The sequence below is a fragment of the Pelobates fuscus genome, chromosome 10 (assembly GCF_036172605.1).
Source record: "Pelobates fuscus isolate aPelFus1 chromosome 10, aPelFus1.pri, whole genome shotgun sequence".
In the NCBI taxonomy this organism is placed as follows: Eukaryota; Metazoa; Chordata; class Amphibia; order Anura; family Pelobatidae; genus Pelobates; species Pelobates fuscus.
The window spans coordinates 1,062,743-1,134,831 of NC_086326.1; the positions used below are offsets into that span (position 1 = coordinate 1,062,743).

Sequence of the window (72,089 nt, forward strand, 5' to 3'; positions counted from 1 at the left end):
CCGTGTTTCTAGTTATTCAGCTGTATCCCATTTTTGTCTATATCCTTAAACCAGCAGCAGTAGATTCTTGGCAAGCTACAACAGATCCAGAGAATCCCTGCAAGATCCGGTTAAAGCACACGACTCAGTCGGAGTGACGAGGAAACCTTGTGGATTACAATTATTGTTGTTTCAGAGATTGGTAAGTGAGTGTTTAGACGGCCATAATAACGCCTGTCCGCTCACCAACGTGTTATTAAAAGTCAGGAAAGTCTCGAAGGGACCCCTGTGAAGACGAGCAGAACTCCATTCCCTGCAGCCCTTACACCCTGGAAGCTGAGGTGCCATCGCACGGACGAAGACTAAGGATGCAGCCGACGAAAGATGTGCTAATGATAATGTTTATTTGTATGTCTTTTTATATTCAGGAAGGTAGAGGTACCGACACTCCTAGCTGTGAGTTTTGCATTAAGACTACTAGAACAGGTAATCATATTTCCCAGACCCTAATTTGGCATTCGCAATATGAATGTAAAGGTGATGTGTCTAGGTGTAGATACCTAAATATAGAGTATAGTGTATGCCATTTAGGAGTAGGAGAACCTAAGTGCTTCAATCCGGAGTATCAACCTCGTACAATTTGGTTGACCCTCAGGAATGGAGATCCTCAGGGGACCCTAGTAAATAAAACAGTGTTAGAATCCGTACATTCTTCGGGTGTTCTGCTATTTGATGCATGTAAAGCGATATCAAGTGGTAGAAAGCCGTGGAATGTATGTGGGGATCTTAGATGGGAGAGAACGTATGGGTCTAACGATACATATATTTGTCCCAGTAGTAAAAATAAGTATGTAAGTCCAAGATGCCCAAATAGGGAATATAATTATTGCCCATATTGGTCTTGTGTGGGGTGAGCAACTTGGGGACAGACAGCAGACCAGGATATGATTGTTACTAAGTTGCCTACCAATCCATACTGTAAGTCTATGGAATGCAACCCAGTCCATATTCTTATAAATAATCCTGACCAATTCTTAGATAGATATGGTAACTTATTTGGGTTTCAAATATATGGGACGGGTTTGGACCCTGGGACAATATTGTTTATAGGGATAGAGACCGATACTGTAACATCCCAAACTCATCAGGTATTCCATTCTTTTTATGAAGAGATGAGTGTAGATAATAAGATCCCCCATAACGCTAAAAACCTGTTCATAGATTTAGCTGAGAGTATTGCAGGAAGTCTTAATGTAACCAACTGCTATGTGTGTGGAGGTACTAACATGGGAGACCAATGGCCTTGGGAAGCAAAGGAGGTAATGTCCGGTTCTGAGGCAGTTGAACAATTAATATCTTCACAAGCCGATTATCAGATGAGTGTTAGAGGTAAATTTGAGTGGAGATTGAAAACCTCCATCATAGGTTATGTTTGCAAGCAAGGAAAGGAATAATGTTTAATACTTCTGTAGGAGAATTAACTTGTCTAGGGCAAAAAGCTGATGATGATGATACAAAGAATACAACTTGGTGGTCGGCTTCAAATGTCTCAGAACCATCTAACCCGTTTGCAAGATATGCCAACGGGTTTGATTTATAAATGGTTTGATTTATCTATCACATCTAGTTGGAAAGCCCCAGCAAATTTGTACTGGATCTGTGGTAAGAAGGCCTATTCGGAGTTGCCACAGGACTGGGAAGGGGCATGTGTGTTAGGTATGCTCAAGCCATCCTTCTTCTTGTTGCCTATTGAAACAGGTGAGACTTTGGGAGTTAAAGTGTATGATGTGAATCATAGGAAGAAAAGGGGACCCATAGAGATAGGTGCCTGGGAAGATGATGAATGGCCTCCCCAGCGTATTATAGATTATTATGGGCCAGCCACTTGGGCAGAGGATGGTACTTTCGGGTATAGGACCCCAATATATATGCTCAACCGCATTATAAGGTTACAGGCGGTGGTTGAGATAATTACTAATGAGACCTCACAAGCGCTCAATCTTCTAGCGAAGCATAATACCAGGATGAGGACAGCAGTGTACCAAAATAGATTAGCTTTGGATTACCTATTGGCAGTAGAGGGAGGTGTATGTGGGAAGTTTAACCTGAGCAATTGCTGTCTTCAAATAGATGACGAAGGGCAAGCAATAGCTGAGCTTACTAGCCATATGGTTAAACTAGCGCATGTGCCTACTCAGGTATGGAAAGGGTATAATCCAAGTAGTTGGTTTGGTAACTGGTATGAGCAGTTTGGAGGGCTTAAGGCATTGGTAGGCGGAGTCATACTGATTTTAATGTTGTGTCTACTCCTGCCATGTCTTATTCCTTTAGTAGTTAGGTCTGTGCAGAGCGTTATAGAAAATATAGCAGAGAGAAATGCTGCTGCACAGATAATGGCCATGTATAAATATGAGGCTCTAGATCTGGGAGAACCAATGCAGGAAGAGGAGTGTTGAGGGATTCACATCATCGAAAAGTCTGGTCTGGTTCATAGCAACCTGAGGTATATGCAAACCAAGGTTAAGTGATGCCTCAAGTAATTGTGAAATATCAGAGGCATCAAAGGGGGGAATGTGGTGGAATCTCGGTAAAAATAAATTTAGTAGGCCGAGATTACCACGTGGCATGTGTACGTGCATATACTGGCGTATCGGTCGGTTGGTTGCACGTGGCAAAGATACGATCAGTAGTGTACGGAGCATGTGCGAGAATACCGAATATAGTATTCCCCTCCTCCATTGTGCTGGACAAGCCATGCGGTCAAGCAGGAAGTAAGTTCTTGTTCGTTTTGATTGGTTAAGAGAATGTGCGGGTGGAGCTTATTATGGGAGGAGTTATGTGCCTATATAAGGAGCCTGCACTATTGTCCGGGGCTCAGAACTTGTTGTATTTTGGTGACATTAGTCCCTCTGAGTCCTGATCGGTGAACCGAATAAAGAATCTCCTCCTTCCTGAAGAAACCTGTGTCCATCTCTCTGTGCTTGGCTTCCGTCAGTTTCTCCAGTATCATTATGAAGCACCGGATGATCCGATTTGTGATCCTGCAAACAATTTAAAATTTAGTGCTTTTACCACATTTTGGATGCATGTATTAATTCTCTTGATGAGAGATTTGAGCAAATTAAGCACCACAGTAAGCACTTCCAGTTTCTTTATACTATACAAAAACTCAAGGATGTACCAAGGGAAGCCGTTATGGAGTACTGTACAGACTTGCAGAATATTTTGACTGATGATAAATCAGGAGATGCTGATCTGGATGGAGCACAACTTTGTGAGGAACTAATATCGGCTCCTATCTTGAGGCCTACAATGACACCCAGTCAGATTCTTGCCTATGCACTTAAAAATGGCTTTGCTCCCCATGTGTCTATTGCACTTCGCATATTGTTGACATTGCCGATATCTGTTGCCTCTGGGGAGCGAAGCTTTTCAAAGCTGAAGTTAATAAAAAATTATCTTCGGTTCTCTATGTCTCAAGAGAGATTGGTGGGACTTGCAATGATTTCCATTGAAAATCAGATTGCAAAAGAGATTGATTTTAAAACTCTGCTTCATGATTTTGTAAATGCGAAAGCAAGAAGGGTTACGTTTTTGTAGGCTCCCATTCTCACTTTGTTTGTGTGCAATATCTGTTAAAGCACTTTACACTTTAGGTGAATTTGCACTTGCAGAAACCTAAAGCGCACAGTTTTATTCATTGTATAAAAGTTATTTATAGTAATTATGTTAATTTTAAAGCACCTTGATACTAGTTGCACTACGTCATGCAGTTTGAGTAATAGTTACTGCAGTTTACATGCACTTGAATTCATTATTTATTTTTGTTCTGTTTTATAATTTTGTTTTGATGAATAAATGGTAAAAAAATATACTTTACAAAACCACAAATTTGTTCTTATTTTTCTCAAAAAAAACAAACAAACAAAAAAAAAAACCCACATGTTAAATATATAACTATAACGTAATGGAGTGGTTTGGGTTTAAAGAGCTTGTCCCTGCAGTCTGACAGATGTAAATATTGCATTTCATAAGAAAAGGCAGAGTTTACATTTGCTTCTAAGGACATCTCTAGTGGCTGCCAAATGGCTTTCTCTCTTAAAAAAAGTGTGCATGTGTTTATCTAAATATCTTTACAATCTAGTGTTTTGTCACACCTCTAAAACATTTTAGAAACTGTAAGAAAAATGTATGGGGGGGGGGGGGGGAAGGGGGCACGGCAAAATACTCCTTCGCCTGTGTAGACAAAATCCCTTGCCCCGGCCCTGCTCCTAGCACTCGCTGGTCCACTTGTCTCCTTACCTTCTTACTAGCAGGCAGAAGCTCCTGGTATATAGTCTGAGACAGAGAGAAGCTGTATGTAGTGAGTGTAGAAGAAATGGGAACATGCCACAGTGTTAGAGAGACCAAAGTCAGCATTACCTTAACTAATTGCATATTCAGCCAGTCCATACAGGTTTTGTTCCCATGCATCCCTCTTAAGTTTCCATACTTAAGTAAGAGTATGTGAAAAGTAGTTGGGGTTGTCATCTTTCTTGGAAAAACATACCTACCTTGCTAATTTGCATAACTATGTAAGGGTGACATCACATGATGTAAAGCTCAAGGAGTGTCATAAGCGAAAATGCTGTAAAATTACCAAAAAACAACTTGGTTTGATTCTGCTTTATAGATGGATTGCTCCCAGTGTCTCAAGTCTCCCACTGTCCCCATGTCTCACAGTGCCCTCATGACTCAGTGTCCCCATGTGTCGATTACCCCAGGTTTGAGTGTCCCTATGTTTCAGTGTCTCAGAGCCCCATGTCTCCCAGTGTCCCCTGGTGCCATGTCACCAGTGACCCTATGTATCACAGTGTCTCAATGCCCCATGCCCCCACCCTAGTATTCCCATGTGTCTATGTTCCCATGTCACTGGGGACACAGGGAGACAGCAGGGACACTGACTCTAGAGACACTGGCTGGGGGACATGGGGGCATTGAGACACTAGGGGCACAGGAACATAGACACCAGGGCCACTGGCTGGTAGACATGGGGACCCTGTGTCCCCATATGTCCCTTAGTGTCCGTCATAATGTCTCCCAATGTATGTCTCCTTGCAGCCTTTCCCCCCATCCTTCACTTCCCTGACCTGTAGGCTGCCTCGATTCTCTGTAGCTGCTCCCCATGCGGATCAGTGATTAGAGATAGGCAGGGAGGGATATGCTGGAACTTCCTATCCCTGCCTCTCTTAACACACAGCAACCACTATTGGCCAGTGCTGGTATTGTAATCTCTGTTTATACTAAGGAAAATACCACCATTTGTATTGCCAGTATGACTGCAATATCGGCACCAGCCAGGCAGCCTCAAATACTGGCTGTGCCAATAAAATACCATCCAGGTGAAAACCCTAAGTAGTACTGTAGTAGAGTCGTGTGTAGAGGGAGAAAAAAAAATATTTTTAAATAAATCAATGGACCTATAGCTGCAGCTCCATCAGCCCCTATGTTAATACAGCCTTGATCACTTCTATTGTTGACACCTTGCTGGTATATGTTACCAGGTACCAATGCATATCGGTATTTGTGAGTACATTATATGGACTCCGTGCTTTGTGGTGTTCTGTACCATTTTCTCCATTATGCTTTTGTTGTTTGAAGTGAATCCAGAGCTATTTGGATCACACTAATAGTTTTATCGTGCTTTTGCCATTTTAAGAGCTGGAAGGACTATTCAGATTAGGCTTTTATGGGCGGCAATTGATTTGGGTTTTCATTTTATCCATAAATATTGTATTATTGTCATGCTATATAGATAAAACAAACACCAGAGTGCAAGCACGTTTCTCCTCTCCTGGGATACACTCAAGCTTCAACAGCTTTTGCCCATGTTAAGCTATATAGCACAATTATACAAAAGCATTATGTCAAACCAGAACACATATCTAGCCTTTTATATTGCAGTTGGAGCCGTAAAGGGACACTGGGCACAGGAACCCCTTAATCTCATTGAAGTGCTATAGTGTCTTTAATCCCCTGGCACCGTCCTTCCATTCAATGTTGAACAGTTTTAATGATAAATGAGTCCCCAGCAACCCATCCCCTCGGTACGGTTTGGACTAAGAAAGCAGCAATGGGTGGCTGGAAGCGGTCAGCTGATACACGCAGCCAATCATGGTCCATTGTATAAATGGATATGGCTAGAAGGAAGTGTGCAATCTCTGCCATGGTCACACCTACAGTGGGGGCCAGGCATCCACATTCAGTATTCAACTTTTAAAATGGTTTAACACTGAATGGAGGGACAGAACCAGGGGACTCCAGGCACTATAACCACTTCAATAAAATTATAGCACCTAGTGTCCCTTTAACCTATGTAAATGGATCTATAGAGGCTTCTGGATTAAGTGACAATATGATCACTATGGAGCAGAACATCTTAAGGTGAGGTGAAGCAACCCAATATGCCTACAAAAGACTGATTTAAAAAATAAAAAAATAAAACCACAAACCACCACACACACGTGCGCCTTGAAAAACCAACCACTAGACACAATGAAACATTAGATAATTTATTATAGATCAATAACAGTTGGAAGGAAGATATCGTTTACTGGAAGCATCATCGGTCCAGCTCTATAGCCAATAATGTGGACAGTCTCCGTGTATTGAGGGGGATACGTTTACACGATAAAACAGGATCCAGGTTCCAACATTCCTGTAAAAAGAGATCAGAATCCAATATTAAAATCCATGGGTTTTATTAAACACAGGTCTCGAATCATCAGTCTCTGTAACTGGATATTTTAGCAGTATGTATGCTTTGTTTACAGCCTACCAACGTGGGATCCTTGGGGCATGAGACTTCTTAAATCATTTGGGAATGGTCACACAGCAGAAACTTCTGACTTCTAGGGGGAGATTTTTCAAAGTGCGATTGACAATCATGTCTGTTTTTAGGCACAATTAGAAACCATCTGCCCAATATTTTGAAACTTTTGATTAGTCCCTGGCCTTATCTTATAGTTAGGATAGCCTTATACCCATCCTACGCATGCTTAAACTCCTTTACTGTGTTAACCCTTACCACTGCAGCTGGAAGGCTATTCCATGCATCCACTACCCTCTCAGTAAAGTAATACTTCCTGATATTTTTTTTTAAAAAAAAAACTTTGCCCCTCTAATTTAAAGAACCACTATAGTGCCCTGAGAGTGCCCCTACCCTCAGGATGGCACTCCCATGGCGCTAAAGGGGGAGGAAGGGGTTAATCCCTTCCCCTTTTTTCCCCTCGGCACTGAGACTCTCCTCTCTCTTCTTCCATCATTGGCTGAATGTGTGGCAAGAGCTGCACATGCACATTCAGCCAGCCAGCCTCATAGGAAAGCATTCTCAATGCTTTCCTATGGACGCAAGCGTCTCACTGAAAATCAGTGAGAAGCGCGTCTAGCAGCTGTCAGTGAGACAGCCACTAGAGGCTGGATTAACCCATAGGTAAACATAGCAGTTTCTCTGAAACTGCTAGGTTTACTGCAAAAAGTGTTAAACCTAGCTGGACCTGGCACCCAGACCACTTCATTAAGCTGAAGTATTATTATCATAATTATGATATTTATAGAGCGCCGTCAAATTCCGCAGCGCTTTACAATGGGTGGATGAACAGACATGTAGTTGTAACCAGACAAGTTGGACACACAGGAACAGAGGGGTTGAGGGCCCTGCTCAATGAGCTTACATGCTAGAGGGAGTGGGGTAAAAATGACACAAAAGGTAAGGTTAGTATTAGACTAGTGACAATAGCTCCCAACTGATTCCTCTTCTGCAACTAACAGTTTAATTGATACGCTTTTATGAAGAAGCGGGTTATTTTGAAGGAGTGGAGACTGGGTGAGCATCTAATGGAGGTCCTTTAATACTATGTCCTCTTGTTGTGGTAGGTTTTTCTTTTAAATATAGTCTCCTCCTTTACTGTGTTGATTCCCTTTATGTATTTAAATGCTTCTATTATATCCCCCCTGTCTCGTCTTTCCTCCAAGCTATACATGTTAAGATCCTTTAACCTTTACTGGTACGTTTTATCCTGCAATCCATGAACCAGTTTAGTAGCCCTTCTTTGAACTCTCTCTAAGGTATCAATATCCTTCTGAAGATACGGTCTCCAGTACTGTGTACAGTACTCCAAGTGAGGTCTCACCAGTGTTCTGTACAATGGCATGAGCACTTCCCTCTTTCTACTGCTAATACCTCTCCCTATACAACCAAGCATTCTGCTAGCATTTCCTGCTGCTCTATTACATTGTCTGCCTACCTTTAAGTCATCAGAAATAATCACCCCTAAATCGCTTTCCCCAGATGTTGAGGTTAGGACTATCAAATATTCTGTACTCTGCCCTTGGGTTTTTACGTCCAAGATGCATTATCTTGCACTTATCCACATTAAATGTCAGTTGCCACAACTCTGACCATTTTTCTAGTCTACCTAAATCATTAGCCATTTGGCTTATCCCTCCTGGAACATCAACCCTGTTACATATCTTAGTATCATCAGCAAAAAAGACATACCTTACCATCAAGACCTTCTGCAATATCACTAATAAAAATATTAAAGAGAATGGGTCCAAGTACAGATCCCTGAGGTACCCCACTGGTGACAAGCCCTTTCTTAAAAAATAATGTTTTGATGCAATTCAAAGTGTCAGATCTGTTGCATTGCATAAAAGAGGACAGGGTGCAAAAAGCAAGAGACATTTTGGCGCTACAAAAAAAAAAAAAAAAAAGTGGTTTCTCCCCACCTCTAAGTTTGGCAGTCTTCTGAAATTGACATGCTGCATACAGGCAGATTTCTCTTTACAGAAACACTTTAAATACGATCTAGATGTTTTACTGTAACAGCATTTTTCAGGACAGGTTAATAAATGTCCTTCGGGTTCCCAGTGGTTAGAGAGATTAGTTATAATGTGGCATCATGCGATACCCTGCAGATGGAATTGAAGCTTCTCCATTGTAAGAGTTTATAAACACAAGCTCCAGTATTCATTGATCGGGAGCAGCAATTTTTTACATTGAGTTCTGATTTATTCCTGTATTTATAACCATCAAGTGGGAAGAGCAAATAAAGATAGGACCGGGGTACAGCCACTGTTAGAGCCAAGTATGTTTTCACATATTTACATTTCCATGAATAAAGGGTAAAAAGATGTCGTTATTTTTAATGGGACTTGTCGACCCAGACCCCAAAAACACTAAAACCATTTCAGATACTTTAGGGTCTTGGCAGGTCACTGCCAATGGGGGGAAAAAAAAAAAAGCCACTACACTTTAAGATTTTTTTTTTGTATAGAGTATGCCCCTGCAGTCTCATTGCTCAATCCTCTGCCATTTAGGCGTTAAATCACCATATGCAGCCCTAGTCACTCCTCCCTGCATGTGACTTACACATCCTTCCTAAACACTTCCTGTAAAGAGTCATCTAATGTTTATACTTCCTTTCTTGCAAATTCTGTTTAAGGTATATTTTTGTATCCTGCCCTGTTAATAGCTTGCTAGACTCTACATGAGCCTCCTGTATGTAATTAGAGTTTAATTTAAAGAGCATAAGATATTAAGTTCCATCTGATTGAAAAATAAACTTTTATGCAGGCTGTCAGTCACAGCCAGGGGAGGTGTGGCTAGGGCTGCATAAACAGAAACAGTGATTTAATTCATAAATGGCAGAATTGAGCAGTGAGACTGCAGGGTCATATTCTATACACTAAAACTGCTTCATTAAGCTAAAGTTGTTTTGGTGACTACCGTGTCCCTTTAATAAGTCGGTTTCAAAAACCGTTTGTCAACCAATGATAATTCCTCGCCTCTAATCACGAATTGTTCTTTAAAATGAAATTTCAGAACAATGTTCAATTTTAACCTCTGCTAGATCAAATAAGATAAGTTAATTCCTCTGATACTTTAATATCTAATTACAAATAAATATCGCAGAACAGAACAGGGGTTGTAGACAGTTTAATGTAACCTTTAGATTATATGATACAGACAGACCATTGTTTGCTTGTAGTTTTGACATTACCTCCAATTTTAGGCAGCACAGGGGTGATTGAGTACAGCTATGCCATTCTCACCTGTAAAAGAAGAATTATACAAAATAAGCTTTAAAACTGTAGATATAGTTCAAAGTACATACATTACAATTCCAATATCTCAAGTGAAATCTCAGTTATTTCTACATTGTATTCCAGTCCCCTCTGGAGTTTGATGTGAAATCTCTAGACGGACCCCATTTTCATCTAAGCAAGATTGAGGGTAGTTTAACACCAGCAAATTGACAATAACTACAGGCAATCCTAGCCAAATGCATGACAAACAACACTGAAGAATTGGCTGTGTGTGATAAAATTCCAATTGACTAATTGAGCATGATTGATTGATCACTAATGAGCAAATTAATCTATTATAGATAGTTAAGATGGCACTTGGCTTAAACTGTGTCGCACTAAGAAATTCAACTAAGATGACATTGCATAAAATATTCCATAGCGTATCTGGCCAATATCCAAAAAGGCCCACGTGCTGAAAAGAGGGATCTGGTGCCAACAATGTGTAGAAATATAAGAGTAGGGACATAGATAGAATAAGATACCGCATGTGTCTGGCATGGGCCTTGGGGGTCATGACCGGCCTGATCAACCGTACTGATTACTTAATGTGCATGACAAGATACATGCTGGGCTGCACTGATAAGAAATCTTGGAAAAGTTACAAACTTGGTAAAAGGTATAAAAGACGGAGAAACTTGGCACTCAGAACTACCCACCTGTAATGCGGACGCGTGTTGCTGGTCTCTGCTGTTCCCAGAGAGGGTCCCTCCAAGCCTGACTGTCAGTTCCCCCAGTCATGCAGTGAGGACACAACCAAGCCCCTCTAATGGTGATGTATACTTAAGCTGATATATCTAGATACTAAGCTGTTTTGAAGTGAATGCCTGCAACTACTTAGTGAGAGTTAAGCTTACGCTGTATTGGGTCGCTTATCTGCAACTTGGTCTCTGTGTGGTTTCTGTTTCCTATAGCCCAAGATACTCATCCCGAACTGGGTTGTGTGCCCGCCAATATCGTTATAACTCTTATTAGGTAATTGATTATTACTTTTTGGATATTGGTACTTCATGAATTTAATGACTAGGCACAACACTGTGCTGAGATGATTAGGACTTTACCTTTCTCATAGTAGTCGTATGCGGAGACATACTGTGGCTGGAGATTCTGCACAAAGTTGGTTATCTCGACTTTGAAAGAGAAGTGTCTAGGGACATTGGTTACCTGCAATAAGAAGAGATTTATTAGTTGACTGTCAGTGGAGGGACGGTCACTAGCCAGATTTACATCACACAAGCCTAATCGGACAGAATTCCCCAGGCACCGCTAACCTACCGCCCTGGAGAATTAGGCTGCTTGCTTAAATGATTTGAGCACAAAGGATGTACAGTAAATAGAACCTTCAGAAAGTACCTTGTAAGTCTAAAATAAAAAAAGACTGGTCCATGCAAATCCAGCCCAACGGTTGGACTCTGTAGACCTCGATCAGGATTAATACAGTGTTTGTAAACACCGGAGGGAGTAGAATATACAGCGATGGGTTAGCGATGCCTCTTCCCAACAAACCAATAACATTTCTATCAGTAAGGCAAGTCTAATGTTTGGAGGCAACGTTTAAATTCAGGTCTGTTCCAGTTTACCCAGTAGAAAGAAAGATTGACACCGTTTACAATACTCACAGATTCCAGATACACAATCACGTGATTATTTTTTTGTTCTACTTTAGAAACCATATTCCTCAGCTGTGGAGAGAATACATTGTTTATTATAGACACATCAGAAAATGGCTAGGTGTGTAAAAAGATATAACACAGGATTAGGTGCACCCATTATCACAGCCCATTCATTTCATATAAAATGTGAGATTTCTTACCTGAACGATCGACGAATACTCGGTTGTGTATCCAGATGGCATTTTAACGTCTACAATTGCCATGTTTGATTGATTCTTGCTGCCTTGATAACTGCAAGCCAGTACAAATAAAATATGAGAACAGATTAGCTTTGGTGGAGCTTGATCAGATTTTTTTTTTTTTTTAGCAACTTTTAGACCTGGCCAGGGGGACAAGTCTAAGCTCTTACAATTTCATTCACAAATAGCCGATCTGGAAACATTGGCTTCCAGTCTGACTGTTTTAGTATGAAATTCACTGGAAATTACTAGTGAATAAAATCGGTTAAAATACCTGACAGCCAGGTCGATCGTGTAGGTATACGCCACGCCATTATCACAGCTTTCCGAGGAGGTATTTACAAACAGCGAGAAGGCAGAGTTTTCTTCAGATATGGGGGTGTTGTATTTTGTGGTGACCTGTGGACAGAAAGCACCCCACACCATGGATAAATGTCAGCTAATTTTACACAATTCCATTTACTCCAGATTCAGTCAAAAAAAGTCTTTAAGTTCATAGAGGTGTTACTAGGCCACAATTTCTCAAAAGGGAACAAATGTTCTCAGTGAGCAGTTCAGAGGTTTTGCTAGGATGTATTTAAACTAGGAGGGGGGGGCAAAAGGGTGATAAAACATCAATCCAATTGTCCCCCAAAACAAGGACAGAAGGTGCCTGTAGCAAGTGTGTTAAAAAATGATAAGCTTAGAGTCATGTCTACAAATGCTCGCAGTTTAGGGAATAAGATCCATGAACTTGTGGCAATAATGGCAACTGATAGTGTAGATTTAGTCGCTGTTACTGAGACATGGTATAATGAGAAAAATGACTGGGACATAGCAATACCAGGGTACTCTTTATATAGAAAAGACAGGGAAGGCAAGAAAGGGGGAGGGGTGGCCCTGTATGTAAAGAATAGCATAAAATCTAGCCTAATAAAGGTTAGTGAGGCGAACATAGAGTCAGTTTGGGTTACGTTAGAATTTGGTAATCACACAGTAACTCGTGTAGGTGTGATTTATAGGCCCCCAGGACAAATTGAAGAGTTAGATAATCTACTAGTTGAAGAAATAGCTAAAATGACAATGAAGGGGGAAGTTATCATCATGGGTGACTTTAATCTTCCTGATATAAATTGGAAAACAAAAATAGCTACATGTGCCAGGAGCACACATATTCTAAACTCCCTACTGGGATTGTCTCTAAAACAAGTCGTTGAGGAGCCAACTCGTAAAGAGGCCATACTAGATTTAGTGTTAACAAATGGAGATTTGGTATCAGATATTACTGTAGGTGACAGTTTAGGATCCAGTGATCATCAGTCAGTGTGGTTTAATATAAGAACAGTGACTGAGTCACACCACACAAAAACAAAAAGTTTTAGACTTTAGAAAAACAGACTTTTCCAAAATTAGAATATGTGTAAAGGAGTCATTATCAGACTGGAGCAATTTAAATGGAGTCCAAAAGAAATGGGATTATTTAAAAGTTGCACTACTGAAGGCAACAGAAAATTGCATTAGGCTTGTCAGTAAAAGCAAAAAATTCAAGAAACCACTGTGGTACTCCGCAGATGTGGCCAAAATAGTAAAAAACAAAAAGTTAGCATTTAGTAATTATAAAAAAACCCAGAGTGAGGAAGACAGAATGACCTATAAGATTAGGCAGAAAGAGGCTAAGCAAGTTATAAGAGCTTCCAAATCACACACAGAAGAGAAAATAGCACAGTCAGTAAAAAAGGGGGACAAAACCTTTTTTAGATACATAAATGAGAAAAGAAAAGTAAAACAAGGATTAGTTAGATTAAAAACAAAAGAAGGAAGGTATGTAGATGAGGATAAAGGTCTAGCTGACTGCCTCAATGAATATTTTTGTTCGGTATTTACAGATGAAAATGAAGGAAAGGGACCTCAGTTAAGAAAAAGGATAAATGAGTCATTTATTACACGTGAGTTTACAGAGGAAGAGGTTCTATTTCAACTGTCAAAAGTAAAGACAAATAAGTCAATGGGACCTGATGGAATACACCCAAAGCTATTAAAAGAGCTTAGTGGTGTACTAGCAAAACCATTAACAGATTTATTTAACCAATCATTGATAACAGGAGTAGTCCCAGAAGATTGGAAGTTAGCGAATGTTGTGCCCATTCACAAGAAAGGTAATAGGGAGGAGTCGGGCAACTATAGGCCAGTAAGCCTAACTTCAGTAGTGGGGAAAGTGATGGAAACCATGTTAAAGGATAGGATTGTTGAACATCTAAAAACACATGGATTTCAAGATCAGAGACAACATGGGTTTACTTCAGGGAGATCATGCCAAACTAATCTTATTGATTTTTTTGATTGGGTAACTAAAATTATAGATCAGGGTGGTGCAGTAGACATTGCTTACCTCGATTTCAGTAAGGCTTTTGACACTGTTGCACATAGAAGGCTTATCAACAAACTACAATCTTTGAGTTTGGATTCCAATATTGTTGAATGGGTAAGGCAGTGGCTGAGTGACAGGCAACAGAGGGTTGTAGTCAATGGAGTATATTCGAAGCTTGGGCTTGTCACCAGTGGGGTACCTCAGGGATCTGTACTTGGACCCATTCTCTTTAATATTTTTATTAGTGATATTGCAGAAGGTCTTGATGGTAAGGTGTGTCTTTTTGCGGATGATACTAAGATATGTAACAGGGTTGATGTTCCAGGAGGGATAAGCCAAATGGAAAATGATTTAGGTAGACTAGAAAAATGGTCAGAGTTGTGGCAACTGACATTTAATGTGGATAAGTGCAAGATAATGCATCTTGGATGTAAAAACCCAAGGGCAGAGTACAGAATATTTGATAGAGTCCTAACCTCAACATCTGAGGAAAGGGATTTAGGGGTGATTATTTCTGATGACTTAAAGGTAGGCAGACAATGTAATAGAGCAGCAGGAAATGCTAGCAGAATGCTTGGTTGTATAGGGAGAGGTATTAGCAGTAGAAAGAGGGAAGTGCTCATGCCATTGTACAGAACACTGGTGAGACCTCACTTGGAGTACTGTACACAGTACTGGAGACCCTATCTTCAGAAGGATATTGATACCTTAGAGAGAGTTCAAAGAAGGGCTACTAAACTGGTTCATGGATTGCAGGATAAAACTTACCAGGAAAGGTTAAAGGATCTTAACATGTATAGCATGGAGGAAAGACGAGACAGGGGGGATATGATAGAAACATTCAAATACATAAAGGGAATCAACACAGTAAAGGAGGAGACTATATTTAAAAGAAGAAAAACTACCACAACAAGAGGGCATAGTCTTAAATTAGAGGGACAAAGGTTTAAAAATAATATCAGGAAGTATTACTTTACTGAGAGGGTAGTGGATGCATGGAATAGCCTTCCAGCTGAAGTGGTAGAGGTTAACACAGTAAAGGAGTTTAAGCATGCGTGGGATAGGCATAAGGCTATCCTAACTATAAGATAAGGCCAGGGACTAATGAAAGTATTTAGAAAACTGGGCAGACTAGATGGGCCGAATGGTTCTTATCTGCCGTCACATTCTATGTTTCTATGTTTAAAGGCTTTACTGGAAAAAGCAGCCTTTTCACTGCTCGACCTGCAGGGACGTTAGAGCTGCAGTGATTCTGGTGCCTACAGGATCCCTTTAAGTAATACTTGCAGTCCAGGAAGGACCTTGGAACACACTATTTTAAGGCATTTGCAGGCAATTCACTGCACATTATCCCATTGAGATCTGTTATGGCCAGGTTAAGCTGTTAACGGTAAGGGCTAGAGGGGATTCTAGCCTCTCAGAAGAATTAAAAATGGAGCTAGCTAGGGCTTCTGAAACTGGCAGTTCCATGAAGTGTATTAGTGATAAGAATCCCTACCGTTTTAACTTCTGACCCATTTTCCCAAGCTTTTATCCCCTCAGTTATCAATGTGTGGGGCTTAAGTCCAAGCCATTTGGAGAGGGATTAGATATTTGTCTCTCAATCACAGATCAGGTAAATCCCATGCACATCAAGATCATGACAAGTGTCACAATAACAACATTCTACAAGGAGAAATAAGACTACATGCTCAGGTTTTACCTGTATTAGACAGCTGCCTGTCCCCTGAACGTCAAGGCTGTAGTTTTGAGTCTTGTTATCCAGAGGCTGTTTCTGGACCAGAAGCCGGTTTGTCTGGTCAATGTTGAACGTAGCAATAACCCCATTGTCTGAAGACAATTGCACCTGCTGTGTTGTATTGTGTGTAGGAAACAGGCAACCAAAAGCAGCGAGGGCCTGCACAGCCACTACAGTGTCCTGATTTAAAACAGAACAAAAAACAGATTTTATTTTAAATCTACATGGTTTTACTATGATATGAGCCAAGTGAAAATCTGTATCATAAGCAGACTAAGTCAGTATATAGATTTAACAATATACTCCAACAATAGGATGGGGGGGAAACAGATGCCAATCAGACTTACGGCTGTAGAGCTGTATCCTCCAAGTGAGTTTTGTTGTTTGGCAAGCCACTGTACAATCTGGGCCATGTAGACCTTCTGTTCCTGGGAGTGATTGCTGCCATATGCCATTCCCAACAGGATGTATGCAGTAATCTCCACCTCAGCAGATGGAGACTGTACGTAGAAGAAAGGGGTATTCTTGGCCTTTGGTTTATCAAGACGCTCCCAGTGAATGGATCCATCTATGGATTAAAAAGTTTGAGGTCAGGAGAGCAAAACCTACACATCACACAGAATCATTACAAAATCCTAAAAAACTATTTTATTTTCTGTATTTCAATGTTTAGGCTCTGTAAAACAATTCAACACAATTGATACCAGGGGTACAAAAGTGGTGTATCTTAATAGGTCACATTGTTATTTTTCTAAAGTCAAAAGATTCCTACAAATCTGGATTAGATATAACAATGTTAATCCTGGCCAAGTGTCTTAGAACATGTACCCTCTTCAATGGCCTCTGCCTGCAGCTGTTGAAGGAGAGCTTGGTGACGCTCCTCGTTCCCAGCGACTTTGAAAGCGTAGTACATAACTGCCCGGTTATAAAGACTCTGTTCTGTTCTGGAAGCATCTTCAAGGCATTTCAGGGCTCCGCGCAGTAGAGTTTGCTGTAACAAGAACAATGGACAAATCAAGGAGACACCACACAGTGTGTGCCAGAGGCCAACCCAACACAGTAGGGGCCATGGATTGTCAATTACTAACAGGGTATAGTGTCTTTAGCAACATTCTCAGTTAGAGGATATATTAAAGGGGAAGCATTGTGTTTTCTGGACCGGAACCATTGCATTTATTTCTTAAATTAGGAGTGCCCTCTATGTCCTTAAATGGACACTACAGATCCCTAAAGCACATTAGCCAAATAAGCCACTTCAACCCTCTCACCCCAAAAGAATTGGTACTTTTATAAAAAATTACAAAATAAAATCTGGTTACACCATCCACATAGCAGTCAGACAACCGGTCCTGTGACTTGCGGGTTTGTTTAGCTCAGTTAAGATAAACCTCAAGAGGCAGAAATTGCCCAGAGCGCCTGTCAGCACACCGTCAGGAGCATATGCCCTATAACAAGGCTATTGTTTGAGAGTGCATTCCCAGGTTTAATTGTGCCCTGGGATGTTCAGTTTATTCTTGAAGACCTTAATAAGTAACCCAAACATTGCACCTTTAAAATTTTATTTTCCAAAAAAAGACACCAGAATTCAAGCAGGCTATAAAAACCACACATTCTAGATCTCACTTGTGACTGGTTACTCACCCCTCCTGGGTAGTTTGACTGTAATAGTGTAGCAACAACGTACGCTGTGAAACTGACATAGTCTTCAGCACCTCCCTGAACAGAGATGGAAGATAAAGTGAACAGATTAGCTATATGGAGGAAGTGAGTGGTCAGTGTACCATTATACCGATAATATATGCACAACATTATTTTTTTCCTCCCCCAATTTGACAGTTTTTATTGAGTCAGTAAAAAGGCAGTTGGGTACCGAAAAGAAAAAGGGAGGGAGGGACGGATACCATAACCCAGAGGGTACATTACATTACCAATGGATACACACATGACAATTATTGTTCGGTAATACATACATATTTTCAATCCTATGCTACACGTAAGGTTAATGGGGTGTATATCGCCTTGGGCCTAGTGGCCTGTCCGTACGAGTGGTGCCATGTAGGGTTTGGTCTCAGACCTTGTGCCTCTTATCGTGTCTACTGGCCAGTTCGGCATTGCTCTGTGGTGTTTTTTTTTTGGGGGGGGGGTATATTGTGTGTGCTTGCATAGTGGTAGTAATGCCTTTGAGCCTCCCTTCTAAAAAGGGGGTATTCAGATGTATCCGTTCCCCCCTTTTCCTTCAAGTCCACCTGGCTCATTTTCATTTTTGAAACAGGAGGGGGGGGGTGCACAAAACATTTTATAATTAGGTAGAACACCAAACCTCAGACTTCAAAAGCTTTTTTTAAACGCTTTGCGGAGCGAGACATTAGAACCCACTATAGCAGTTTAAGTGGACCTCACAATATACTTGCCTTTAGTGCACTGTTAAAGAGCATTCCAGATGGCTTGAAGCAGCCAGTCTGGACATCAATGGTTCTCTCAAGGACTAACAGAATTCGATTCTGAACAGCTTCATCAACAAAAACAAACTGTTTAAGATTCTCAAAAGTCCAAAACATTTGTGCATCCAACCTAGGAGAATAAAAAAATAAAAAATAAAAGGTTTTAGAAACGGTTACATCCCCTTGGTCTAGAAAAATTATAACTCATCCAGAATTACTTGCAGGGCAGGTTTAAGTTTTTTTAGGGTCCTGCATTACACAATTAGGAAATTCACTACTCTGGGCTTTTAGAAGAAGCCAACTCTGGGCTGCGAGTTCCCTAGAAACGTTTTGGATTCCTAAAGACGAACGATTGTCACACAGTTTATCAATAATCCCAGACCCACAACCACCAAAAGCACTGGCCCTGGGGCATTGCCAGTGAAGGGGTTAGAGCTCCAAGTTGTTTCCAGAAACGCCCAGAGTCCCATTTAATACCAAGAGAAGCATGGCCTCCAGTAACAAAGTTTGCTACAGTGGCAACTTAATGCAGAATATTTGACGTAAATTATACAACACAGTGGGTTAATATCGGTGCAGTATGTGTTAAAACAGCATGGCTTGGGATTAATACAGCAGATGTGGGATTTATAAATAAACTAGTTACAATACAATTCAGATGGTGTAAAAATCTTGTGGATTCTCATAAGTCAGAAATAGTTATTCTACTTACCATGTACTGCTTGGAGAGTTCCATCCACCAAAAACACTAGAGGAGCCATCAGAACGAATGTAGCCAAGCTGCCTCCGGTATCCTAGAAAATATTAGAGTGGATTTTAGAGTTTGTTACAGGGAATTGCTGGGAAATTTCAGATGGTCGGTCAACCAAAAAAAAAAACACGAGACACCAATATCAAACTGAAGTCCTACATGAAACCAAAACCACAAACACCCCCCCATAGACTATTGGCACGGGGTAAAAGTGGCCAAGAACCCCATAAGTCTTCATGGTGGTCAATTAAGACAGTGGCCTTGAATGGGTTAGTCCTTTATTAGTGGTCCTTTATTAGTGGTGAAGTATGAAGTGGTTTAAGGCTTCTGATCCTTCGATCCAAAGTATCTGGGAAGGATGCATTTCAAGGACAGGAAGTGACCACTAAAACTGGGTATTTTGAAAGTGAAAAGGTCTGTGCCAATAGGTATAAACATGATTAACCAGCATACAGAACCAAAGCCAACACGGTCAAGTCATTTTTCAAGAGCCACCCAAGCACTTTGGCCTGAATTGTCCTCCCTGACTATGCGTTTGGTGGGATCATTTTCATTGAAGAACGCTATGCACCATCACTGCATTTTATTGCACTGTAGGATTCTCTCAAGTCTTTGGTGCCACACTCTACAATAGCAGAGCCAGTCAATCCATCTTAACAGACTGCACTCTAGGAGCGGTTCAGGCCAGAACACAAAGATTAATCCAGTCATTCACATTTAGCAATTAGACTCCTATTTTAAGGAGTCTGTACAGATGTTGCAACCCAGTTCAAAATTTTCTGACAGATCAATCCATGTCCAAGTGAGATTTAAGAAATGGGTCTCCATGATGTAGACAGACATTAAGACTGGATAGACTTTCAGAAGTAGAGCAGAAGCAAAGCCATTACAACAACTTATTCAAAGCCTTTTGGTTTCAGGACCCGTGATTACACCGACATATCACATTTGTTAGATATCTAGAAAGGGAACAGAACAAGTCTCACCAGTTTCCATGTAGCTAATGGCTTGAGCTTGAATGTCTGGAGTCAGATTGCCAGTGCAGTTTAAATATCTCACTATGAAGGGTAGTGGTATCAGCGTAGCCAGGTTCTGCTCACCACACCCAGTGGGCAACCGGATCAAGGATTGTAGGTTTGTTACAGAAACGCCAAATAAGTCACCTGCAAAGAGAGGGAGGTGGGAATTGTAGAGGCTTTGGAGCAACATCCAATGACATCTAGGTTGACAATGATCAATAGTACATACTTCACAAGCCAAAGGGTGGAGTAGGGCTACCACGGCAAGATGACAGGAACAAAAAACAAGTGCGACTTCAAATTAAAGTTCAGCACCATGGACTCCATGTCTTAGTATGTTTACAGAGGGGCTAGTAATGATTGAACAGCCGTGAGAAGAGCCAAACCATGTAAAGTGTAACAAAGGGGACAGTATGACTGCATACTATGCATGCGCAATCTCTTGCCAACTTTAACCTGCTCGAGCTTAATCATATTAAGAATCAATTTGTTTTATGGAGCAGCTCTTTTAATGTGCAATGCACACAGCAGCAGATTCTACTTACCAACGATAGCCAAAGAGGACTTCGCAGAACCTTCAACGACATTGGCTGGAAGCTTGATGCTGATGGGAATCTGCACGCTGTTCCCTAGAGAAAAGGGACATTAAATTCTTTAGTTGGAGATATAGAGCAGCAGGACAATAATAAACTGCACAGATTTTAGAAGCATTAAAAGGACAGTCTTACTACGGTTTATAAAATCCTGCCTTGTATGACAGGGTAATGAGCCCCAGGAAGGGATTGGTGTTACAATTCTTAATTTGAAGCATTACCCAGACCCTGAATCAAGTGAAAAGCAGTAAATTTAAGGAGTCAGTATGAATAAAATGTACCTACCTTCCAGGCTGACAAAGTTGCTGTAGGTTATTTCATCTTCTATGCCCTCTGCCTTCGAGACAAAAATAAAATACATTTATTCATAGCTATATAGTGTACCCTCACGAGAATCTTTATGTGTATCATGCAGCAAATTACATCATTTAATGGGAGGCATATAGTGCTGCCCTCAAACACCACTACTTGGCAGGCAGCCACCGCTATAGCAGTCACCAACCAAAGCCTGTAGACAAACCCAAACCAGTTTCCTGCTCGATCCCATTAGAGGACGTTATGCGAAGGAATCCTTACAGGACAGATCTTTGGAAGCTAGTTTGTTTTGTACATGGTCTTGCTTCAATGCTGCTCCCCTGTATAGGGTTACTTTGTGCAGATTCACAACAATACCCGCTATCTCAGATTTTGCTTTTGAGCAGAGAGCTTGGTTATTGGTTATTTAAATATATGTTAGAGGGGTGAAGTCCCAGGTTAAGACTATAGATGACAGAAGAAACCAAACACATCAGAGGTTTGAGCCTAAAAATAATTTGGTGACCCATCCTAAAGCCCTCTCCTTGGCTCCTCCATAAATCCACCACACCCGTCCAGGGTCGAGGACTATACGGGATGGAAGGCGAGAATTAATGGGGCACAGTGGGCAGCTAGGCAGAAACTTTGAGAGAAGGGCTGCAGTTTTCTGTTATTGGGGGGGCCTGATTTCTAACCCAGGCAGCACCCCCCCATTGACACTCATGGTTTATTGGATTTGGAATAGTGCACGGGTAACGGTTACATCAGCCATAGATTGGTACCTCCACAATAACCGTGTGCATCACAGTGTCCTTGCGAAATGGCTGACTGGTGTCACTGGCCGACTCATTGCATGTAGCGCCAAAGTAAGAGGTCCAAGCGGTCACATTAACAGATACCACACCTGGAAGACAAATTTGAGAGAGTCTTGTTTTTTCCCCCCTAATGAAATGAGGGGGTCCAAAGCAAGCCAAGCTATACACAAACAAAAACCAAGTCCAAATCCCATGAAAATAGTCTGGCATAGGGACAAACTATATCTCAACCAGAGCATATGATCAGATATATACCTATGGCATGTGCATTCAAATCCCAGGAATATGAGGCTCTTTCATTGGGGCAGATGCAGATATCTTGCCCTCCATCTTTCAATGTTGCAGTGAACGCTTCAGAAGCTCCCAGCTCAATGCCAACCTAAAGGATTGATAAAGAAATTTAAAATAAAAGAGGATGACAAGTTATGTCAGTATCGTAAGACCGTATGCTGTACTGAGACCAATACATTGGTTAACATTTACCTTGGTACATTGTTCCAAGTAGCTGACTACAACAGCTTTAAGGACCAGAGTCTCCGTCCTGACAAAGGAATATGGCAAAGACAGGTCCACGAAGAACGGCAGTATAGAGTTGAAGGTGGATGGCTGTTTGTTTATCCCAAAACCTTCGTCCTTTGAAACACAAAACCCAGTGAACTGCCACTGGGTAATGGTTCCCGGTACAGTCTCTGTTATAGATGTGGTGCCCGTCTCACTAGGATAGAAAATAAAACCAGATTTAGCTGCAAACATGAACACTTTTAGTGCAGATAAGTTGGTAAAGGAGAAGATGTTTTATTTAAAGTAGTCACTACGAGTCAAGCCTGCGATCAGAGTAGGATCAATCATAAGCAGTTTGTGACAAATGCCCTGTGGTCTGGTAGTTTGCCATGAGCTCCTGGAAGAGCCCGCTAGCCAGCCTCCTGCCCCAGGATTATGGGCCATTCAAGATACCCTGCAAATTCTGTTCATGTGATTTAGGGTTGTTCAGGAACCAAAGACCACCCAGAAGCTTGTCAAGTCCAATTGACACCTTGTTACTAGTTCCACCAGTGTTCTAATTGTTAGTCTGGGTGGCCGCAATTTGTATGAATGACCACGAGGTGGTGGCCATCTTGTTCGCATGAACGCAGGCAGCAGTGTTTGGTCATCGAATTCATGGAACTAAAAATCAGACAAACTCCCGAACACCGCTGGACTTCCACCATCGCCTGTGTTTGTTCTATACAACTTAGAAGGGCACGGTTTGGTGGAAATGTTCCCACGAACAAGGTTAACAAGCTCCAGGGTAGAACTATGGATTCCATTCGGTAGTTTGTTCATTTTTAAGCTACTGAACCTAGCCTGAAAATTACAACTTCCATGGAAATCCCAAACCCCTGAACCGATCTGGGTGATTTTTGGATAGGCTGGTCCCCCAGATCAGGGCTATCATGGGCTGTAACTTGTGTTTTTTCCATTTTTCTTTTAGGGGCACTTTTGTTATATTGCCGGTTTCTGTACTGAGATAATTCGATTATATATGTTTGTGTGCTCAGGTAATTCGCTCTCAGGCACAGGGGAGGAGTAGGTTAGATGTTTGCTTGTAACTAGTCTCCTCTCAAGTCCAGGTGGAGGGATTATCCTGTTGTGTGGGAGTGTTTGGACAAATTGTATAAAAGCAGGCCAGATTAAAAAGGGTTCCAGCTTGTACCCCATAACTATTGGTCATCTGGTTACTGGGAGGGTAAAGGGCCAAGCACTAAAACTGTTCCAGTGAGGAGGATTCAACGGGAGAAGTCTTTTTAAGGACTAGAGCTCCCAGGACAGAGTGTCGTCCAGTGCCTGGGGATGGCTAGCGAGTTACCATTTGGCTCCAGGAGGGAGCAGTTCCAGTGCCCCAGTCAAGCCACGGCGACTGGGCAGAAGTGCTGCGGTGTGTCCCCTGTTCCAGCTAGGAAGCAGTCCTTGGTGGAGGTACCCAGCCAGGTATACAGGGAGCTCCGTTACACAGCTGTATAGGTGTTTTGGAAAGCTGTACATTTGAGGGTAACCTTTACCATAGAGTTATATTTAAAAAAGTCTGTATCCCAGATTTTCACAGAGCATGCACCTTTAAAAACAGTGCTTTCCAAACCAGTCCAGGATTTAGTGATTACCCAGTTGTGTCCAAAAAAAAAAAGTAAAATAAAAAAAAAAATAATAAAGTTACAATGGTAAGTGTGCCCTGACTAGTTTGGAACCCACTGCTTTAGAGGAATGCAAGGCTTTGTAAATTCTCTTTCCATCTGTGACCACTTGCAAGGACCAGAATGCATTTCCTATGAAGTAGCACCCCTAGCTATTTAACCGAATGCAGGCCTTGTTATATATGCACACTCACCCAACAGGTGTGATGTCAAAATTCCAGATGTCAGGGAACGTATTACGCACAGTGATGACAGACTCTGCTGAAGACCCACCTATAGACACATCTACCAAAAAAAAAAAAAAAAAAAAGTCAGTTACAGAGACAGATTGCTGGGAATTTAGGCATTCCCACCAATATCAAAATTAAATTAAGTTAAACATTTACACATATTGGTGGCAGACAGTAATGCTAGTCCCCATCCAAAAGCACACCTCCCAATACTTTAAATGTAGGCGTGAGTGTGGCCAGGGCTGTTCTGAGACATTACTTAATTTACAGAACTAAAATGTAATTTAGAAGAACAATGTGTCTAATGTACACAGACTGATTTCTAAACACATTTATTGTAGTTTAAAGACACATTGCTGGGAGTATGATTAGTGTGGAGCGGTTATACACCCAGACACACCAACAATATATAGAGCGGGGCAGAGGGATTTGGAACCCTAATAGGGACACTCGTGAGGTGTGCATTTATGGTCCTGTCTCCCCACCCATATTCTGTACCACTGACACAATATTTGCAAATCGACGTGTATTTTCTAAGAGCCAAGTTATACAGAATCCAAATGGCAAAAAAAAAAAAAAAAAAAGCCAAACTGGCATTACAGAAAAGTTTGCCTAAAACAAAGACAGATTTTGAACCTCTGTATTCACCAATATAGTGAACTCTAACAGGCAAGATCCGTCATTCATTTTTATTTAAAATATTTCATTTTTCATAGAGCACATTTGACAGATAACTAATCTTAATATTTTAACATACAGTCAATGCATGGGTACAAAGAGTAAATACAATGTTAGCCCTTGCAGTGAGTCCACACTTGGCATTCTGATCAGCTGCAATAAATACATATTGTCTACAATCTTTGCACAATTCCGTGTGACATCAGAAAGAAGGGGGGAGTGAGGAGCCTGCTGACAGAGGTCTTAAAGCTGGCTCAGATGACAGATTGTAGCACTGAAAGGGAAGACTTCAGTCCCTGCAGGGAGTGATTGTTAGCTTGAGGATCGAGCTGAGAGAGCTGTCACGTATTCATCCGCTTATAGAAATGTGGTTAATGATATTTACTGTCCATCCAGGAAAAGTTGTGCCGAGCAGCAACCTAATCCACAGAAGGGTTTGTGCTGAGCAGCAATTATGCAAATGGAAACCTGGTAACTGACTTTGGGGTCAAAGGCCGGTTACAGCCTATCAGATCTAGAGGAGGGGTATTTAGGCCCAGTTCTCATCCTGCTCAGTGCCCTGTCGTGGTTTCCCTTGTGGCTGTCTGAGAGCGCGTTCCTGTTTATAGTTTTCTACCTGGTTTTTGACTTTGGTTTTGTTTATTGACTTCTCTATATTCTGGTATCCTGACTCCTGGCTTTCCTCATCGCTGTGTCCCTTTCTGTGTTCCCTGACCTCGGCTAGTATTTTGACTATTCTATGTACGTTAAATCCGGCCATTCTAAGGACCGGTAATGCGTTACTTATTTGTCATCCGTGCTATACAGTTCTACGTGCTGGATCAAACAGTAATCCTGACAAGAGCCAAGAGTAAGGTTGCGGGGCACCAGGAGAAGGGGAGGCCTGCACACGCCAACCCCCGGTGCTACGAACTGAGCCCGAGAGGACAGCATTCAGACCTGCCTTCTAGGGGTGCAACGTTACAATAAGCCAGTCAAGAATATAAAAGGATAAACAGAATTCAAATCTCTCGTAAAAATCGTGACAGTCTAATTTTAGCAACTCAAGGTTTTTTGTTTTTTTTGAGCACTAGACATTGCAAGGGCACTGCCTAAAATGTCCTCATGGATGAGACTTCACTGGACTGAAGCAGCTATTGAGGATCTTACCACACCACCAATATATTTACACACCTTTATAAAACAGTTTACCTGAGAATTCTACAACCTCCCTTGCAAGAGACGTTGTTGCAAGGGTCAGCTCAGGAAAACTGTAGGGACGGCTGTTGTATCTGCCACACACCTCTGGTTTATGCACTGTGGTGTTGGTTGCAAATACCAAACCGATGTCCTGAAACAGAATGGAAGGATGTTAACCAGGATGCCACCGTATAAGTGTTAAATGGTTAAACAAGAAAATGTAAAGCCAAAATACCTCTTGCACACAACCACTTTCATCTCAAAGACTGACCCACCCAACTACAAGTCATCCAGACGCTCCCCACATCTCCTTAAACCATTTGAAAGCTCAGCAAATATCAGACAAGCAAAACACCCCAGATACTTACACGGAACACTTCAAAAGAGTCTCTTTCGTTCGGAGAGCTTACAGGCTCGTAATATATGCCCTCAATAATTATTTGATTGCTCGAGTCGATGCAGGGAAGGGCAGGTGGGGCCACATTATAACCTGACACATAGTATCCATTTAAGCTGTTGTATCTCAAGGAGTTATACACCTGCAGAAAAATAAGATACATAAAAATACAGGATATATAATAAAAAATACACACATCTTTTTAACAGCTCAATTAGCCTGCCCTTTGGTGGGTCCCCACTCAGATCTCAAGTTGGTTTTAGCTCATCTTGTGCCAATACAGAGAGAACATACCTGAAGCATATCAGACTGGTCCCACCCATATGGACAGTTGAGATTCAAAATGCCAGCAAGTTTCCTCTGCACGAGAGATACAGCAACCCCAGACGATCCTTTCAACGTTGCAAGGCATCATCTATGCGAGGTCTCTCGTGCAGAAGGAACTTTGAGGCATTTAGGATCTGGACTGCCCGTAGGGATGAGATCAGTCTGATAGATTCCCTCTAATGGCACATAATGAACCAGAACCAGCTGGAGATCTGAGCGGGAACCCACTGAAGAGCAGGCTATTTCAGCTGCTGTCCATTCTCAGTATACCCTTGTGCTTAAAGTAAAATCCTTGCTCAGTTACTCAATAAAACATCTTGCTTAACAGATCTTCACCCAAAATTAACTGGGTTACCTGCACGGCCTTGGACCGCATGCATACAAAGTTCTATTTTTGGATATTTGTTTTGTTCTTAAATAAACTCCCTGATGGAACACTAGATCACATCTGTTGCACCGTTTAGCTAATCTCCCTTTTAGATTAGATATCTCTCCCTTTGCTTTGGTTATGTTAGGTGTTGTGCCTACTCACAGTTTCAGCAGTAATAGCCTGGTATGGATTCAGCAGAAGGAGGCTGGAATCAATGACCCGAAGCCCACACAGGGAACTGGGAGCTGCTGATACTTTGAGGTCTACAGTAGATCCAGGAATTCCTTTTTCAGCAGAAAAATTCATGGATACCTTAAGAAAGATAGAATAATAAAACAAGCCTCTTCTAACCCAGTTACCGGATTATATTAAGCTCTAGGACTCCGTAACTCTGAACTTACCTGGTGCTTGAAACACTTCTCCACATTCAGCTTGACAGAGTCTGCAATGACTTCCCCCAGTAGAATCATGTACACAATGACATCTGCCCCCGGGGCCAGATCTGAAGACACGTCGATACTGAAGGTTAGTTCACCTTTCAGTGCTGTCATGAAGGAAACAGTATATTCAATGATCGTGCAGGTATGATGCAAGGATTTGAGCTTTTTTTAGCAGAAGGAAATGTAAAAAAATGCTTAATATAAAATACTGCCATTATTGTCTCATTCTCAGAAGAAGTTTTCATTTTACGCCACGCACCTCTTGGTCTGACATTTTACTTTGCATCACACATGCCTAATTGTTAGATCTTCCTACGCCCAATGCGCAGAGGCCTACTTACCGCTACTTGAAGGTAGACTATGTTGACCATGTTGAACAATCTTTGCTTTTGACAAGACCTGCAAGTAGGTAGAAGCAGATAATCATCAGAATTATTAAACAGTTGCTTTTTATCCCCCTCTGATCCCATGTTCTGATGCATTCCCAGAGGAATCCTGTAAAGATCAAACTTGCCATCCTTCCTCATAATATAGAGCCGAGTGGTTCTTCATTTGAAGACTTCCTATGGTACTTTGCTATAATGGGGTCACCAGATCCATCTCTTCCCACAAATATCCATTAAAAAAAAAAAAAAAAAAAAAAGTACAGACAAAACCCCAATCCTTGATTAACTCTGCAGATAATCATGCCTAAAGACATCTGATGGTCATGCTTACTTGACAAACCATAGCAAGGGTTCCCCCTTCTTTCTACCACAGGTTCCATCTTACGCACCTGATAAAACACAGAAGGTCGGGCATCACCTTCTACACCTTCTGCACTGAGTACATATTGCACCTTGAGGTCATAGCTCTGTCCACAGAGTAGCTCCTCACGTGGGCCGTGCACCTGTATAAAGCTTCCAGACCGAGAGTAAAACCGTGTGGCAGAAAAGAAATCATTGGAATAGGTTGGTGTTAAAAAGTTGGAGTCGTAGCACTGCTCGGTGTTCTTGTATAAAGCCTGCAGATAGAAGACAGGACAGTATGTGTCCATTACAGAAATCAGACATTGTTTAGCCATTGGCTAGGACAGAACCATAAAGCCCAGGTTTTACAGAGTTGAAAAAAAAAAAAAATAGAAAAATATAAAATAAAAAAAATCCTTCTGTCCTCACCTGAATTTGAATTTCAGTTTGAAGAATGTCAGAGGTATCGATCAAATACTCTGCACTACCATCTGTTCCGGTGGTCAGGTTTTGGATAGGCACCCCATTCAGTTGAAGCTCTATGTTTTCACCACCCAGTGGCTGTCCAGATGCATTTACCACATTAATCTATGAAGTCATGGATTGAATAAGACATTTGTATAGAACTTTTGTCAATACAGAGTGTGTGTGCACAATACTGCTCTATAAAGTCACTTCGATCTTGAAAACCATAACCACATTGCCAGGTAAACCAAGGGTCACAACATAACCTTATTCAATAATTCTTCCTCCACCACCTAGAACTTCTCACATATACAGAGTTAGTAAACTACCCCTACCTGGCTCAGGTGGAGTAACCTCTCAGAAAATTAGAATGTACAAATGCCCAGAGACACCATGCTTCTATTGCCAATACCAAGGTTTGTCACTTTTAGTTTAGATCCCAACAGAATGATGGGCCACAAGTCCTGAATCACAGGTGGCACTGCCATACTGGCATAGCTGCACTCAATAGATTCCTTTGTTCGACCCTGTGGAAGGAGGCTGTGAATTTTTCAAACCTGCTGTCACCACTTCTGAGTGAAGTAAAGGGGCAGTCAAGTATTAGTAAATAAGTCCATGGACCAAGGAAAGTGTTCATTAATAGAGCAGAAAGAATTAAGAGTACAACCTTCCAGTGTTAAGGAGGGGATGGGAAATCGCTTTTGGCTACACCTGCAGAACCTAGAAACAACCTTTGTTGGTTTAGGGAGAATCACAGTAACTAGGGCTTACCCGTACAAGAAAAGCCAAGCCACGTTTGTAATACTGACTCATAGCCTGCCGATCAAAAGAGACCCTCGATATCAGGTTGGTGATGGAGATATACTTTGTTTCAGTTATCTGGACCCCTGCAAGTAGAAAGACAAATAACTGCTCAGTCCAGGTTAACCATAACATTTACTCCAATAGGGTGATTCAGTTTGAGAGCACCATTTGTAATTCACATTCTTCATGGCTTTACCAAAGACAGACGAGTGTTTGGCTCAAAAAGCAAATATTGGAGTCCCTTAAATCCCATGGCACCAAGACAAGATTTGACTGACAGTCTAGAAGGATTTGAAGAATGTTTGGAATGCAATACGGCCACAGAGGCCTTAAATTCATTAGTCCTTTACAAGAGCTTTGTTTTACTTATTAAATTGTTGGTCTTAGGACCACTGGGCATGTTGGATTTCTAAGACAAAGAATAAAGATTTTAGCTGGTTACCTGTGCCCTCCTCAGACACGGTCATCTGAAGAGTAAATGACATATCGAGTCCTGAGCGATCAAGCTGGTAGTTGGTGAGATCAATGATGGTACCAAATGTCCCATCTGAATCAGTCTGTAGTGCAGAAGGATCAGATCATTAAAAATCAGACATGACTACTACTTCCGGAATTACAAGTATTTACACATTTCATTATAAGAACCCAGTGGGGGGGGGGGGGGGGGACAACAACATGAAAGTGCACAAGACCTCGACTAGCTTGTCTGGATCTGTATTTTTACATTAACCAAGAGCAGAAGATCTAGTTAAAGCACACAGTGCTGTTTTGGTAAATCCCTATTCAGGTTTAGGAGCAGTGATCTGACTCTTCTAGAGTAGAAGTTGGCTGCAGAGCTCTGTCTATTTTCTTCCAATATGGGGAAGACGAGAGCAATGAACATACTTTGCCTGTGATGGACTGGCAGAGCCCCTCTGGGTTCCGGTTGCAAGCATTTCCTGGATAATATGAGGAGTATCGTCTACACAACTTTCCAGTGATCGTCCCTGGAACTCCCTGTTCATAGGTGTATCTGAAAAAAAAAAAGAAAAATAAAAGTGTAGGTATTAGGCTGCTAGAGTAGGACCTGCCAGAGATGGGCTACATTGACGTTGTGACAGGCTTATGCAATGTAACTAAATCCCCATTATTTTAGCCTAGGTGAGGTGCATTTAAATAAATCTGTGCTCTCAAGTTGACATGTAGTGGATAAGGGAGTGCGCTGGATCTTGTGTAATCTAAATATATATTTGCATATGCCCACCCAGGATCCTTTGCAGTAGTAACATCACTTCAAATTTGTGATGACACCAAAGGAGTGCATGACACCAAAAGATATTAAGGTTAAGAAATAAATAACCACACAAATCTGTTAAATATTAGACTCAGATTTGTTTTGTGATAAGCTGCAATTTATCTGCTCAGGTGACAGTTGTCATATCCAGAGCAGCGTATGAGAATGTTACATTCGTGGTTCAGAGTGGGATATTTGAGATTGCTAGGGGAACTTACTTTGCAGTGGTATTAATGGAGAGAGCCTTGTCAAGAACAGTAACAGTTGATGGAGCATCTATAGACACACTATATTTTGGTGGCACTAGAGAGGAAAATAAAAACCATTTAAAAAAAAATGATACACAGAAACAAACATGTTATACAGAAGGGATTTGAGCAAAGTCCATTTCACATGATGAAGATTATATAAAATGCATCCCCCCGGTTGTGACCGAGTGACATTAACAACAAACATATGTCCCCTTACCATATTCTTCAACCGGAACCTCTTGGGAAATCTTGTCACCCGATTCTCTCAGAGCTTCAATTCTGTAATTTCCTAGACTTGCGTCAGAAAGCAGAGTAAACTCCAGCGACACAATGCCGTGGTCGGACTCCAGATTCAGCCACTGGAACATCCGATTCCCAGATGGATCCTACGGGAAGGTTTATAAATAAATGACCAGAAACTAGTATTGAAAACAGGAGATTGAAACTAGGATTCCTCAGGAAGTGAATACAAGTAGACGTTTATAGAACATTGAATTAAGGATACACCATAATACAATAACTAAGGTTTCCCACATTATGTTGGGCTGAATGGAGAGTCAAGAAAATAATCCAAACCACCACAAGCCAGCCATTAGAAACAAGACACACATTGAGAGAGGAGGGCATTCCTTTACAAAAAATAAAATATACACATTTCTTACCACAGCATAGACTGCAGAGTACTGTGGAGAGAGGTTAAACAAGTATTAGAATGCATGATGGCAAGTCAGGATTTAGAGAATAGTAATACAAACTTCATTAAATAAAACCATTGACCATTTAAAAGGCAGGGCATGTGTTTTATCAAAAGTGAACATTAAGGGGACACGCAAAGACCACTCTGATTATTTGTTCAATGGAGGAGAACATACTATGTACATGAATGTAGAATGTGTTGGTTTGCTTTATGACACAGTAACATGTGACAGAATATACTTGAGAGGACAAAATAAATACCATTCAGAAATGAAGAGAACTTGTAAATAGATAGCAGATCACAGCTTGTGGTAATCAAAAAAAATGCATACAGTAACCGGTGGGAGAGGGAGCGATTCTCCTTTCGCAAGCTCAGAGTGCTGCTGCGGTTACCACAGCAACGCTCCAAATCTGGCGAGAGTGAACTCCTGAGGCTGCTAGAGTTCACGGTCACCACTAGAACTGTCAGGGCTTCCCCATCAGACCACAAGGGATTGCCTTGTACAGTCCCCCTGACAGACAAGGGTAAGGAGAGAATATTAAAAAAATAAAATAAAAAAAAACCCTTACCATATTCTTCAACCAGAAATAAATATTTCTAAATTTCCCATCCTGCCACCACAGAGACAATAATTGAGCGACACTCACCAATGCCACTAATCCCTACTACAGGCCATCCCAGCAGATCCCAAGTAAGTGGTCAAACAGTTCAACGACTAACTCTAGTAGGGCACTGCTGGCACCATAACCACGACAAAGTGCTGTAGTGCCTGTATTGTTTATTTAAATAATCTACCAGTACCCCTCCCAAGATTAGGTTTCTGCATCTGTGCTTGAACGGCAAGCATTTCTGCCAACAGGAGTCAAGTATATGCTGCTGCGATGTACAGATATACAACCTAGAACATTTTTTTGACTTGGGGCGCCTTGGAAATATATTAAGGGCGCCTTGAACCTAAAAAAAGTTTGGGAAACCGAGTTAAAGGATGTCAGAGCAAAATAAATCCTACTCACTTTCTCCTCCACTGGCTCCAGCTTCTGATTCAGCGAGATCAGCCGGACCCGCACTGAAAGATGGGATGAGAAGAGTCCAAATGAGACATTGTGTGTTGGGGTTTGAGAACTTAATGATCTTTACATCACATTGTAACAGATTGTACTGGCACCAACCTTAGAGGTTAATCGGAGGGGGTCTAGACCTCGGGCAGGAGTCCTGCCGAGTTCAGTTCTGCTGCCCAACTGAACCAACTTTACTTACTTTGGGCTAAGGTGACCTCACAGTGAATGAAGATCAGTTACAGCTCTGACACTTGGAAAGTAAGTAAAAAAAATAGGCAGCCACCAATGCATGCCATGCCACTCATATTTCCTGGACTAGAAGTGCCAGTAATATTATATATCATCTCACCTGTATCACTAGGTTTGTACAATGGCTTGTCAGTCTGAACTTTGTAGACATTGCCCAACGGATCAATCACTAGGCTCCTACGTTCATAAAATCGTAGGGTTGAACCAGTAGCCAAAAAAGTAAGGAAGACTGGAGCAGCCGACTTTATTTTGGGTACCTGGAGGGAGAGGACACAAACTGGTCAAGAAGAATGTAAAGCCCAGAATGAAGTAAACAAAGGATATGCATGGGCACTAAACAAGGAAGGCAGACAAGATACGGACTGCTACAAGCTGGGGTGTAATATTAGATCAGGTTATGACAAATGGTACCATGTGGTTGTACAGGCAAACCGAGAGTCTGTACATGGTCTCCAGATAACAATGTCTTCTTCGAATCGCAAGCATATGCTGCCAGACAGGTCTCTAATCAGGTCATGTCAAACCAACCTTAAACTCATTGCACTTCATGAGATCCGCAGCTGGGATTTCTTCATCAAAGATGGTGTAATTCTCCGTAAAGACCTCAACCGTTGCAAAAACATGTAGACTTTCATTGAGACGGACAAAGTTAACGCACACAGTGGCATTTTCATCACTCTTCAGCAGAACTGGAGTAGAAAGAGCATACTGCCTGCAGAAATACAAGGTATCAGTCAGTGAGAAATAATACACAGAATGTTTTACAACTCCCAGCAGGTTGTTGGTTAAAGTCAGCTTTCTCAAATAAAAGAAAATCTAGTGTATTTGCCCTTTATACACACAGTCTGGCTACATCTGCTCCCAATACAGAAGCCCACACCTGGCCAGAAAGAGGAGTAAAATGCTGACTTATTTCCCAAGATTGGAGCTCTAGAATAGGTTTCTGTGAATGTATCCCAGTATTCCCAGCATTGCCCACTGTGTACTGGCAGTTAGATCCTTGTATCTCTGCCAGAGCACCAGAATGGGTATTGTGTATCTTGACATCTGAGGTCGCTTTGACCTCCCAAAACACAAATCAGCAGAACTCAGACTGTGTGCGCTGGGAAATCCCACTGCATGGTCAATGTGGCCATAGCATCGTACAGACCCTGTACCTGGGAGAAGGGGAATGTCCATTACACGTGAATGAGCTGCAAGCATAGGCCAATATTATTCACGCATTACGGCACAACCAATAAAGGTTCACACATGTGAGACAACATCCATTGCTGGGATAGAAAGCATTTCTATAAATGTGCCCAGCCTCTGCCCTTCAGTGGCTTTAGGGGGGCCCAGACAGCGAGTGCCCAGCCTCTGCCCTTCAGTGGCTTTAGGGGGGCCCAGACAGCGAGTGCCCAGCCTCTGCCCTTCAGTGGCTTTAGGGGGGCCCAGACAGCGAGTGCCCAGCCTCTGCCTTTCTGTGGGTCTAGAGGACCCAGACAGCGAGTGCCCAGCCTCTGCCCTTCTGTGGGTCTAGAGGGCCCAGCCTCTGCCCTTCTGTGGGTCTAGAGGGCCCAGACAACTTCTACCAGTCTGTCATTTTATAGGGGGAATAGACAGCAGACCTGGTTTCTACAATCTATAGACTTATAACCCGCCAACTGCTAGTATTACAGAAGGAACAGACCACGCATCCCGCTTCTCCATACCTATAGCTTTATTGAGCACCCCTTAATAGCATAGAACACTACAGTCTATAAGCAAAGCAGACACATTTTACTTTAGTCGAGAAGAAACAAATGCACAATAAGCCTCAGGAGCCCAATCTCTTATTTAATCTATAACCAGTGTATTATTTCCCCAAAAAACCCTTAGCCATTAATAAATTAATCTGGGTGCCTATATAGTGTTCCTTTAACTTTGGATACATTACCCTATACACACGTAAACTCATCGAGCAGGGCCCTGGCCCTCCTGTGAGTCAAACTCTCCTCGTTGCAATTACTTGGCGGTTAGTCCACCCATTGTACAGCGCTGCAGAATTTGTTGGCGCTTTATAAGTAAGACTACAACGTACACCTTTCTGTATGAGGACTATTGCAATATTTGTAATTGTAACCTCCCCCAAAAAGCCTACAGTGATCTCTTAATGCACACTCACTCATTTTCTAACAGTTTTCTGCATTGGTAATATGGGTTTATAAACCTTTGGAAAGCACACAATACTTAGGAGGTGCCAGGGACCAGTTTGGAGTACAGAGATTATCAAATGCTGAACTGTGTTAGAGCACAAGAACCAGCAACACAAAGCTTTAGACCAGCTAAAGTCCCCAGAATACAGATTCCCACAATGCGACAGCCCATCCCAAATTATATAGAGTACAAGTCCCCAGAATACAGATACCCACAATGCGACAGCCCATCCCAAATTATATAGAGTACAAGTCCCCAGAATACAGATACCCACAATGCGACAGCCCATTCCAAATTATATAGAGTACAAGTCCCCAGAATACAGATACCCACAATGCGACAGCCCATCCCAAATTATATAGAGTACAAGTCCCCAGAATACAGATACCCACAATGCGACAGCCCATCCCAAATTATATAGAGTACAAGTCCCCAGAATACAGATACCCACAATGCGACAGCCCATCCCAAATTATATAGAGTACAAGTCCCCAGAATACAGATACCCACAATGCGACAGCCCATCCCAAATTAGATAGAATACAAGTACCCAGAATACAGTAGAGGGACCGTTTCCCAAAACTGATCACCTATATAACAGACAGAGGTTAACCTAGCACCCGTCATGTGACAATGATAGCAGTCACAGAGCATCCCAACATGTGAGAGTGAGCAGTCACTATGTAAACCCTGCAGTCCATGCGATAAGACAATAAACACAGAGTTCTCTATAGAATACATTGTAGCTAGAACCTATCCCTCTAATACATAATATATAACATTAAGCTCTCCCACTCACGGCTTTGCTGTCCCCCCAGGAATGGCAGTCAGCAGGGAGAATCCCAGGAGCAGAATCTGACAGATCATTGTGGCTGCTTGTTACCTGTCAGAACCTCACCTCCCATAGCTTTATACACCTGGAGAGGGGCGGGGACATCCTGCAGGTGTGTAATCAGCAGGCAATCCCAGTGTCACAGAGTCCTGGATTAGTCAGGATACACAGACAGAGAGAGGTTTAACCAGCTGTTAGAGCATATTCCTGTTTTATAAACTACAGAGTTAAATAATCTCACTATGTTTCCAATATTGGGGTTTGTCCACTGAACTGTGAATTGTGATTCATTGTCAAACAGACAGGAAAACATCAAACCAAAATACACAACTTGGGCAATAGGGCCCTATGGGGATAAACAGGGGAGTATAGGGCCCCAGGGGGATAAACAGGGGATTATAGGGCCCCAGTTGGATAAACAGGGGAGTATAGGGCCCCAGGGGGATAAACAGGGGATTATAGGGCCCCAGGGGAGGAATAAACAGGGGAGTATAGGGCCCCAGGGGGGATAAACAGGGGAGTATAGGGCCCCAGGGGGGATACACAGGGGAGTATAGGGCCCCAGGGGGGATAAACAGGGGATTATAGGGCCCCAGGGGAGGAATAAACAGGGGAGTATAGGGCCCCAGGGGAGGAATAAACAGGGGAGTATAGGGCCCCAGGGGGATAAACAGGGGAGTATAGGGCCCCAGGGGGATAAACAGGGGAGTGTAGGGCCCCAGGGGGGATAAACAGGGGAGTATAGGGCCCCAGGGGGGATAAACAGGGGATTATAGGGCCCCAGGGGGGATAAACAGGGGATTATAGGGCCCCAGGGGAGGAATAAACAGGGGAGTATAGGGCCCCAGGGGGATAAACAGGGGAGTGTAGGGCCCCAGGGGGATAAACAGGGGATTATAGGGCCCCAGGGGAGGAATAAACAGGGGAGTATAGGGCCCCAGGGGGGTAAACAGGGGAGTATAGGGCAACAGGAGGATAAACAGGGGAGTATAGGGCCCCAGGAGGATGAATAGAGCGCAGAGCATGGGGTACCAGGAGGATGAATAGAGCGCAGAGCATGGGATCCCAGGAGGATGAATAGAGCGCAGAGCATGAGGTACCAGGAGGATGAATAGAACGCAGAGCATGGGGTACCAGGAGGATGAATAGAGCGCAGAGCATGGGGTACCAGGAGGATGAATAGAGCGCAGAGCATGCGATCCCAGGAGGATGAATAGAGCGCAGAGCATGGGGTACCAGGAGGATGAATAGAGCGCAGAGCATGGGGTACCAGGAGGATGAATAGAGCGCAGAGCATGCGATCCCAGGAGGATGAATAGAGCGCAGAGCATGGGATCCCAGGAGGATGAATAGAGCGCAGAGCATGAGGTACCAGGAGGATGAATAGAGCGCAGAGCATGGGGTACCAGGAGGATGAATAGAGCGCAGAGCATGGGGTACCAGGAGGATGAATAGAGCGCAGAGCATGCGATCCCAGGAGGATGAATAGAGCGCAGAGCATGGGGTACCAGGAGGATGAATAGAGCGCAGAGCATGGGATCCCAGGAGGATTAATAGAGCGCAGAGAATGGGGTACCAGGAGGATGAATAGCGCGCAGAGCATGGGGTACCTGGAGGATGAATAGAGCGCAGAGCATGGGGTACCAGGAGGATGAATAGAACGCAGAGCATGGGGTACCAGGAGGATGAATAGAGCGCAGAGCATGGGGTACCAGGATGATTAATAGAGCGCAGAGAATGGGGTACCAGGATGATTAATAGAGCGCAGAGAATGGGGTACCAGGAGGATGAATAGCGCGCAGAGCATGGGGTACCAGGAGGATTAATAGAGCGCAGAGCATGAGGTACCAGGAGGATGAATAGAGCGCAGAGCATGGGGTACCAGGAGGATGAATAGAGCGCAGAGCATGAGGTACCAGGAGGATGAATAGAGCGCAGAGCATGGGGTACCAGGAGGATGAATAGAGCGCAGAGCATGGGGTACCAGGAGGATGAATAGAGCGCAGAGCATGGGGTACCAGGAGGATGAATAGAGCGCAGAGCATGGGGTACCAGGAGGATGAATAGAGCGCAGAGAATGGGGTACCAGGAGGATGAATAGCGCGCAGAGCATGGGGTACCTGGAGGATGAATAGAGCGCAGAGAATGGGATCCCAGGAGGATTAATAGAGCGCAGAGCATGGGGTACCAGGAGGATGAATAGAGCGCAGAGCATGGGATCCCAGGAGGATTAATAGAACGCAGAGCATGGGGTACCAGGAGGATTAATAGAGCGCAGAGCATGAGGTACCAGGAGGATGAATAGAGCGCAGAGCATGGGATCCCAGGAGGATTAATAGAGCGCAGAGCATGAGGTACCAGTAGGATGAATAGAGCCCAGAGCATGGGATCCCAGGAGGATTAATAGAGCGCAGAGCATGGGATCCCAGGAGGATAAATAGAGCGCAGAGCATGGGGTACCAGGAGGATGAATAGAGCACAGAGCATGGGATCCCAGGAGGATTAATAGAGCGCAGAGCATGATGTACCAAGAGGATGAATAGAGCGCAGAGCACGGGATCCCAGGAGGATTAATAGAGCGCAGAGCATGCGATCCCAGGAGGATAAATAGAGTGCAGAGCATGAGGTCATGCAGTGGTGTATTTAGGATTTGTGCTGCTCTAGGCAGGACAGTTCTCTGGCACCCCAACCAACCCTTGGTTTAAATTTTCGCCACCCCTTCCTGTCAAGGCCGCACTTTGACTGACAGACGCACACACTCACTGATAGATGCATACACTCATTGACAGACACACACTCTCATATATACTGACAAACACACACACACTCACTGATTTCACACACTGATAGACAGATACACACTATTACTTGGACACACACTGGCAGACGCACACTCTCACTGACAGACGCACAAACTCACTGACCGACACATACACATTCACTTACACACACATAAACATTCACTTACACACACATTCACTTAGACACACACACTTACAGACACACACATTCACTTAGACACACACACTCATAGACACACACACACATTCACTCACAGATACACACTCACAGATACACACACTCATTCACTCACTCACAGACACACACACACATTTACTCACAGGCACACACACACACTAACATTTCCCCCAACACTCACAATTGTTTTTATATTTTTTTAATTTAAATCCACCTAAATCCACCTAGGCTCCCTGGGATTACTTACCTGTCCAGTGGGGCTGCTGGTCGGGCCGGCAGGGATCGGACAGGCAGAGTAGGTGGAGAGGGAGCTCTGATTTTCCTGCTCAGCTGCCTCGCAAACTGCTTAGTGATGCCGGGAGCAGGTCTGACGTCATATTCAGGCTCCCAGCTTCATTAAGCGGCGTGGAAGGAGTGCTTTTGGGATATGTTGGGCGCTCAGATCCAGGCTATCCAGGAATATAGTACTGGAAGGGGTGCCTGTAATGGATCGACGGGCACCCCAACTGGGTACCTCCGTTGAAGGATGCTCCTAGCGCTTCCTGAGGCCTCCAAGCACTGCAGCAGACACCATAACCACCGTAGACCCCTCCAGAGAGCAAAACAGGAACCAGCGCTTACAAGAGCTTAACAGGGATGTAGCAAGGGAATATGACAAGCATAGCAATCCCTTGTAGTAGATTCCCCCAATAAGAGACGGCATTCCAAATTGAGGGTAAAGTAGAACTCTGTCCTGGCACATACAGCCTCTTTTATTCCCAATCCACAAACATAGTACAGCCCACAGGGTTTTACAGAACAACTAATCAATCCGTACAATACACACAGACACTCCCACACAAAATCCTCCCCTCTGCCTGTGATATGATTACTGAACACAATGGGTAATATCATTATCACAGGCCGAGGAATACAGTTTTTTACACAATATTCATAACTTTGAAAGTATGCATCACATTCACTTACATTTTCCGAATCAGCATACTCCAAATACAAACATATGTCAAAATCATCCAAATTGGTCAATTGGTTCAAAAGATAGATCGAAGTCCTTTTTGACCAAATGAAGCATGGCTTTTCTGCCCAAAACCAGTTCCACAGAGTCTTCTATCCTGGTGATAATTGAGAAGTAATCCAATAAAATACACAAGGTTACATTTATTACATAAAATACAGACATTCTACCTATCCCCAGACAGCTTAGATCTGAGCGCACATTATTACCGGATGGCGCTCAGATCACATACATACAGTTTAATCGCCATGGAGCCAAAGTCTTTCATACAGTCTTTCAGTATACGGCTGGGCTCCATGGCATAGCTATCTGGGGTAGCATGGCTTTAACAATCCGCAGAAAGGCACAAACCATCCTTTCTGCAGGGAAAGCGTGGGGCCATAGTCTAAAGCCAAGAGGCGGGCAAGCAGCCCCCTCCAAGGACACGTGGCGAGGTCGGTTTTGCTACAGTACCTAATTGCTAAATGTATGTTTTTGGGGTGTATTTAATCTGTATGTCCTGGACCTGAGAGTTAATGTAATTATGTGTATGTTTTACTGTAGTCTCCTCTCAGATCCAGTGGTTAATGCCCCTGGAATATGTTATGGAAAACCCCTCTGTCTAGATTAGGAGAGGTCTACCCACTGGAAGCTGGATCCTGGTCTTGGGTCCAGGGTAGGTGGAGCACAGTGAGACCCCAACCAAGCTGTAACGCTAGCTGTGGGGTTTACAGTGGTTATGGTGTCTGGTGGAGCGCTTGAAAGTACTCCGAGGTACTTGCAAGCAGCGATTGGCGGAGGCACACAGTCGGGGGTGACAGGCGGTCCGCCACAGTGATGCTCTCAGCCAATCACTGCTCTCCATTGCTTGTACAGATAAGTGTATATTGGGTCACGAGTAAGGTACGTGTCATATCTATGGAATGGAAAAATAATAACGAATTCAAAGATATTATTTCTGTGGCAGGTACATAAGAGAAGATAGAGCCAAATGTTTCCATTTGGATTCAGCTTGGCCTGTAACAAAGGAGGTGGTCATTTATTATTTCTATAGGTACGCCTTAACTCCACCCCTGGGCAAGACTTCCACAGGGTATATATCCAATGGTTTGGAGGGGTGTTGGTGTACTTGTTTTGGGCCAAGATCTAATTTTGAAGTAAGTCATCATCTTTCCTACCAGAGAACCCCTGGGGCAGAAGTCTTACTTTGAAGAGCTGAGTAAGTGATTAGGATTTTCTGTTATATTATCCCTTTTGCTTTTTATCTGTTGTTGGTGTAACTAATTTTGATTGTCATCTATATTTTTGTATGCACTTTAACTATTTTTTGCTCATAATAAATATTCCTTTATTAAGTTCTGCCTTTGTCTGGTAAAGAATCACGTTACCTGAAGAGACTAATGAGTATTGTTGCAATTCCTTAAGTATTGTGCTAAGTTGTATTTGGTGGGTTTTTATTATTAAGTTTACCTGGGGGACCAAGGCACCCCATTCATAAATTGTCTTGGTGGTAGCAGCATTAAAATAGTAATATTTATATTATTATGTTTAAGTGTAGGTGGTGTTAAGGAGGATTTTGTCATTATTTCCGGTCTAGTGCAGTCAAATAGTGAACTTTTACCCTTTCACCACCACAACTACGTCACGCACACTCTTGGAGTACGGTGCGTTCGTGACAGTCTGGTCACCTGATGCTCTCAGCCAATCACTGCTCACCATTGCTTGTACAGATTAGTATGGTCACTGTAGCGGCACCCCGGAGTAGTAGGGGTTTACGCCACTAGGAAGGTGTCCTTTCCCCCAAGATGAAGTCAGCTATAACAAAACACGTTCTCAGAGAATACGAATCAGCATAGTAAATATCCCCTCCAAGCACGAGACGAGACTCTGTGTTGAGGGTCAAAAGTAGGAATAATCTTTATTCTGCAGCTCGGGCTTTTATGCCGTACAACAACTCCTCCCCGTATCCGGAGGAGATAATACATTTACAGTGGGAATCCCTCCCACTGTACCGGGCAGAATATTCAACAATTATTTATCAGTTTAATAACACACACGAAATGCAACGGAAATACAATGTACTACGTGTATCAGAGAACGGAGCTCTACGGGAACAATATACGTGAAAATCCCCTAAATCGGTTGGGCCGTTCACTAGATACACGTTTGCACCATTTACTCTGGAACCACATAACATAAACGAAAACTCTCTCGTGGATCTAGTGTCTCTAGTTCGGTACTCTGGATCTGTCGAACAGCATGAGCGTAAGTTACCGGTAAGGTGGAAATTCATCGTGTGGAAAGTTCGTGAGTGTTCGGTCATTAGTTCGTGCGGTCAAAATGGCCGCGACCCATTGTTCTCCCCACGTGGCTGCGTATACCGAACAGATCCAGAGAAGTCCACAATAATTCAGGTAAAAACAGGCAATTCTCCGAGATGGTATCTGTTACTCCCAAAAGGGGTCTGTCACACGGCTCCCTCCTAGTGGTACACTCCGGCAGACCTGGCTTGATCCTTTCGGATTAACTTAGGGATGACCGGACTTCACTTGTCTGGAGAATTGTCAAGCTGCCGAGACAGCCCATCGGCGTTGCCATTTAGTTTACCGGGTCGGTAACTGATGGTGAAATTGTACGTTTGCAGAGCCAAGCTCCATCTTAACAACCGGCCATTGTCTCCTGCGACCCGGTTAAGCCATACCAATGGATTGTGATCGGTCACCAGAGAGAATTCTTGTCCATAGAGGTAAGGGGTTAGGTTTTTCAATGCCCATACCAGGGCCAGGCACTCCTTCTCTACGGCCGCATAACTCACTTCCCGTGGTAACAACTTTCTGCTGAGGTATGCGACCGGATGCTCTCTTCCATCTTCCCCGACTTGGCTCAGCACAGCCCCCAGTCCATACATGGAAGCGTCTGTATGGACAAGGAAACGTTTGTTAGGTACTGGGGCAGCCAAGACAGGGGCATTAACAAGTGCATGTTTGAGGGATTGAAATGCGGCTTTGCAAGCGGGAGACCACAGGACCTGCCTAGGTAAATTCTTCTTGGTCAGGTCAGTCAGGGGCTTGGCTATCGTACTATAATCAGGGACAAAACGTCTATAATACCCTGCCGTCCCTAGGAAGGCCAATACCTGGGTCTTAGTATTGGGTGTGGGCCAGTTAGCCACTGCTTCAACCTTGGCAGGCTCCGGCCTCTGGTTTCCACACCCTACCCGGTGACCCAAGTATTGTACCTCGGCCATTCCTAAATGGCACTTCTCCGGTTTTAGTGTCAGGCCCGCGGCCCGAATCTTATCTAGGACTACCCCTACGTGCACTAGATGTTCTTCCCAAGACTCACTGTAGATCGCAATGTCATCCAGGTATGCACACGCAAATTCCTGGAATCCATCGAGGAGCCTATCCACCATCCGCTGGAACGTAGCCGGGGCATTTTTCATCCCGAATGGCATGACCTTGAATTGGTATAAGCCAAACGGGGTGACAAATGCCGACTTGGGGATGGCATCCTCGGCCAGGGGGATCTGCCAATAACCTTTGCAGAGGTCTATGGTAGAGAGATAGTTTCCCCTGGCTATGCGATCTAATAGTTCGTCTACCCGGGGCATCGGGTAAGCGTCAGTGGTCGTCTTTTCATTCAGTCGCCTGTAGTCCACGCAGAACCTGGTGGTTCCGTCCTTCTTGGGTACCAGGACTACAGGGGAGGCCCAGGGACTGTCCGATGGCTCAATGACCCACAGCTGGGTCATTTCTCGTATCTCCTTCAGCATCCCTTCCCGGACGGCTTCAGGAATACGGTAAGGGGGCTGTCGGAGGGGGGCCTGCCCTGGGGTCTCTACCTTATGCATGGCCAGGGTGGTGTATCCTGGTTCCTGGGAGAAGGTATTCTGTTTTTCCCATAAGAGCTGTCTAGCTTGTTCTAGCTCAGTGGGGTTCAATCGGTCTCCCAACTTCACTAAACTAATAGGGTCGGTGTGGGTTTCTCTCTCTAGCAGATCGGGCAAGGGTAAACTTTCGGGGTCATCCGTAGCTGGGGCACAAACAGCGTGAATATCTTCCTGCCTTTCCTGGTATTCCTTTAGCATGTTCACATGAAAGGATCATTGGATCCTTTCATCCGCACAGCTGGCAATACGGTAGGTGGTGTCGCAGAGTTGGTCTAGAACCTTGTAAGGACCCTGCCACGCAGCCTGCAGTTTGTTGTCCTTTACCGGTTTTAGCACCAATACCTTCTGCCCTACTTGGAAAAGTCGTTGCGGGCACCCCTATCGTACCATTGTTTCTGTCGCCCCTGGGCCGCCTGGAGGTTCTCTCTTACCAATAGAGAGAGTTGCTCCATGCGGTCCCGAAGTTCCAGGACATATGGCACAATAGGTGTCCCCTCCTGTTCGGTTTCCCCCTCCCAGTGGTCCCGAATGAGATCAAGGGGGCCTTGCACCCTTCTCCCATACAACAACTCAAAGGGGGAAAAACCCGTAGATTCTTGGGGCACCTCCCGATAAGCAAATAACAAGTGGGGTAAGAATCTCTCCCAGTCTCTGCAACCGTCCGTAAAGGTCCTCAACATTTGTTTGAGGGTCCCATTAAAGCGCTCACAGAGACCATTAGTCTGGCGGTGGTACGGGGAGCTGAGCAGGGGTTTAATGTGGCATACTTTCCATAACTGTTGCGTGAGTAAGGCAGTAAACTGGGTTCCCTGATCGGATAGGATTTCCTTAGGGAACCCCACCCTGGTGAATATTTTAACTAACGCATCGGCTACAGTTTCAGCTTCAATATTCGACAGAGCTACTGCCTCTGGGTACCTGGTCCCATAGTCCACCACGGTAAGAATGTATTTCTTACCGGACGGACTAGGTCGAGCTAGGGGGCCTACAATGTCGACGGCGACCCTATAGAAGGGTTCCCCAATGATCGGCATCGACATTAATTTAGCCTTAGGGTGATCCCCCCTCTTACCCACCCGTTGGCAGGTGTCACAGGTTCTGCAGTACTGCCGCACGTCCCGGTTAAACCCGGGCCAGAAGAAATTCTGGGTAATCCTATGGGCCGTGCGACGAACTCCTAAATGGCCAGCTAGTGGTACATCATGGGCGATCCTCATGACTTCTTGCCTATACTTTTTGGGTAGCACTAGTTGCTTCTGAGGGATGGGGTTTCTACCTGATGCGGGTTCCTGAGGGATCCTGTATAGTCTATCCCCCACCCACTCGTAGCTTTCCCCATCTGTCCCCGGTTCCCCTTTCTCAGCCTTATCCCTATACTTTCGTAGGGTGACGTCTTCCCGGGTCTCCCTCCCAAAAGTCTCAGGGGTATCCCAGTCTAAGGAGGTCTGCCCTAACGTCACAGTCAGAGGGTTAGTTCTTACCTGGGTCTCCGCGACCGGCTGACCGATTCCAATGGCACGGGTCTGAGCACGGGTGGTGACAGGACAAGCTCCAGCCGGGCCTTGAGGGGCAAAAGCGGATAACAGAGGGGCCAAATCATTTCCCAAGAGGACTTCAGCTGGTAACCCCTTCATCAGGCCCACATTTACTTGGCTGGCCCCTACCCCCCAATCCAAATGCACTCGGGCCGTGGGGAGACGATGTACAGCACCCCCGGCCACTCTAACGGCCACAGTTTGTCCCGTATGTTCTTTTTCTGGGACCAGGTCGTGTTGGATCAATCTTAGTGTGGCCCCAGTGTCTCTTAATCCACTGACAACTTGTCCATTTACTCGGACTGTTTGCCGGTGATGTTGGCGGTTTCTACTCGGGGAGCTGTTTTTTGGACCGAGGGATCGGGTTTGCGGGCGTCCGCATACTCGTCGGCCAAACGGGTGGCTTCGGGTAGGGTAAGAGGTCTCCTATCCCGAATCCACTCTCGGATCTCTTTGTCCACCTTTTCAAAAAAATGCTCCAACAAAAGCAGTTGTAATACCTCCTCTGCGGTGGTAGCTTGACACCCATCCATCCAATGGGCAGCCGTGCGTTGTAATCGGCAGGCCCATTCGGTGTAGGAGTCACCGGTTTGCTTTCGAGATTCCCGGAAGCGTCTCCGATATGCTTCAGGAGTTACAGCATACCGGGACAATAGGGCTTCTTTGACCAAGCGATAACTTCCCACTTCATGGTCAGGAATCGCCCGGAAAGCATCACTGGCTCGCCCGGATAATTTGCCAGACAAAATCTTAACCCACTCCTCGGGGGGTACTTTATGTAGGGCACATTGACGCTCAAAATCAGCTAAGTACTGGTCAATTTCCCCCTCAGCTTCCACAAAACTTTTAAAAGCGGCAAAGTGTACTTTCCTCTTTTCCTCGGGGGTTTGGAAAGTCCCAGCAATTGGACTGGCGCTGGCTGGAGTCTGGCGCCGGTTGGCATCGACCGCTGCGATTACTTGTGTCACGATCCTAGGTGAGGGGTTCGGTCCGTAGTGAGCCAGTCTTACCCTCACCTCGTGGTCGAATCGTTCGTCTTCCGGGGTTCGGACCAATGCGATCTCCGGTTCTGGGTTTAGTTCGACACCCAGTTCGCCATTTTGTTCGGCTAAGTCCAATGCGACCAATTCTGCCAAAATGTCTCTTTTCTTTTTGTTGCTAGCCGAACGCCCACGGCTCTCCAACAAGTCTTTCAGTGTAGATGCTAAAAAAAATTGCTAGAGGGGGCGGAGCCTGACACGGACCGGAGCGGCCGCACATTGCCGGAGCTCCGGTACAATCCACTGCAATCTGCAGAAAACGGGGAGAATCCTCATCACCCACAGCCACACAACCGAGCACTGACCTCGGAGGACCACACTGATCCGCCGATGCCGTTCCTCCTGACACCCGGCTCAAAAACTAAACGCCGAGGCGGCAAGGCCTACAGGACGGGAGGGCAACCCCAGACCCTTTCGGGAACGCACTGGCCCTGGAACGTCCCGGACTTTGAGGACTGGTACCCCGACCCCCTGAGCTCAGGTGAGATGGGCCGCAAGACACAAAAAACGCCCCAAAACATCGCAAAGCCACAGCGCGATATAGGCCAAATGCTACAGGCCTCAAACGCAGCAAAGGCCCAAACTCCCCGAGATACATCCCCACAGCCTTAAGAGGAAGGAGACACACAGGGCACTCCACACCCCAGTCCCCAGCACCCACCACCCACATGGACAGCAGACACTAGCGCACCGGCCTCCAAAAATGACATACAGGCCATGCTGACAGGCCTTCAGCAGAATCTCAGACAAATGTGGGAAGCAGATCTAGCAATACTCAAATCGGACGTACACGCGGTGTCAACGCGCACACAGGCAATCGAAGAAGAAGTCAAGGGACTGAGGGAGAACTACCTAGCCCTAGGGGAGAAAGTGCGACACTTACACACCTCACAATTGACAATGGCCAGGCAAGTTAATCTCCTGGATGACAGGGGGCGCCGCAAGAATATTAAAATTCGAGGGGTGTCGGAATCAGTGCCTTTGGAAGAATTGCCACACTTCGCTAGACGCCTTGTGGCCACACTTTTACCGGCCAAACAGGCGCAAACATTCCAATTCGACGGGATCTATAGGATAGCTAAATCCCCACAGGCACCCACCTCAGCTCCACGGGATGTAATATTAAGATGCCAATCAATGGCGGACAAATTGGGGCTAATGGCAGCAATCCAAGGGCAGACCCCATTCGACTTTGAAACATGCAAAATTTCCTTCTTCCAGGACTTGAGCAGAGCCACACTACAATGGCGCAAAAGCATGCACCCGATCACCAAGCAACTCCAAGCGGCGGGTATAGCCTATAGGTGGGCGACCCCAGGAACTCTCTGGATCACTAAAGACGACAAGCACTTCAAGGCCACCGAACCCACGGAGGGCCCAGCATTGATGACTGCCCTGGGACTGCCAAACATCACAGCGAAGATGGGGACACCACATGACCCTCAGCCTGGGACATCCGAAGCTGACATGACCAAGACTCCTGGACGAAGCAGAGATGCTAAACCCAAGACCTGAGGGACATATTTAAGCCGACAACCAACTAGGCTTCTGTTCGAACATTTTATTTCATTTCAATGTTTTACGTAGCTAACCCTGATTTTTAAACCATATGTTGATCTTTATGTTTTCTCGTTCTCACAACTGTTGCAGTACGAACGAGGCTCACTAGAGCCAACCATCTTTGCTCCGACGACACCTCCCCCCCCCCTCTCCCTGGGGTTATAGGGAACTAATATCGAGAGCGACATAAGTACACGGACTGGTATCAGGCACGTCAAATATGCTATTAACCATAACCTGTAACCACACGGGTTCGACCTGATCCTGTCATACTATAGCGACCTGTAATCGACTAGACATACTGGCCATAGCTGTGAACTGATCTAGCGACTATACGCAGCCACCAATAGACAGAAGGGGCACCTTACGACTCCTTACATGCCATGCACACAGGTGCGTCAAATAACCTTACTCAGAAGCGAACACGAGAGCAGTCCCAGACCTAGAAGTGACACCCAAAGAGGGAGCCCATGACCACCATGGTCTACTCCGGACCTATGTACTGATGGGTCACATCATGGACCCACATCCTTGGGACATAGGGCGAGACGTTAGGCATAGTACCCAGACTTAGTCTTTCCCACCCTCTCCCCGCAGCCCACGACCCTAAATTACAAGGGGCGATATTAGCAGACAGGTACCCTTTACCATCACGATTACGCGACTTACATTACTCATTATAACATTGAGACCAACTGTAATTATAAAATGTTTGTGAAACGATTCTAGTTATGCATGCGATATTTCCTGTTTCGATGTGTGCAGGCCTTTGTGACCTTACACATATGTTCATCATTTTCACATTCGGAAAATAAAGATTTACAAAAAAAAAAAAAAAAAACAAGTCTTTCAGTGTAGATCGTTTCAGCCTTCCGTAGTAGGCTTCCATCCTGATCGCTCTCGGTAGCTGTCCTTCTGGGGTGAAAGAACGATCCCGCCGCTGCCACCAATTGTAGCGACACCCAGGAGTAGTAGGGGTTTACGCCGCTAGGAAGGTGTCCTTTCCCCCAAGATGAAGTCAGCTATAACAAAACACGTTCCCAGAGAATACGAATCAGCAGCTCGGGCTTTTATGCCGTACAACAACTCCTCCCCGTATCCGGAGGAGATAATACATTTACAGTGGGAATCCCTCCCACTGTACCGGGCAGAATATTCAACAATTATTTATCAGTTTAATAACACACACAAAATGCCACGGAAATACAATGTACTACGTGTATTAGAGAACGGAGATCTAGGGGAACAATATACGCGAAAATCCCCTAAATCGGTTGGGCCGTTCACTAGATACACGTTTGCACCATTTACTCTGGAACCACATAACATAAACGAAAACTCTCTCGTGGATCTAGTGTCTCTAGTTCGGTACTCTGGATCTGTCGAACAGCATGAGCGTAAGTTACCGGTAAGGTGGAAATTCATCGCGTGGAAAGTTCGTGAGTGTTCGGTCATTAGTTCGTGCGGTCAAAATGGCCGCGACCCATTGTTCTCCCCACGTGGCTGCGTATACCGAACAGATCCAGAGAAGTCCACAATAATCCAGGTAAAAACAGGCAATTCTCCGAGATGGTATCTGTTACTCCCAAAAGGAGTCTGTCACAGTCACGTAGGCTCTCAGCCAATCACTGCTCTCCACTGATTGTACAGATTAGTATGGTCACGTAGACTTTCAGCCAATCACTGCTCACCATTGCTTGTACAGATTAGTATGGTCACGTGATGCTCTCAGCCAATCACTGCTCTCCACTGATTGTACAGATTAGTATGGTCACGTAGACTCTCAGCCAATCACTGCTCTCCACTGATTGTACAGATTAGTATGGTCACGTAGACTCTCAGCCAATCACTGCTCTCCACTGATTCTACAGATTAGTATGGTCACGTAGACTCTCAGTCAATCACTGCTCTCCACTGATTGTACAGATTAGTATGGTCACGTGATGCTCTCAGCCAATCACCGCTCTCCACTAGTTGTACAGATTAGTATGGTCACGTAGGCGCTCAGCCAATCACTGCTCTCCACTGTTTGTACAGATTAGTATGGTCACGTAGGCTCTCAGCCAATCACTGCTCTCCACTGTTTGTACAGATTAGTATGGTCACGTAGACTCTCAGCCAATCACTTCTCTCCACTGATTGTACAGATTAGTATGGTCACGTGATGCTCTCAGCCAATCACTTCTCTCCACTGATTGAACAGATTAGTATGGTCATGTAGGCTCTCAGCCTATTACTTTCATCGCTGGTACAGTTAATAAGGAAGGGCCCAAGTGGAATCGGCTATGAGGTGCTGAGGGCGGCCAGGGACGTTAATTCACTGTTACACCATAAGTAAATGGTCGATTGGTGCATGAATAAGTTTTCCCGAAAATTTAACGTTTTTCAGGACACCTATATTTTGCCAGATGTCACTTTGCTAAGCAGAATTTTGATACAGAAAACGAGATTCAGAAACTAATAAAACAAAACAAAAAGGCACAAAAATGGGCCAATTGGTGAAATGCAAATCATATGCCCAGTATGATATAATGTATTTTTTTTTCTAATACACTGATAGGAGCATTTCCTGCCATTTGTCTCAAAGATCCACCAATAAAAAGTAGCCAATAGAGGGATAAACATGAGGAGCAGTATATATTTATTATATATTATACATGTGTTCAATATGTTATATATGTATTATATACCGTATTATACATTTATTATATATTATACATGTGTCCAATATGTTATATATTTATTATATATTATACATGTGTTCAATGTGTTATATATTTATTATATATTATACATGTGTTCAATATGTTATATATTTATTACATGTTATACATGTGTCCAACGTGTTATATATTTATTATATAATTATACATGTGTCCAATATGTTATATATTTATTATATATTATACATGTGTTCAATGTGTTATATATTTATTATATGTTATACATGTGTCCAACGTGTTATATATTTATTATATATTATACATGTGTCCAATATGTTATATATTTATTATATATTATACATGTGTCCAATATGTTATATATTTATTATATATTATAAATGTGTTCAATGTGTTATATATTTATTATATATTATACATGTGTTCAATATGTTATATATTTATTAGATGTTATACATGTGTCCAACGTGTTATATATTTATTATATAATTATACATGTGTCCAATATGTTATATATTTATTATATATTATACATGTGTTCAATGTGTTATATATTTATTATATATTATACATGTGTCCAACGTGTTATATATTTATTATATATTATACATGTGTCCAATTTGTTATATATTTATTATATATTATACATGTGTGCAATATGTTATATATTTATTATATGTTATACATGTGTCCAACGTGTTATATATTTATTATATATTATACATGTGTTCAATATGTTATATATTTATTATATATTATACATGTGTCCAATATGTTATATATTTATTATATATTATACATGTGTTCAATATGTTATATATTTATTATATATTATACATGTGTCCAACGTGTTATATATTTATTATATATTATACATGTGTCCAACGTGTTATATATTTATTATAAATTATACATGTGTCCAAAGTGTTATATATTTATTATATATTATACATGTGTCCAACGTGTTATATATTTATTATATATTATACATGTGTTCAATATGTTATATATTTATTATATATTATACATGTGTCCAACGTGTTATATATTTATTATATATTATACATGTGTCCAACGTGTTATATATTTATTATATAATTATACATGTGTTCAATATGTTATATATTTATTATATATTATACATGTGTCCAACGTGTTATATATTTATTATATATTATACATGTGTCCAACGTGTTATATATTTATTATATAATTATACATGTGTTCAATATGTTATATATTTATTATATATTATACATGTGTCCAACGTGTTATATATTTATTATATATTATACATGTGTCCAACGTGTTATATATTTATTATATATTATACATGTGTCCAACGTGTTATATATTTATTATATATTATACATGTGTCCAACGTGTTATATATTTATTATATATTATACATGTGTCCAACGTGTTATATATTTATTATATAATTATACATGTGTTCAATATGTTATATATTTATTATATATTATACATGTGTCCAACGTGTTATATATTATTATATATTATACATGTGTCCAACGTGTTATATATTTATTATATATTATACATGTGTCCAACGTGTTATATATTTATTATATATTATACATGTTTTCAATATGTTATATATTTATTATATATTATACATGTGTTCAATATGTTATATATTTATTATATATTATACATGTGTCCAATATGTTATATATTTATTATATATTATACAGGTGTCCAACGTGTTATATATTTATTATATATTATACAGGTGTCCAACGTGTTATATATTTATTATATGTTATACATGTGTCCAACATGTTATATATTTATTATATATTATACATGTGTGCAATATGTTATATATTTATTATATATTATACATGTGTCCAACGTGTTATATATTTATTATATAATTATACATGTGTCCAATATGTTATATATTTATTATATATTATACATGTGTCCAATATGTTATATATTTATTATATATTATACATGTGTCCAATATGTTTTATATTTATTATATATTATACAGGTGTCCAACGTGTTATATATTTATTATATATTATACATGTGTCCAATATGTTATATATTTATTATATGTTATACATGTGTCCAACATGTTATATATTTATTATATATTATACATGTGTCCAACATGTTATATATTTATTATATATTATACATGTGTGCAATATGTTATATATTTATTATATATTATACATGTGTCCAACGTGTTATATATTTATTATATAATTATACATGTGTCCAATATGTTATATATTTATTATATATTATACATGTGTCCAATATGTTATATATTTATTATATATTATACATGTGTCCAATATGTTATATATTTATTATATATTATACAGGTGTCCAACGTGTTATATATTTATTATATATTATACATGTGTCCAACGTGTTATATATTTATTATATATTATACATGTGTCCAACGTGTTATATATTTATTATATATTATACATGTGTCCAATATGTTATATATTTATTATATATTATACATGTGTCCAATATGTTATATATTTATTATATATTATACATGTGTCCAATATGTTATATATTTATTATATATTATACATGTGTGCAATATGTTATATATTTATTATATATTATACATGTGTGCAATATGTTATATATTTATTACGTATAATATATAAATAGATGGACCATCTTTTTTCTCACTTGATCGGTGAATAAAATTAACATTTAATGACTGTGCCCTAGCCATTGTTACGTACTCTGTGTGCATTCAGGACTCTGTCCAAATGGCCGAGAGCCAGATTATTTCCATATGCGGATTTAAATACCCGAGACACAAATCTTACAGCAATACAACAATATTTAGGTAGGGATTAATGTTGAGCAAGAAGATGTACTCATGCCACTTTGATTTTTACAAATCAGTTTTTGAGCGGGGTTGTTCGCTAAAGTGAGAATTCAAAGTGAATGTCAAATTTAAGATCAAAGTATGTGAACTGGACACGTTCTCTAAACCAGCTATGCTTCCCGTTCAGTTACCTGGACCTAAAATGGGAAAGTCACTGAGAATTATCTAGTATCTAGCTCCGACAGTGTTACATATTTTATTTCCTAGAGTCCAATGGCATTTTGGGAGATGAGTTTGGAAATGTTTAATCTAGAATATGTGGCATACATCCTCTTTGACAAAAGCCCTGCTTCAAGAACCCCCAGTACAATGTATATTTTTCCCATTAATCTTGATTGAAGATTTTTTTTCATTATCATTACATACATAATACATAAATCAAAAAGACAAGACTAATAAACATTATAATCCAATGATATTGCTACATAATATTACGTTAAGCAGTACAAAGGATTCATTTGCCAATACATAACAATACGTTAAAAAATAAATAAATAAAAGGAACACACAACGGACAGAATTATGTATTTCCTCCAAAGAAATAAAGTTTCACTAATAAAACACAAGAGGATTTACATTGGTTGGTTGGGTTTTTCCGAATATTTCCAGATCTGCATGTTGGTGATCACCACTGGTATGTCTCACTGTGTGAAACAATGACCTCATCTTGTAGGTTTTGGGGCTTCTTTAAGGTGATATCAATCTCTAAAGAGCAAATGCTCGCCTCCAGAATATTAATTTGAAATGTCAACAATAAGCAGTTATATATAAATGTATTTAACAAAAACTAAGGAACCTCTTTGAATACTCTAACTTACTGATGGAGAATAAAGACAGTTGGTGCACATTGTCCACACTATATTTGGAATTTAAGACATAAAATAAAATAAAACATTTAAAATAAACTACAACTTGTATTAACTTTTTTTCATTAGATTCTCTGTTTTCTTTTCAGTTTATGTTAAAGATTTAGCAGATGACATCAAAATCCAGTAACAACAAGGCAAACACTACACACTGAGAGGAAAAACTTAGTTTAACTTCTCAATTGTCGAACTGACAGCCGGTGGGGGCATCACAAGGTTTATTTAGAAAAGTCCCAATTTCTCTTAAAATCTGCACTTTTTGTTGCCTTTTAAAGGTCCAACTGTCCTTTTCCCATTAGCAAGGGAAAAGAGAACTGGAATTGAATGAACTTCACCCACCAGAGGAAGACAGGTTGTCCAGAAGGCTCTCAATGACATCTTCAAAGCCAACTTTCCATATTGGACGTCACCACGCTTTTTCATTAAGACGTTTGTAATGAGCATAGACTTTAACGAGATCTAATTTGTTTGTTAATTACTCTGGCACTGTCATATGAATGCTGTTTGATTGGTTTTGATTTGGCAATATTAGGAAGTAAGAATGTAGGTTACAAAGACCTGTTCTCTATCTCTTCCTCCTGGCAACTCTCAGGAACTATCCCTGCTCCGGGCTATGGTTAGTGACTAACATTTGCGCAATCTCTTGTGACATATTTTCTGATTGCATCACTGCTTGTTCTGCTGATTCCACTCACACTTTAATTGAACCCATTATTCATTTCAATACCACCCACCAAACAAACAAAATTATATTTAAAATGCAGATATTTGTTGTTTTTTAATATATGTGTAAATAATGGACATACATAAAAAATAAATAAAATTAATCCCAACGCAGCTGCTCCAGCATCTCTCTGCATCAAGTAAACTGTGCAATATGTCAGGAACCTTGTGTATATGAAATGGATGAATGCAACATGGGTCATGTGTACTAATAGGCACATGTGATGCTAAATGCAGAGATGATAACCAGTGTAACGGACCGTTTCACTTACAGGAGGATAAAACCCAGTTTAGGCGATAATCCCCTTTCCAGATGCACAGGCAGCTACTGCAAACACCATTCTCCCGACTGGAACCACACGAACACTGGAACAGCTGAACAAGAAAAGCAGACATCGGCTTACACTCTTGGCAGTCAGCATACAATCCCATTCCCCCAAAGACCGAGACGACACATCGCTTTGAGGGTTAAGCAAGACTCAAGACTGGGACACCCAGTCTGGCTTTTATTACAAACAAGTACATACAGGACACTCCCAGGGGGAGGATGAATTTAACCAATCACATGGATGTACCTCCCACACATTTCCTCCCCTTAGATTAGCACTTAACATAATTATACCGTACACCCTTTTCCCCAATTCCTGGATGTACCCCAAAAACAGGGGGTACACCTTTAAATCCAGCATCGCTGGATAGCCCTTATTCAGGGGGACAACATATCCAAAGTTCAAGTAATTCGGATGAATGGTTCGTGAGATATGGGGTTCCAAAGATTTGACCGACCGCATGGGTAAAGTATCCGAAAACAGTTCCATGCATTTTGGCCCTGCGGTCGGTCACAAACAAGGGAATGAAAACAGGCGAATTGCCTGTGTTATAGAGCCTGGAGAGGGTTTGAATGAATTCCCTTGTTTGTGGGGTTCTTTCTACCGAACGGCGGGTCATTCGGTAGTTTCCATACGAATTTCTGGAAGTATGGAGGTCTCAGCGGTGTTTGCCTAGTCAAGTGTCCGATTTTAGTTCCAGACACTCGACGGCAAAACACCGCTGTTCAGTAGTTTAAGATGGCCGCCGCCACGTGTTTGTTTCCCGAATGGCGGCCACCCAGAGGACAAAGGATACATTACACTGATTGCCAATTACCCGTTTGCAACATTGTTGCAAACTGTAATTGGAGGCACACTTATTCCTGGGTGGTCTGGTTGTTCGGTAGTTTCACTCAATACAATGAATGGAGTGATTCTACCGAACAATCAGATGAATGCTGTACATATATATAACCCAGGTAACTGCATACCACAATACATACATGACATTAAAGTATTAAAGGCAGGATTACTGTACTACGCTCCACAGTCTTAAAGGTACAGTAGTCCCAAAAGTTCCAATATGTCCATCGCTGCTTTTAAAGGGCCAGCAGCAGCAATACAAATTATTACCTGCCCAAATATAGTTTCTAAAGTGCAACACGTCCAGGGGCCATAGTCAGCGGGCAGGAGGCCAGCAGCCAGGCCTCTCCAGTTCACAGTGGCGAAGCTGGTTTCGCCACAACCAGTAACTCACGGGAGGTTGGGAGGAGGGGTGTGCACACTCGCTGTTGGGGAGGATCTTCATGACAGAGAGCTCTGAGCAATGAGCAGTAAGTAGAGGGGGGCTTAATGGCATATACACTGATCAGCCACCCACTAAACCCACTGACAGGTGACATGGATTACACTGATTATATTGTTACAATGGCACATGTCAAGGGATGCGATATATCAGGCAGCAAGTGAACTGTCAGTCATGTGTTGGAAGCAGAAAAAGGGCCGAGAGCCAAATAGTGATGGATAGACAACTGGGTCAAAGCATCTCCAAAACAGCGGGCCTTGTAGGGTGTTCCCAGTATGCAGTGGTTAATACCTACCAAAAGTAGTGCAAGGATGTACAATCAATGAGGCTCTTGTCACATCCTGCTCTGTTCTGTGGATATGCCTGGCCTTGGTTTCTGGTATCCAGTACTCTTGTTACAATTCTTGTTTAGTTTTCCTTGGTTTTTGGTTTTCTATTCTGTGTCTGGTTTTCTTGATGCTGGGATTTCTGGGTTCATTCCTGTATTCCGTCCCTGGATTTCCCAGTCTCCAGGTTCCCTTTAAATGTTTGTTTTATGTTGCCACACCCGTGTGTTTCCATCTTTCATTATGTGTCAGAGTTCCTGCAGGCAGCGGCTCAAAGCTTCTGCCCTTTCTTGCAGGTAAGTGCTATATATGTGTTCTGAATCTGTGGTTGTTTTAGCATACATTAGGCAGTGTAGGACCTGCCAGATATGGGGTACATTGGCGTTGTTGGCAGGCTTATGCAATGTATGATCATATAGTGTGACTATATCCCCATGATTTCCATATGTAGTACTTGGTTATTTCTCCTCTTGGTTTGCCTATGTTATTCTGTCTTGTTTTAGTTTGTATACCCAGTCCATGTACAGTCCTGTCCAGTCATGCCCATGTTATGTTCATGTTTTCCTCATGTCTTGTGTATATGTTCTGGGTTTAGCTTACTATCCTTCTCTGGTTCTGGGTTCTATTAGTTCTGTCTTGTTTTCATGTTTGGTGCCTATCTCTAGTCTTGCCTTGTTTCTAGTACTGGATACAATCTTGCTGCAGAGCCTCCCTATTCAGCTCCTGGGAGGTCTGCTAATTTCCAAGCTCCTAGTTCCCGGTATCCGCTGAAGCTGATTCAGGGTCTTGGTATGTGGCTGCACAAACGCTGGTGCTCAACACCAGGGGGTGTGCGGTTACCCTGCACCAGACCCTGCTAATCCACCTCCACACTGTGACTCCTACTCTGAACATCAGGCATATTGGGTCCCGGTCCTGCTCCGCCGCCTAGAAAGTGTCTGTCTGGGTCCCGGGTCCCGGACCGCCACCCTGACTGAAGCCCATGGAACAGCGCAGTCAGGGGAGTGGGCCTTGACAGAGCCAGGAGTAGGCAGGGGAGTAACCAGTTAAAGGGGCGTGGTTATCTGTAAATGGGGGTTGGAAGATAGGAGTATATTAAGCAGCCATTTTATGAGTAAGGGACATTTTAACAGAACTGACACTTACCTGGTAATTGTTTGGCAGGTCTGTGTTGGTTTTTTCTTTTATCTTTCAGGTCATGGCATCACTGGAGGAGATCCTGGAGGGAGTGAGAGCTGCTGTGAGGGATAGAGGAATGGCATGGCTTCATGAGCAACTGGGGGCTCAGGGTCCCCCCCCCCCTACAACCCCTGCGGCGGCTGCACGGCGTTCCATGAGGAGGGCGAGACCGCCCCAGCGGCTGAGCCCAGGCGTGGAGCCCGAAGTCGGCAGACGGAGGAGCCCGTCAGCCGAGTCTGTTGGGGCCCTGGATGAGGTTGTGGGCCCCAGCGGAGTGGAGTTACCGCGGCCAGCACCGTCTGTTCGACGCGGTGCTGGCCGGGCGCGGGCAGCAGCTAGGCCGCGGCCTGCCACGCGGTGCACGCCCCGCCAGAAGGTGGCTGGCGGGATGGTTGCGGCAGGAGCCAGGAACCAGAGCGGATCGGATGGAGGGAGCAGTGAGCAGATGCGGCCCGGTGAGTCAGGGAATGGCGCTGGGGCCGGGCAGCAGGCAGGGGGCAGAGCGGAGGCCTCTAGAGACCAGGCGGTCCCCCTGATGGCAGGGGGAGCCCCTGGACAGGGGGACACATCGGGGGCGGCCTATAGTGGGGCCAGGTGCAACACTGGGGACACAGACGGCGGGTCCACCCAGCCAGGTACCTTGGGGCAGGCAGGGCCCACGGCTTTGGGGGCCTGGGGACGCCAGGAATGGCAGGTGGAATCCCCAATTCATGCTGCGGCCCGAAGGGGGCCTGGCACAGTGTGTAGGGATAGCTCCCAGGAATCAGCCCAGGGCATGGAGGCAGGACGGCTTAGGAGAGAGCGGGAGGGCCACAGGGGCGGCTCCCAGGGGCGGCGGGATCTCACACACAACCCTAGGCCGCATCTCAGCAGGGAGCAGCGTGGCGTCAGTGCCAGGCGTGACAGGAGGCGGGCGGACGGGTGGAGGGGCAGAGAGAGGAGCCGGTCCACAAGCAGGCATAGTAGATGGAGATCAGTTTCGGGGAAACGGAGGAGGAGGCAACGGCGCAGCGCGTCTGGGTCATCAGGCAGGAGCTCGCCAGGTCAGCGGTATAGCACGTACGGCCGGGAGGGCCAGGCAGTGGGACGGGACAAGGTGCGGAACTACACGCAGGAGCGTAAGGAGGTGGGGCGGGTATGTGATCATGTGGACACACTACCCAGTTGTCGTTCTCCTTGCAGGTCACGCAGCCCTACACCCGCGGTCCTGAGGCAGGGCCAGGCTGACAGGAGTCGGCGCCAATTGGATGCTCCGGAGCCAAGCATGGCGGACGGAAGGGAGACGAACCCACGGCCTTCCGTGGCTTCGGGCTCAATGTCAGGATCGGGACAGGGATCCAACACGCAGAGTACAAACAGTAGCCAGATACGTATACCGGACCTTAGAATGGCCGGACTAACGTAAGTAGTACAGAATAGAATGGTCAAAGACAAGCCGAGGTCGAGAATAACAGAAGACAGGTAAGCGAGAGACAAGCCGAATCAAGGGTAACAGAGATAAGCAGAGTAAGGTAAACAAGCCGGGTCAAAACCAAAAGGGATAATAGAATACACAAGCACTGAGTGACTAGAACAAGCTAGAACCACGACAGGGCAATGAGCTAATGAAAGAAGCTCTGTTAAATACCCTGTTCAGAGCAGTAACCACGCCTCCAAGGCGTCCTGATTGGTCCTGCAGCCATTGACTGACAGGTTGTTCCGGGGAAGTGTCCTGATGACTACTTCCTGCCTAGATGCTGTAAAAGGCAGTCACTCCCTCGCGGCCGGCCTAGCATGACCGGATAGACCGCGGGGAAGGGAGCCATCAGACCGTCTGGATGGAGGAACAGCTAAGTCTCTACCTCTTTCGGAGGTAGAGACCACAGGTACCCTGACAGTACCCCCCCTCTCAGATACGCCCACCGGGCGGAATGAACCGGGACGAGACGGGAAGCGAGAGTGATACGCCCTGCGGAGACGGGGAGCATGAACATCCTCCTGAGGTACCCAACTCCTCTCCTCAGGACCATATCCCTTCCAATCAACCAGATATTGTACTCTCCCCCGGGAGATTCGAGAATCAATAATAGAGTTAACCTCATACTCCTCCTGACCCTCCACCTGAACGGGGCGAGGAGGGGCTATTGTGGAGGAAAATCTGTTACATATGAGTGGTTTCAGCAATGAAACGTGAAACGAGTTCGGGATGCGTAAGGTATTAGGAAGAGCTAAACGATACGCAACTGGATTGATACGGGTCAGCACCCTGTAGGGTCCAATATAACGAGGAGCGAACTTCATGGAGGGCACTTTTAAACGGATGTTCCTCGTGCTCAGCCATACCCTATCACCTGGAACAAAGACCGGAGCCGCCCTTCTACGTTTATCAGCGTGTTTCTTGACCAACATAGAGTTGTGCACAAGGATTTGTCGAGTTTGATCCCACAACTTCCTCAAATTGGCAACATGAACATCAACCGACGGCACCCCCTGGGAAGGGGAATCCGAAGGAAGAATAGACGGATGAAAACCATAATTCATGAAGAAGGGGCTTGAATGAGTAGAATCGCAAACGAGATTGTTGTGTGCAAACTCCGCCCAAGGAATCAAACCGACCCAATCATCCTGGTGTTCAGAAACAAAGCATCGTAAATATTGTTCAACTTTCTGGTTGGTACGTTCAGCAGCTCCGTTAGACTGAGGATGATAGGCAGAAGAAAAGTTTAATTTAATACCAAGTTGAGAGCAGAAGGACCTCCAAAAGCGGAAAACAAATTTTGAGCCTCTGTCCGATACAATTTGAGAGGGTATCCCATGTAGGCGAAAAATCTCCTTAGCAAATATCTCTGCCAATTCGGGAGAAGACGGGAGTTTAGGCAGGGGAATGAAGTGTGCCATCTTAGTAAACCTGTCAACCACGGTGAGGATAACAGTCTGTCTTTTAGAGATAGGTAGATCGACTATAAAGTCCATGGCCAAACAGGACCATGGTTTTTCTGGAACCTCCAAGGGGTGCAGGAATCCACATGGAAGCGCATGGGGTTGTTTGGTTTTAGTACAAACTTCACATGCAGCGATGAACTCCTCAATATCCCTCCGTAAAGCAGGCCACCAGAAGTCCTTAGAGATCAACGCGTAAGTTTTGCGAATACCAGGATGTCCCGCCATCTTGCTATTATGTAAACACTGTAAAAGTTCCAGTTGAAGAGCAGGAGGAACGAAATGACGGCCCGCAGGAGTCTGTTTAGGTGCTAGATGTTGCAACTTAATGATCTCGGCCAGTAATGGAGAACGAATCCTGAGATTCGTATTAGCAATGATATTGCATTTCGGAACTATAGAAGAAAGAACTGGTTCAGGTACAGTAGAAGGTTCATATTGGCGAGATAATGCATCGGCTTTAGAGTTTTTAGAACCAGGTCTGTAAGTCAGTACATAATTGAAGTGAGTCAGGAATAAGGACCAACGAGCTTGTCTAGAGGATAAGCGCTTAGCCTCCCCAATATAGGACAAGTTTTTGTGGTCCGTCAAAATCGTAATAGGGTGTAGGGTCCCCTCCAACAAATGTCTCCACTCCTTTAAGGCTTTAATGACTGCTAACAGTTCCCTTTCCCCGATGGCATTTCTGACAGTTATTTTATTCAAGCCTCGGTAATCGATACAAGGTCTCAGCGTGCCATCCTTCTTCTTAATGAAAAAGAACCCAGCCCCGGCCGGAGAAGAAGACCTCCTGATGAATCCCTTTTCTAAATTCTCCCGAATATACTCCTCTAGAACCGAGTTTTCCTGAACAGACAAAGGATATACATGGCCCCTCGGAGGCATAGTGCCGGGTAGAAGCTTAATCTTACAGTCAAATGACCTGTGTGGAGGCAAAGAATCGGCATTCCTCTTGTCAAACACTGCCCTTAAGTCTAGGTAAAGGTCTGGTATTTGTCTTTCTGTGGACTGAGTAGGATTCTCCGGTATGTTAATATTAGCTAATGGAGAAACCTTGCACAAACACCGATCCTGGCAGCCCTGGCCCCACGAGAGTATCTCTCCTAACTCCCAATCGATAATAGGGTTATGTTTTTTCAACCATGGGTACCCCAGAACTATGGGAACGGAAGGAGACGAAATGAGCATAAGAGATAAATTCTCCACGTGTAGGATACCAACATTTAAATCAATGGGTATGGTCTCACGAAAGAGAACAGGGTCTAGTAGTGGTCTACCATCTATGGCCTCAATGGCCTTAGCTGGGATGGGAAATTGTTCTTACTAGCAAAGGCTTGGTCGATAAAATTCTCAGCAGCACCGGAATCTATCAATGCCATAGCCCTTACTACTTCCTTCCCCCAAGTTAAGGAAACTGGTAGCAGAAGCCTGTGATCTTTATAATTAGGAGTAGAGGACAAAATAGAAACACCCAAGGCCTGTCCTCTAGAGAGACTTAGGTGCGAGCGTTTCCCAGGCGGTTAGAACAGTTCGAGAGTAAATGACCCTTGGCTCCACAATACATACACAAACCCTCTCTTCTCCTGTGCTGTCTTTCCTCCTCAGAGAGGCGGGTATACCCTATCTGCATAGGTTCAGTAAGCAAAGATATCGTGGAGTCGGGACTTGGAAAAGCGGGAGCTAACCTAAAAGAAGGTCTCTGGTTCCTCTCTCGAGTGTTCTGTCTCTCTCTTAGACGTTCATCTATACGAGAGATGAACGAAATTAAATCCTCTAAATTCTCAGGGAGTTCTCTGGTAGCAACCTCATCAAGGATTACATCAGATAGGCCATTCAAAAATACATCCATATACGCCTGCTCATTCCACTTGATTTCTGCCGCCAGAGACCTGAACTCTAGTGCATAATCCACCAGTGTTCGGTTCTCCTGTCTCAGGCGCAACAGTAATCTGGCTGCATTAACCTTTCTACCTGGAGGGTCAAATGTTCTTCTAAAAGCAGCTACAAATGCGTTATAGTTATAAACTAATGGGTTATCGTTCTCCCATAGTGGGTTGGCCCATCTTAGAGCTTTCTCAATGAGTAGGGTGATAATAAATCCTACTTTTGCCCTATCTGTAGGATAAGAGCGAGGTTGCAATTCAAAGTGGATACTAATTTGGTTTAAAAAACCACGACACTTCTCAGGAGCCCCACCATAGCGTACTGGGGCGTTAATGCGAGAAGAAGCACCCACTGTGGCTACCTCTAGACCTGAACCGACAGGAGAAACAGGGGTATTACGTATCTCCTCTGGTGGGTTATTGGCACAAGCTAATAGAGCCTGTAGCGCAAGCGCCATCTGATCCATTCTGTGATCCATGGCTTCAAACCTAGGATCAGGAGCAGCCAGCTGACTGTTTGTACTTGCAGGATCCATTGGCCCTGTCGTAATGTCAGGATCGGGACAGGGATCCAACACGCAGAGTACAAACAGTAGCCAGATACGTATACCGGACCTTAGAATGGCCGGACTAACGTAAGTAGTACAGTATAGAATGGTCAAAGACAAGCCGAGGTCGAGGGTAACAGAAGACAGGTAAGCGAGAGACAAGCCGAATCAAGGGTAACAGAGATAAGCAGAGTAAGGTAAACAAGCCGGGTCAAAACCAAAAGGGATAATAGAATACACAAGCACTGAGTGACTAGAACAAGCTAGAACCACGACAGGGCAATGAGCTAATGAAAGAAGCTCTGTTAAATACCCTGTTCAGAGCAGTAACCACGCCTCCGAGGCGTCCTGATTGGTCCTGCAGCAATTGACTGACAGGTCGTTCCGGGGGAGTGTCCTGATGACTACTTCCTGCCTAGATGCTGTAAAAGGCAGTCACTCCCTCGCGGCCGGCCTAGCATGACCGGATAGACCGCGGGGAAGGGAGCCATCAGACCGTCTGGATGGAGGAACAGCTAAGTCTCTACCTCTTTCGGAGGTAGAGACCACAGGTACCCTGACACCTGGCCTTTGTGGAAGTCAAGAGGACTTCGTTGCAGGATCCACTCGCCATTCCTGGTCTCTGCCTGGGAGCTGTTTGGGGCATCTGGAGTTCGCCCCTTAAGAGGGGCGTTATGTCACATCCTGCTCTGTTCTGTGGATATGTCTGGCCTTGGTTTCTGGTATCCAGTACTCCTTTTACTGTTTCCTGGTAATGCTTCTGTTTTTGAGTGGACCTTCTTTCGTTGCTGTTGGTTCCTATGCAGGAGGCCTTTCCGGTGGGGGATCCTTGCCTCCGTGGAAGTCAAGAGGACTTTGTTGCAGGATCCACTCGCCATTCCTGGTCTCTGCCTGGGAGCTGTTTGGAGCGTCCGGAGTCCGCTCCTTAAGAGGGGCGTTATGTCACATCCTGCTCTGTTCTGTGGATATGTCTGGCCTTGGTTTCTGGTATCCAGTACTCCTTTTACTATTCTTGTTTAGTATTTCTTGGTTTTTGGTTTTCTATTCTGTGTCTGGTTTTCTTTATGCTGGGATTTCTGGGTTCATTCCTATAGTTCGTCCCTGGATTTCCCAGTCTCCAGGTTTCCTTTAAATGTTTGTTTTATTTGCCACACCCGTGTGTTTCCATCTTTCATTATGTTTCAGTGTTCCTGCAGGCAGCTGCTCTCTGCTTCTGTCCTTTCTTGCAGGTAAGTGCTATGTATGTGTTCTGAATCTGTGGTTGTTTTAGCATACATTAGGCAGTGTAGGACCTGCCAGATATGGGGTACATTGGCGTTGTTGGCAGGCTTATGCAATGTATGATCATATAGTGTGACTATATCCCCATGATTTCCATATGTAGTACTTCGTTATTTCTCCTCTTGTTTTGCCTATGTTATCTTGTCTTGTTTTAGTTTGTATACCCAGTCCATGTACAGTCCTGTCCAGTCATGCCCATGTTATGTTCATGTTTTCCTCATGTCTTGTGTATATGTTCTGGGTTTAGCTTACTATCCTTCTCTGGTTCTGGGTTCTATTAGTTCTGTCTTGTTTTCATGTTTGGTGCCTATCTCTAGTCTTGCCTTGTTTCTAGTACTGGATACAATCTTGTTGCAGAGCCTCCCAATTCAGCTCCTGGGAGGTCTGCTAATTTCCATGCTCCTAGTTCCTGGTATCCGCATAAGCTGATTCAGGGTCTTGGTATGTGGCTGCACAAACGCTGGTGCTCAACACCAGGGGGCGTGCGGTTACCCTGCACCAGACCCTGCTAATCCACCTCCACGCTGTGACTCCTACTCTGAACATCAGGCATACTGGGTCCCGGTCCTGCTCCGACGCCTGGACACTGTGTCTGGATCCCGGGCACCAGACCGCCACCCTGACAGCTCTATGATGCATGTGTGGGGCAAAGGCTAGCCAGTCTGGTCTGATCACACAAAATAGCTACTGTAGCTCAAATTGCTCTAAATCTTAAAGGACCACTCTAGTGCCAGGAAAACACTTGTTTTCCTGGCACTAGAGTGCCCTGAGGGTGCCCCCACCCTCAGGGACCCACTCCCGCCGGGCTCCCGGGGAGGAAGGGGTTAAACTTACCTCTTACACCAGCACCGGGCGGGGAGCTTTCCTCCTCCTCTCCTTCTTCCTTGCGACGTCATCGGCTAAATGCGCATGCGCGGCAGGAGCTGCGCTCGCATTCAGCCGGTCGCATAGGAAAGCATTTACAATGCTTTCCTATGGACGCTTGCGTGCTCTCACTGTGATTTTCACAGTGAGAATCACGCAAGCGCCTCTAGCGGCTGTCAATGAGACAGCCACTAGAGGTTTTGGAGGCTGGATTAACCCTCAGTATAAACATAGCAGTTTCTCTGAAACTGCTATGTTTATAAAAAAAAAGGGTTAATCCTAGAGGGACCTGGCACCCAGACCACCTCATTAAGCTGAAGTGGTCTGGGTGCCTAGAGTGGTCCTTTAATGCTGTGTCGGATCTGATATAGATCCAAATATTGATCTTTGTTATATTCAGAGGAAGCCCACCTGGAGAAGCGTGAATTAGACACCAGACGCGTGTTGGTTATCAAAATAAACCTCTGTCATTAATTCATCAGCTGGGTTTTTGTACATTAAAAAGTAAGTGCCTACGTGCAAATACTCATTGGACAGTAGTAGGAAGGGAGTGAAAGGGTAAAAGGAGTACAGATAAGACATAGGGATGAATGTCATGTTCATATAACAAATAAGTTCAGAGAAAGAGAAAGAACAGAATGATTTGAGAAGAGACAGCTCAGGTGGGGGCTAGCTGCTCCCGGAGCTAGACATATATGGTCTTAAGTGGCGTTTTAAGCATTACGCATTTCCTGAGTCCAAGTTAGCCAATTTTAATATAGGATATCATTATATGACCCCTATAAGCTTGAGCTTTGGAATCAAGATAAATTCTATCACAGATCGCATAGGGAATCACAGATCTGTTTGCGTGCCAATGATGACCCTTGTCCACCACCAAAAGCGCCTTCAATGAGAATGTGAGCGTCAAAGCTGGACCATGCAGCAATGGAAGAAGATCAGGTGGATGGCTGGATGTGTAATTTACCTGGGGAAGAGATGGAAGCAGGATTCACTATGGGAAGAAGGAGGCAGTGTTATGTTACATGATATTAGGCAGGTGGTTTGAGACTGATCAGTGTATCTTCCTCTGGCTACTCACTGCACAATGCTCTCAGCTCCCTGTTAGATCGGCCAGAGAAACGTCACCGATCTCTATTGCTGTTCCACACAGCCATTCTTTAGTAAGAGATAGAATAAGGGTAGGAGACACACAAGGGGTAAAGGGGTTTTGAAGACACAAAAGAGTGTAAGGGGATAAGAAGAGACACACAGGTATAAAAGAGGTTTGAAGAGACAAGATATCACTCGCATGCATTAACACAAGCAATACATACCAGATATCACTCGCATGCATTAACACAAGCAATACATACCAGATATCACTCGCATGCATTAACACAAGCAATACATATCATACAAGGTATCACTCGCATGCATTAACGCAAGCAATACATATCATACAAGGTATCACTCGCATGCATTAACACAAGCAATACATACCAGATATCACTCGCATGCATTAACACAAGCAATACATACCAGATATCACTCGCATGCATTAACACAAGCAATACATATCATACAAGGTATCACTCGCATGCATTAACACAAGCAATACATACCAGATATCACTCGCATGCATTAACGCAAGCAATACATATCATACATTTATTTTATTTATTATTTATTTATTATTGCCATTTATATAGCGCCAACAGATTCCGTAGCGCTTTACAATATTATGAGAGGGGGATTTAACTATAAATAGGACAATTACAAATAAACTTACAGGAACAATAGGTTGAAGAGGACCCTGCTCAAACGAGCTTACATTCTATAGGAGGTGGGGTGTAAAACACATTAGGACAGGAATTTACAATCAAATAAGGTGGGCTGCCCTTTAGGAGAGGGCAAGAGACAGGTATGTGAGGTAAGGGTTAGTCTTGGAGGCCATAAGCTTTCCTAAAGAGATGGGTTTTAAGGCACTTCTTAAAAGATGCAAGACTAGGGGAGAGTCTGATGGCGGTAGGCAGGCTATTCCATAGGAAGGGAGCCGCCCGCGAGAAGTCCTGCAAGCGCGAGTTGGCCGCACGAGTGCGGACAACGGACAGGAGGTGGTCACGGGCAGAACGGAGAGACCGAGAAGGGACATACCTATGGATCTGTGAGGAGATATAAGAGGGGCTAGAGTTGTTCAGCGCTTTATAGGTGTGAGTTAGTACCTTGAATTGACTCCTATAGCATACAGGAAGCCAATGTAAGGACTGGCAGAGGGGTGAGGTGTGAGAGAAACGACTAGAGAGGAAAATCAATCTAGCAGCAGCATTCATTACGGACTGTAAGGGTGCAGTACGGCTATTGGGGAGACCAATCAGGAGAGGGTTACAATAATCCATGCGGGAAATTACTAGAGCATGGACAAGCTCCTTGGTAGTATCTGGTGCAAGAAAGGGGCGGATGCGGGCTATGTTTTTAAGATGGAATCTACAGGATTTGGCAACATGCTGGATGTGAGGCTCAAAGGTGAGACCAGAGTCAAGTATGACGCCAAGACAGCGCGCTTGCAAGGATGGACTGATGTTGGTACCACAAACTTGGAGGGAGAGCGAAGGAGGAGGATCAGTATTAGGAGGAGGAAAGACAAGGAGCTCAGTTTTTGAGAGATTGAGTTTCAGAAAGCGGGAGGACATCCAGTCAGAGATGGAAGAAAGGCAAGCAGTGACACGTTGCAGGACGGCAGGGGAGAGGTCCGGGGAGGAGAGATATAGCTGGGTGTCATCAGCGTACAGGTGGTAGTGAAATCCAAAAGAGGTAATAAGTTTGCCAAGAGAGGCAGTATAAAGCGAAAATAGAATGGGACCAAGGACGGAGCCTTGGGGAACTCCAACTGAGACAGGGCAAGGGGAGGAGGTATCATTAGAAAAGGAGACACTGAATGAGCGTTGGGAGAGATAAGAGGAAAACCATGAGAGGACAGAGTCACAGAGACCAAGCGATTGAAGAGTTTGAAGAAGGAGAGCATGATCAACGGTGTCAAAGGCCGCTGAGAGGTCAAGAAGAATTAGTATGGAGTAGTGGCCTTTGGATTTAGCTGCGATTAGGTCGTTAGTAACTTTGATAAGGGCAGTCTCTGTAGAGTGGAGAGGGCGGAAGCCAGATTGAAGAGGGTCAAGGAGAGAGTTGGAATTGAGGAAATGAGACACACGGGTAAAGACAAGTCTTTCCAGAAGCTTTGAGGAAAAAGGGAGCAGGGATATGGGACGGTAGTTAGAGGGGGTGGATGGGTCGAGGGATGGTTTTTTTAGTATAGGTACTACAGTGGCATGTTTAAGGTCAGCAGGGACGATGCCAGAGGAGAGCGAGCAGTTGAAGATGTGTGTTAGAGAAGGCACGAGACAAGTGGAGAGAGATCTAATAAGGTGAGATGGGACAGGATCGAGCGGGCAAGTGGTGGGGCGAGAGGAGCAAAGAAGAGCAGCCACCTCTTGGTCAGTAGCTGGGGAGAATGTCTGAAGGGTAGGAAAGGCATGATCTATGTGTGATTGAGAAACAGAAAGGCAAGGAGGGGAGAATTCCTCGCATGCATTAACACAAGTGATGTAGAATTATTAAAAAATCTTTATTGAACCTGTATTGAATTATTGTACTAACTCCATTTTAACCTCACATTATGACAGACCCTCCATTTTGTCCACATTACATGACAGAATTTCCTAACAGCATTTAGTATAATGAATAGAGACTGTAATTTCTATAAAGACATGACTAACCCCGGAATTGCTGAATCTCCTGTAATTTGCAACAAAGTATAATCTGAAGGCCATGTGAAAGCTGGCCTAATGAAATGTTCTATTCATAAAAGAACCTTGCACCTGGCCACGAGACTGACATCACTAACTATGCAAAATGACGCCCAAGCCCCCCTTTCCACCGAGTAAGCCTCGTGCTGGGAAAGATGGCGCTTGAGCCATCTGTCCACACCCGTGTCCAGAACAATACCACCTCTCGGTGGGAGGACACCTAGCTAAGCACTTAGTTTTTGAGCCAATTAATAATATTGATGGGTGGACATTGACATAGCCACTTAACAATTAATCCAATTAATGATGTTTATTTACTGATATCTTGATATTCAATGATGATGCAATTTTAGCTCTTATAAGGGCCTGCGAGCCCGCTTTTAATCAGATGCCAATAAATTTTCTCGAAGTTATTTTAACCTGAACTCCGTGTGTCAGTGTGAATTTACTTCTGCGTATACGCAATTTAATCAACACAGATTTGGACAGGAACAGATAGACATTTAAACATATTTGTTTACTTCTAAATTATACTATATCACAAGCAATACATATCATACATCACTCGCATGCATTAACACAAGCAATACATACCATTTATCACTCGCATGCATTAACGCAAGCAATACATATCATACAAGGTATCACTCTATGCATTAACGCAAGCAATATATACCATATATCACTCGCATGCATTAACACAAGCAATACATACTATATATCCCTCGCATGCATTAACGCAAGCAATACATATCATACCAGGTATAGACGCTGCATAGCACAGATGACATAGAGACTATTTATGGAAGGCTTGGCTACCTGTTCCTCTGCTTCAATGATTATTTATATTTCTGATTAGATCTGACTACCTTCTTATATTAATTTCAAAAAGTCAAATGGAAAGTAAATATATAAGTCAATTATTGTGTTCTCTGCAAGTCATAGTATGCTGGATAGGGTCGATATATCAGAAGTTATATTTGTGCAAAAATACAAAGAACTAATAGGTACATTTTTATATCAATTATTCACATAAAGCAAATTCTCCACATATAATAACAAAAATGTAGCATTTTCAGAAAATGCTAATTTCAATCAATTGCCAACCGCAGACAACAATCTCTGAGTAGTGGCATGGCTGCCCATTGGTCCTTTCAATAATTACCCATTCTTCGGTTTGACACAGAGTGTCACTGCTAAAGTATCCTGCAGAAACCGGAGTTGGAAATTTAAATCTAAATAATAACTGTCTGTGATCATTACCATAGTCACTGTGGCATTCGGGGAGAAAAGAACAATCTTTTACAGCTGCTGTGTGTCGGGCAGATATTTGGAAAGGCAGATGATGCGCAGAGCATAGAAGGATTAAGGTATTTGCAGATTGAGGACAACATAAAGTTGAAGTAAATTTCTTGAAAACAGAGCGAAACAGAGTGCAAAAAAAAATATGTGTCACTTTGATCACGGATGGTGGCCATGATTGATACTGTGACCGAAAGCAAGGAATTGTGCTGGAAGGAATCTATATACCTCCCCAGATTTTGCAAGGTTCTTACTTTGTGTAATTAGCTCCAGGGAAATGTGTTGTTATAATGAATGTTGCACTTTAAAAATGTGTATATTTGGGCCCTGGGGTGGAGTACTTGGAGAGTAGGGTGGGCCAGTGCTCCACTCCACATTTTGGAAGTTGCTTGTAACCTACAGGTGAGAAGTCCAGTTTCAGAGTTTGAATCCTAATCTAACTCACCTGAAAAGGATTGCCAATTACCGGTGCTATTAAGTACTCCCCTGCCAAGGAAGGATGGAGATTGTGTTTGGTTTCTGTGAGTGGAAACAGAGAGCTGAAAACCCTGAAACAGTAAGGTTGTTTATGTTGGGAAATGGACAAGCCATCCAACCCAGTTAGCTGATTATTTTGTTTAGTTAGTGCTCAGAAGAGCAAGGCTTTTGCTTTATATATTTTTGTTACCTTTATACCTTACTGTGCATTTATTTTGGAACCTCAATAAAAGAGCAAGTTAATTTACCTCATCCAGCGTGTGAAGTGTCTCTAAAGCCTGAAAAGACTGTGTGTAACACCCCAATCCCAGGACAAGGTACCAAGGGAAAGGAGTACTTTTGTCATAATACTTAATGTCTATCCCCCCCCCCCCTTCCTCTTTTTCTCAGCACAGAATAAGTCTAGTTCCATCCTGGGTGAATTATAATGTCACAGTAATAAAACATTCCTACTGTCTGTACCATAA

The 72,089-nt window shown here is 43.5% G+C and overlaps 1 protein-coding gene across 2 annotated transcripts; it reads right to left on the minus strand.

Moving 5' to 3' along the window:
* Positions 1 to 6,534: 6,534 nt before the first annotated feature.
* On the minus strand, positions 6,535 to 36,339 carry LOC134575913 (ovostatin-like). 2 transcript variants are annotated; one of them, XM_063435363.1, is made up of 36 exons: positions 36,246 to 36,339; positions 33,800 to 33,983; positions 33,372 to 33,528; positions 32,978 to 33,030; positions 31,930 to 31,950; positions 31,485 to 31,653; positions 31,235 to 31,319; positions 30,629 to 30,755; positions 30,186 to 30,300; positions 29,711 to 29,826; positions 28,904 to 29,062; positions 28,522 to 28,749; positions 28,088 to 28,145; positions 27,708 to 27,850; positions 27,469 to 27,618; positions 26,581 to 26,751; positions 26,225 to 26,363; positions 24,320 to 24,410; positions 22,441 to 22,672; positions 22,213 to 22,336; positions 21,925 to 22,046; positions 21,134 to 21,185; positions 20,801 to 20,884; positions 20,223 to 20,399; positions 19,198 to 19,279; positions 18,456 to 18,615; positions 17,686 to 17,760; positions 16,873 to 17,035; positions 16,392 to 16,612; positions 16,009 to 16,224; positions 12,234 to 12,358; positions 11,921 to 12,011; positions 11,727 to 11,789; positions 11,169 to 11,271; positions 10,023 to 10,074; positions 6,535 to 6,676 (listed from the first exon to the last, which is right to left on the minus strand). In XM_063435363.1, the coding sequence occupies exons 1-35, from the start codon at positions 36,311 to 36,313 to the stop codon at positions 10,031 to 10,033; spliced, it is 4,368 nt and encodes a 1,455-aa protein (XP_063291433.1). In that variant the 5' UTR covers positions 36,314 to 36,339; the 3' UTR covers positions 6,535 to 6,676; positions 10,023 to 10,030. The 2 variants fall into 2 exon arrangements, with proteins under 2 accessions (XP_063291433.1, XP_063291434.1); XM_063435364.1 differs by having other exon boundaries at positions 17,686 to 17,756; positions 18,452 to 18,615.
* Positions 36,340 to 72,089: the final 35,750 nt, after the last annotated feature.

Excerpts from the sequence above, each read along its gene's own strand:
- LOC134575913 (XM_063435363.1), bottom strand. The coding sequence starts at position 36,313 with ATGATCTGTCAGATTCTGCTCCTGGGATTCTCCCTGCTGACTGCCATT. Across the intron at positions 24,411-26,224 it reads GGAGGTTGTAGAATTCTCAG|ATGTGTCTATAGGTGGGTCT; the intron begins GTAAACTGTTTT and ends TTTTTTTGGTAG. Across the intron at positions 19,280-20,222 it reads CATTAGCTACATGGAAACTG|GATACCGGAGGCAGCTTGGC; the intron begins GTGAGACTTGTT and ends AATATTTTCTAG.